Genomic DNA, 69,409 nt, shown 5'->3' on the forward strand with positions numbered 1-69,409 from the left:
CTTACCGGAGGGAGAAGGTTCTGAATCTGCGCTTTCTGCCAGCCTCTGAGGCATCTATGCTCTGATGTCTTCTCTTCCTTGTCACTCTTCAGTGCATGCAGTTACCCTGCCCTACCTCACTAGAGACTAGGGAGCCACTCCCCCTTCCTGTCAAGCTCGATGAATTCCTCCCCCTGCAGACATTTTACCAGCTGTGTTAAGAGGAAGGGATGTGAGATTTCCTGACCCCACACTGAGGAGCTCTCAGTCTCCCGAGCATCAGGTAATAATAACAGCACGGCTGTCTGTTGTTGAGGGCTGTGTGCCAGGGGTGGGTGTGAAGGACTCACTTTGATCGTTTCATTCACTCCTTGCAGCAACTCTCTCAAATGGGTACTATTATTATCACCTCCTTATGACAGATGAGGAAACTGAGGCTCAGAGAAGGGAAGCAAACTTGTCCCAAATGACAGAGCCAGGGAGGGGAGGAGTTGAACACAAATCCAGACAGTCCGGCTGCAGCGCCTTCTCTGAACTCTTCCACCAACCTCGGGTGCTCACATCGTCATCTGATTCTTTCCCTTTGTATCCTCTCCTTTTGGTCACTTTAGAGCCATCCAACTCGATTCAGTAACTTCTAAGAGGAAGGGTTGCACAAAAGCCCAAGCCAGCATTTGGGGAGAGGTATTTGGTAAAGATGTTCTGAAGACCAAGATGATGGTGGTGATCTGATCATGTTGTTGCCCTGGTACCCGATGCTCATTTGGGAAACCCCACAAAGCATGCAGCCTTGGCCTCTGAGAGCACATTCTTCAGTTTTCATATTGGTTGGTGGGGTTTCCAACCACTGGATCAGAAGGTCCTCTTGCCTGTTTATTCTGTTTCAGGACGCATCAAAGAGGAGGTGGATAGTGCTGGTCTGCAGTAAGGGCTTCCCTGGTGGCTCAGATGGTAAAGCATCTGCCTGCAATGCAAGAGACCTGGGTTTGATCCCTGGTTAGGGAAGATCCCCTGGAGAAGAAAATGGCAACCCACTCCAGTATTCTTGCCTGGAAAATTCTGTGGAAGGAGGAGCCTGGTGGGCTACAGTCCATGGGATTGCAAAGAGTTGGACATGACTGAGCAACTTCACTGGTTCACTGGATGGATAGAGAGTAGAGAACACTTCTTCTGCTCAAGCAACAGTCTTAACACTCTTTTCCCTTCCTCCTGAAACAACTACAATTAAAATCTCCATAATAAAAAAGGTGGAAACTCCTACATGCAAGATCATTTTAGGTGCTACTCAAGATGTATAATCATGATACATGGACATGACATTACATCACATTATATGACACAATTCCCTTTGAAAATTCTTCCTAGTCTATCATTAGAAAGGTGCTCAGCTTCTTCAGTCATCAGGGAACTCCAAAATAAAACCATAATCAGATACAATTATCAGAATGGATACATTGAGAAATGACGGAAAATGCCAAGTGTTGGTAAGGATGGGGAGAAAGTGGAACCCTCATAAAACTGATGGTAGGAGGTTAGAGTCATACATTTATTTGGCATGACTTTCTGGTTAGATCTCCTAGAGCTGAGCATCGGTACACTTCATGATCCAGAAATTCCACATCCAGGTAGGGAGGCCACAGAAATGTGTGCCTAGCAGGAGAAGGGACGAACAGCTACATGCAAGATTATGGACAAATCTCATGAGTGTAGGGCTGAGCAGGGGAAGTGAGAGACAAAAAGGTTACACGTTGTATGTTTTCATTTATATGAAATGTAAAAATGGGCAAAACTCACCCATGCTAGCAGAGGTCGGGATGATGGTTCCCCTTGGTGGGGCCGTAGCCACTAGAAGGCCAGAGGCAGGGGTCTTCTGTCGATGCTCGTCATCTGGTATATGGGATTCCTCAAACATTCCTCAAGTTTATGATACGTGTACTGTTTTGCATGTATGTTACGTTTCAATAAAATGTTTTTAAAAATATTCCTGTCCTTCCGATGACTTAATGGAGAAAAATTTCAGCTTGGGTCAGGCTTGCCTTTACTACTGCTCTTTAGATTCGGCTCATCTTTCGTTAACCAGAGGAGTATGCCAGCCTCAGAGGCTGCAGTAAGCAAGAGGTATGCAACTTGAACTGAGTAACATTGTTTTGTTGTCATTGTGTTTATTTTTATGGTTGCTATCTATATATGGCCATCCATCAATACTGCTTTTCCATTTATGGTAGTGATATAAAGTTGCATTAAAAAAAGCTTTAAGTAAAAAAGGAAAAAAAAAAGGGGGGATTGACTTTCATTAAGAAAATATTATGTAAATAATAGTACAGGTGGTACTTAGTTACGGTAAACCTTGTGAGGGTGGGGTTTGTGAAGCACTTTTCAAATGGAAAAAAGGCAGGGATTAGGGGGAGGGGAGTAAACCAGTTGCAGCCTGTCTCCATCTCTTAGGGAGTCCTTACTGCCTCATCCTTAGCAGAGACAGGCTCTCAGGACAGGCCTAAGGACATCACAGAGGAACTCATGAGAAATGAAAAGGTAGATATGCTCTAGGGGGCTAGGAGCTGAGTACCCGGGTTCACTCAGGATTTATCCACTCTGTGTGTACCAGGCGCCGTTCTAGGCCCTGGGACTGCAGTGATGAACAAAACGGAGGAGTCCCAGGCCAGCTAGTAACCTGCGTGGGGTCTTGGTCAAGCCCTTGCTCCTCTTCTTGAGACTTCAGTCCACTGAGGATGTTCTGTGATTGAAGCCTCAGCAGAAGCTGGTCTTTCTGGAGTAGGACTGTGGACTTCAGGGTGGTTAGGAAAGGACTTCAAAAAGCTAGCGAGTGAATGTGCATACACAGGGAGGAGGATTACTCTTTTAATCATGGAACAAAGAGAACTGGTGGAGGATCTTCAGACTCATCAGAAAGAAAACTTTCATTGAGCACTTGGCATGTGTCAATTAGCCTTACTTTGCCTGCTCATCTCCATGGTTCTTGGCTAAGAGATCAAGAACTTTAAAGGAGATGGAAGAAGAATGTGTCTCAAAAGATAAGTGAGGAGCTGAACGAATGAATGAATGCCTCTCCTATCCTCTCAACAGTGTCATGATTGAGCCTTACCTTTCATCTCTAGCTACTGGTCACTGCAATGGCAACTGATTATCAGGGCCCTGAGAGGAGTATTTCCAGAGATCATACTTTTCATTCATTCAGTACATTTATTGAGTGCCTACAAAGTGCGAGGCACTATATTTTAGACCTGTTTCCTGTCCAATCTGGCAGCTACTTGCCACATATGGCTAGAAAGTATTGAATTTTGGCTAGTTCAAATTGAAATGTGCTATAAGCATAAAATTGGCACTTCCCAGGTGGCTTAGTGGTAACGAATCTGCCTGCAATGCAAGAGATGTGGATTCGATCCCTGACCGAGAAGATCTCCTGGGGAAGGGAATGGCAATCCACTCCAGTATTCTTGCCTAGGAAATCCCATGGACAGGGGAGTCTGGCAGGCTACAGTCCTTGTAGCTGTAGCCCAAGTCTACAGTCTTGGGTTGCCAAGAGTTGGACACAACTGAGCACACACAGACACATAAACATAAGATACACCTCAGAGTTTGAGGATTTAGTATGAAAAAAGGAGTGTTAAATCTCTAATAACTTATAATATAGACTACACCTTGAAATGATATTTTGAAGAAACTAAATAAAGTATATACTAAAATGGGTTTCATCTCTTTCTTTTTACTATATTTTAACATGACTACTGGAAAATTGAAAATTGCACATGTGGTTCACGTTTGTGGTTTGCAATAGATTTTTATTGGAGAGCTTCAAGCCAGAGTGTGTCTACTCTGAAGATGCTCAGACTCTAATGGATGAGACCAATAGCAACAAATGTTACAAGGTTGGCACAGGACCCTAAGGCACACCAAAGAGTGACCAGCAGCTTCCCATGCCTGTCTCTTCTTAGTTCCATCAGATCTGCACTAGATACAGCTCTGTGATTTCCAGAAGTCCAGCTCTGTCTATTACTCCTCTGCCCAAACACGGATAGATGCTGCACCTCCCTGCCCATTATTTGAAGCCAAACCTCCACCCAAGTCAACTGGATTTCCTGCCAGTCCTCCCCCTGCCTCCAAGCCTTCCTTTCTTCATCCTTGATTTCCTATTTTCAGGTCCTTGCTTTAGCTGGTCCCTCTGCTCAGGATGCCCTTGCTATGCCTGTATGTCCCCTGGTAGAATTCCAAGCTTCAATTTAAATTCTGATCCACCCCTGCAATCCCCATCACCTTGCCATTTAAATATTTCTCCTCCTCAAAGCCTCTGACAACCAGTTATTTGTTCATCTCACCAAACTCACCCCCATAACATTGTTGGTTCCTTAAGATCAGGCACTTGCCTTCCTGGGGCATGGAGCTAACTTTCAAGGCCAGGTGGCCACGTGGAAGGGTGGCATGGAGGTATTGAGAAATTAGACCCAGGCTGGAGGCAGTTCAGTGGTCCTAATCCCTACCAAGAGAATCTGACAAGAATCTTTGTTAGGGTTACAAGAGAGATATGTGATAATTAAAGTGGGGTCCAGTCTGGAATTTCTAAGTTGGGGACAGCTTGGATGGATGAATCAGTAAATCAAGCTGAACGATGAAGGGAGGTCATTCTTGTCCACCTGCATTTATTGGAGTGAGCTCTAAATGACCTTACTGCAGGGCATTCTCCCACACCTGGAAAACTGATCTGATCTAAGACCCCTGAAGCAGGGTGTTCTGTCCTGCAGCAAATGCCTTCAGATCTGGAGTGGGTGTGGTGGGGCAGGTCCCCAAGGGATTCTTTGTCGAGGGAGGGGGTGTGGAGCTGAGTAAGCCCGGAAGAGAGAAGATTTCTTAGTGTCCAGAAATTGCATTTCAGGTACTTACACGTTACCAGATGCCTGCAGGGTTGGGAAATTGCAATGGTCCCTAAGAGGGGCAGTTCGGGGGGTAGGCTGATCTACAGGACGCGAACAGCCTCCTGACTCCGAAGTCACTGTCCCAAGCAGCACGTCAGCAGGGAGGGAAACCCCGAGGATGGAGGGAACTGCTGGGAGTAGACCGAAATCTACTTGAAGGTCATGCCTGACGTCCTCTGCATTCCCTCCAGCAGTGAGCCCAGCGCCGGCCACATGGGAAGCGCACAAAGTCCTTCCGAATTGAACCGAAAACAGGAGACAAAAGCACCCACTCCTGCCCACTCCCGCGTCGATCTTAACCCAAACCCCCAAGTTATTCTCATTTTCCTGGCGTCAGGGAGCCCGGGGTGGCAGTGGGTGAAGGGACGGAGGCCAGAGGGTGTAGGGGACCCACGTTACATGCGAGGAGGTGGGGATGGGCGAGTGGGCGTGCGCGCACTCAGAGGCCCGCGCGCGGGAGTGTCGGGGGGAAGGGGGTGGTCTCCAAAAGGGGGAGGGGAGAAGGCAAGGGGGCGGGGAGAAGCAGGGCCCTTTAGGACCCGGCTGCGGCGGCGGGGGTGGAGAAAGAAGCGGAGGAGGCGGCTCCCGCGCTCGCAGGGCCGTGCCACCTGCCCGCTCGCTCGCCGCCGTCGCGCTCACCGCCGCTAACATGCAGCCGAGACTGGGCGGCCCCGCGCTGCTGCTGCTGCCGCCGCTGCTGCTGCTGCTGCTGCTGGGCGCGGGCGGCGGTGACTGCGGGGCGCGCGCCGAGGTGCTGTTCCGCTGCCCGCCCTGCACGCCCGAGAGCCTGGCCGCTTGCAAGCCCCCGCCCGGCGCCGCGTCCGGGCCGGCCGGCGACGCCCGCGTGCCCTGCGAGCTGGTCCGCGAGCCGGGCTGCGGCTGCTGCTCCGTGTGTGCCCGGCTGGAGGGAGAGCGGTGCGGCGTGTACACCCCGCGCTGCGGCCAGGGGCTGCGCTGCTATCCCAACCCGGGCTCCGAGCTGCCCCTGAGGGCGCTGGTCCACGGCGAGGGCACTTGTGAGAAGCACGGCGATGCTGAGTACAGCGCCAGCCCCGAGCAGGTTGCAGGTAACGCGGGGCTGGGACAACTAGTTGGGAGAAACTTAGTGGGCGGGGGGGAGGGGGGGAGCCCGGCTAGCGGCCCTTCTGGAGGGAAGGAGTGTGCGGCGGGACCTCAGAGACCGTTTTAACGGAGGAAGAGCAGGGTCCTGGGCCGGCTCTGGGTTGGGGTGGAGGGGGTGGTTGTTGGGAGGGGGGAAAACCCGAAAGTCAGGTCCCGGGAGAGGAACTGGAGTTGGAGAGGGCGGAAGATCCCCGGCTACTAATTTGCTGGGGAATAATACGGAAAGAGAAGGCATCCCTGTTACCGTAGGCTTCCCTGGTGGAAGGTACCCGACTTCTGTTTTGGAGGGGGGATTTGCTGGGGAGGAGGGTGCTGGTCAGATCGGTGGTAGTAGGAGCTTGAGGCTTATCTGGGGCACCACTTGAGCTGGTGGTCGCCGGCCGAAGGTTCCCGGAGAGGTCCTGGTGAAGGACGCTGTCCGGGGTGGGGGTGGGGGGTGCGGGGCGGAGGCTGGCGGGTACCGGTGACACCAGGGACCACTGGTGAGAAGGGGGCGCTAGGAGAAGGCAGCGGCGCATTGAGGTCCCTTCCTTCTGGGATTGTGAGGTGAGAAGAAAAGACTTGTGCATACTTTTTGTAGGGTGGGCTGCCTAGGAGTTAAAAAAAAGGAACGCTGCTATTTTACAGAGAGGACGAAGAAGGCGCTCGCTTTTGTGTTGGGTGGAATGATGAAAGAGGAGCATTTGGGAGGCGAGGAGACCCCAACCGTTGAGTCACTGTAACTCAAGCCAGGTCGCCGGTTGCATGCAGTCTGCGGCGCGGGCAGCCTTGCCGCTCATTTTAGCATCTGGGCGTCCGGGCGGGAGGATGCCCCAGCCCGGACGCAACTACCCTTACCGGAGCGAGGTGTCGCCCCCCGCCGTCCCATCCTAATTGACGGAGCTCTTCCTGTCCCATAGAATGGGGGCTCCGAAATTCTTTGTAAGGAGCTCTAAGCCCCTCCCCCCAAAAAGTTTTTTTTTATTTTTTGGACACAACCAGACTATAAATATCTCACGTGTTTTGTTGTTGTTGTTGTTGCGTGTTTTTTTTTTTTTTTTTTTAAATTACAAAAGCCTCCTGCTTCAGTGGTCTGGAGGAAGCTGTAATTATTTTCTTTCCTCTTGGAGACAGCGGTGAAATGTGTACACTGCCTGCTGCCGTTGTTTAAAAAGCAAGCGAGTCTGACCAAGTTTCTCAAACTTAAGAGACATTTACAAAAAGAAGGAAGGAAGAAAAGAAAAGTGAAAAATTCTTGCTCCCTTAGCTTCTGTGGTCTTCACCCCCTCCCCCCTGCGCACCTCCCACCCCCGTTCCTTCAGCCTGCTATTGTTTTTTGCCTGTTCTCCTTGAGAAGACAAGTAGGGGTCAGAGTTGAAATCTGTTTTCGGTCGCATTTTGACCTTGAGTGCACAGCAAGTTAGGGCTTCCTCCAGCGGAACCCCTCAGTGCCTTTCTTTTGGCTGGGGCTTGCCTCCCTCCCCAGCCTAACTGGAGATTAACCCTTCCCGCCAGCTTCTCTTAGAAAGCGCTGATGCCAGGGAAAAGACTCTGCAAAGTCCTTTCACCGCGGGCGCCCATCCCCCCAGCCTTGCGTCCGCGGCCCTCCTCCATCGCCCGCTAGCACCCCGTGGTCCACCGGGAGGTACTGTGGTTTTCTGAACTGAACTCTGACAAACTAAACATCTCCCCCAGCGGGGTGAACTTTTGTTCAAAAGGCCTCCAAGTTCATAGAATCCTTTGGATTTTGACTGTTGTAACCAAGTGCGGTAGTACACGTCCTTCCTAAACGTTTTAGTATTTTTTTTTTTCGTTCTTCGTTCTTCTTACTTTCTGTCTGAAAAACCAACTCTCCTGCCTCCCAACCCCCGAGGCAGGTTAGGGTTCTAAGGAAGGGACCAGATGCGGGGAATTCTCCCATGCACTCCTCCCTGCAGTCGTCAGGGGAACTCGGGGACAATGGAGTGAGTTCACGGGAAGAATGTCACAGGATTTTCTGCCTGGTTATGGGACTCCTTTCCGCCAGCTAGCCCCAGCTGCCTCCTCTGCCTGCTCCCAATGGCCAGACAGCCGCCTTCCGCATTTTTCTCTTGTGCTGCACGTTGGGAAGAGGGGACACCAGGGTTGGGGGGCGGGGAATGTGGGGTGGAAGCTGAGTGGGTGCCCTGGAAAGAAGTGCCAAGAGCAGGGTGTCTGCAGTGTGAGGAGGGCTGGGGGGAAGGGGACACTGCTGGGCGAAGCCTGGGCTTGCAAGGGTGGGGGTGGGGGCTGGGGAGCCGGGGGTGCAGGGAAGAGAGAAGGGCGAGTTTGGAGGCTCCTGTGCAGGAGAGGGTTCTGGGCTGGAGCAGGGATTGGGATGCTGAGTGAAGAATGCGGAGGTCCGAGTTGGGTGGGGTGGCCCAGATAAGACCTTAGCACTGAACGCCACTGCCTCCACTCCATCACCGGTCTCTTCTCCCCCACTCTGAAGAATAACGCCCCCCTCCCCATCCCAGCCTGCCTTCCTCTGTGAGCAGGTTGCTTTTTGAGAATTTTAAACACACCCTTCTTATTTCGAGGCAGCAAACCCCAGCAGTTCCGGCTTTGCTGTTAGCTCTTTTGTCTTTGTTCCCAGGACTCAGGGGCTGTGCTGCTGGCTTCCTGGGGATGGCTGGGATGCTGGGGGTGGGGCTGGGCACATCAGCGGATGCTGAGCTTGCATCCCATGGGCTGGGACCAATTGGTTTCAAAGAAACCCAGAAGTCACACGGAGGCGAGGCTGGGGGCTGGCGGAGGGGTGGGGGTTGGAGTAGATGGGCCTGGAAGAAAAATAGCAGGGGGACCCTGAGACCTGCCTGAAGTCTGGACCTGAGAAATGTGTGGGTGTGTTCGGTAGCGGAGTGTGCGGAAGTGCCTAGAAATGTTAGGGAAAGAAAAGGAAGCAGGCCTGGGCCGGTCCGGGCCCTTTCAGAATTCAGGGCCTCGGCCGGGCCGGACTGGCTCCCTCCAGCATCTCCCCAGCCTCCTTCCCCGCCGCGTACAATGCCGGGGATTATGCGGAGGGGCGGAGCCGCCCAAGTGGCCGTCTGGCCCGCTGCACTTATAAAGGTGCTATAGAAATGTGCAGTCATTCAAAGTCCCAGGGCAGGCGGGCAGGCGGGCAGGCGGGCCGGCGGGCCGGCGGGCCGGCGGGCCGGCGGGCGGGCGGGCGGGCCAGGGGAGGCTTTGCATCTGCAGTTGCTGGGGCAGCATAAAGGGGGGCAGAGGCGAGGGCTGATTTACAGTGGTTCAGTGCAGCTTCAAAGAAGGGGGAGAAAAGCAACGGGACTTCTGGCTCAGAGCACTGCTTTGCATCTTGTCTTGCATAAATTTGCATACTGAGTTCAAACTTGTAAAATAGTCTCGAATGAGTGGGACCCACTGTCACGGATTGCTAGCATCACTACCTTCCGGCCCCCCACCTCCACCCCCTTCTGGACAGAACACCCAGAACTAGCTCTGCTAAGCCGCTCTGCCTGAGTATGTTGGAAGGGGAGATGGGGGACTAGAGGGCTGCTGCTCCTGGGTTCTTCTGGAGAGACCGGAGACTTATAGTTCCTGGACTACAGGATCAAGCTGGGTGTGGCTCCGGGCGCTATGGCCTTGGAGGCAGGGCTCCTCCGGAGGGTGTGACTCCCCAGGTTCTGAACCAGCCTGGCAGAGGCAGGCCGTGTTGGAATCTTTGCCTGCAGGCTCCCTGCTCACCTTCCACTCCTGCCTAGAGTTCACTGAGCTTCTTCCCTTTGTGTAGAAATAATGACCCATGGTTGGATGGCATCATTGACTCAGTGGACGTGAGTTTGAGCAAATTCTGGGATATGGCGAAGGACAGGGAAGCCTGGCGTGCTGTGGTCCATGGGGTTGCAAAGAGTTGGGTATGACTGAGTGACTAAACAACAGTGACCCCATCTATTCCTTTGATGAGGTATTCGAGTGAGCTTTGAGGGAAAAAAAAGTCCTATATAACAGTGTCAAAGAACTTAGAGAAACAAAACCAGAGGTAAGGAGCCTCTGAATTAGGATAGGTGGTGAAGTCCAAGGGGAAAGAAGAACTTGTCTGTTGCGGACATGAGTGTCTTTCTATGCAGTGATTCTTGACCTAATTGGATCATTGAGTTTCCTGGCAGGCAGAGGGAAAAGGGAGGCTTAGATTTTCTCACTGTTTGCTTACCTTAGCACTCAGCTTTAAAATAAGTTTTCATGCACATAGTTTCTTTGGGGGAAATTATTCCTATAGAAATGCATGCAGGGTAGCTGTTACTCAGCTAGAATCATCAGCTGTCAGACACTGAGGGTGACTGAGAGCGTCTCTGTTCTCTAGCCCATTGATCAGGTTAGCTTCTAGTTTCTCAGATTAGCTATTCACTGCCATAGAAAATGGGACACAATTGCTAGTTTTGATATGAGCAAGTTCCAAAAATTCTTGGTTTAATGAAATGCAGGATTGCGGGGTGGGGGTTGGGCAGGAGGGGAGGACAGGGCAGGAAGTGCTAAAGGGAATGAGGGAGAAGCAGAAAATGAACAGGCTTGGGCCCACGTTTGGTTTTGTCGTTGGTCCTCCTCACATACTACAAAACTACCAGGAAAAAAAAAAAGTTTGGTTATCACTATTATTGTTTTTAAGGAGACTGCATATCCAGGCACCGCATTTAGTTTTAGTCTTTCTCTGCTTTCTCCAGCCTGTGAACTGGTCTCTTCTCCCGTGCTTCTCCTCCTGTGGCTCTAGAACACCTTGCTGGATGCTAAGCAGAACATAGCTTGAAAAAAAATGACGTGGGAAATAGATTGGCTCAGCCATCCTCAGAGATCCAGAAGTAGATGGAGACCACATAGATAATTGGGGATTGGCATGTTTGAACCAAACCTGATTCTTAAATGAGAAGGGTGGTTAGCTGGCCGTGCAGGAACTGGGCTTGGTGGGGGGTAGAGGGGGGAAGCCTTATCCTCCCAGGGGGTTCCTGCTCAGGCTTCTTCTGCCACAGCCAAGACACAGATCAGTGAGGTTATACTTCTAATGCCCCAGGACGCTGGTGGTCTGGTTGGCAGGTGTTCAGAGCCCCTCTGCTTCTCCTTGCAACCTCTGGCTAGCTCGCTGACATGGCAGGCAGCCTCCCATCTGCCCCGGTCCTGGTCGCAACCAACTTCTTTGCCTGCTTCATCTCCTGTCTTAACAGCAACTCGGTGAGAGAGGCCTTTTACCTCCATGTCACAGGTGTGGACTCTGGGGCTCAGTGGACGGGCCACCTTAGCAGGTAAGTAGTGAGGTGAGAAGCTAACCTGAGTCCCTTTCTTCTGAACCCCTCTGCCTCCATGGCCAAGCAGGGGAGTGGGGGCCTCTGGCAGCAAAAGCCTGTGACCCCATCAGAAGGTTTGTTCCTGGACACCTGCCACATGCAGGCGATGCTTGGGCCACTGTGAGAGGCGCAACTCCTGGAGCTTGGGGATTTCAGAAGTGGAAGTGGCCAGCATGCAGCAGCCAGGAGGCACAGAAGGGCCCCCACACAGGCCTCTGGAGAGGAGCTGGTGGGCAGGGAATGATGGTGGAAGCAGCCTGGCCTTGGCTGGCAGATTGACCTGCGTTCCGATGCAAGCCTGTCTCTGAGAACCTGAGTGATGTGAGTCTTGTCCTTTGATGAAATGAGGATGATTGTTTTTCTCAAATGGGGTGTGTGTGAGGTCAGCTATGATAATACAGAATGCCCGGCACATAGTAGGTTCTTTTAGTTGCCTTCATCTTGGCAAGCAACGTCTCGTCTCTGATGCTTAGTCAGCCAGCCTTTAAAACAAAGGCCAAACTGGCTCTGTCAGGCAGGCCACTTGTCTCTGCAGGTTGTACCCGGTGTTGTGGGGCCTATCCTGGCATGAAATGGCTTTGGTTCAAACCCCAGTTTTCTACCACATACTTGCCACCCAAGGCAAGAGATATATTTTCTCTGAGCCTCCGTTTCCTTATCTGTAAAGGAAGAATTGATAGCATCAACTGCATAAGGTCATGTCTGCACGTGTGTATGTGAGTGTGTAAAGATAAATAATACATATAAAGCCTAAGCACTTGGGTGTAGTTTCTTTTTGGGATGATTCACTTGATTTCCATCTCTCTGTCTATACATTGGAAGCATCTGCATCGGATCCACTTTTGCAGACTGTAGTGGGGCTGTTTGGAGAAAAGGTAATGAAACTGTGCTTTCGATGTGGCATGAACCCAGTTGACAGTAAACAGATGACTGAGGTCCAAGACTTACATGTTTCATGGATGAGTTAATGAAAATCGCTCAGTCGTCTCCAACTGTTTCCAGCCCCATGAACTATACAGTCCATGGAATTCTCCAGGCCAGAATACTGGAGTGGGTAGCCTTTCCCTTCTCCAGGGGATCTTCCCAAGCCAGGGATTGAACCCAGGTCTCCTGCATTGCAGGTGGATTCTTTACCAACTGAGCTATCAGGGAAGCCCATGGATGAGTTAGGCGTGCTCGTTAGGGCTTGTGCACTACGGTCTGGGATTGACCCTTCTTCCTCTGGCAGCTTCACTCTTGTGGTTGTTTAGTCGCTCAATTGTGTCCGACTTTCTGAGACTCCATGGACTACAGCACGCCAGGCTTCCCTGTCCTTCACCATCTCCCTGATTTTGCTCAAACTCATGTCTCTTGAGTGGGTGATGCCATCCAACCATCTCATTCTCCGTTGTTCCCTTCTCCTCCTGCCTTTATTCTTGTCCAGCATCAGGGTCTTTTCTAATGAGACTGTAGTGCTCAGAATGTGGGTGGAGGGGCTGTGGAGGCAGAGGGGGCCCCAGAGTTTGACCCTGGACACTTGGTGCTGCTCAGAAATGGGATGGGTACAGTTGGACATTATTAGGAACTTAGCCCAGTTCCCAGAAGCAGAGTCCTGCCTTCATCTGCCAGCCAAACTCTAGGACCCAGCCCTCCAGTTGCTGGCGTTCAGAGGACTGGGGAGTCCTTGAGGCTATGTTTCGGGGCTGGGCAGCACTGTCCTCCACGGACAGCTGGCCTCCACAGGACACCTGCCAGGACTTAGCTTCAGCAGACGAGGATCAGAACGGTGTGTGCTAACATGCTGGGTACATAGGGTGTGTGCAGGATGAGCCGTTGTGTTGTCCATGCAGCCAGTGAAGACCCCATGACGCCATTTCCCCGCTCCAGGAACGTGGGTTTTCAGGTCCATCCTGTCTGAGCCTCGGGTGCCAGAACGTTGAACATGATCCTGGCAAAGAAACTGGACTTTCTGTCCAAAAAAGTGATGTTTCCTTACTCCACTGTCTCCAGCATTGACCTCATTCCTGAGTGGAGTGGGGACTGAAGGGTTCTTAATAGATGTGGGGGCATGTTTTCTGGGCGCTGGGGTTCTTCCTAATGTCCGATTCCACCCGAGGCTCCGGAAAACCCTCTGAATGGCCTGAGTGGCTAGTGACATGACACAGTGACTCAGTGTCAAGCCTCTGATGGAGCTTAGACCCCAGGAAGCAGAGAAGGCTTCCTGGGGAATCTGGGGTGGAGGCTCTTCTTAGACACCTTGGTGTTGGTGGTGGGGGAGGGGAGGAGAGGATAAGCTCTCCTTACAGATGGGGTGGTAGGTCTAGGGAAGTGAAATGTGTTGGCTTTTAGATTCCAGAGTAACTGCCCCCTCTGTCACCCTCACCCCCACTGTGAATAGAGTGGATGGGCCATAGGAAATTCTTTTTTTCCCCCTATTGGAAAATGGACCATCTCTGTCTGCCCTTCCCCACACTTGGCTCCTGAGCCTGACCCTCCCCTCCCCCTCCTGGGCCACTCCTGTTCCTTAACAAAGCCAGGGAAGATCTGGGCTGGCTCAGCTCCTGGGTGTCAGTCAGGACGCAGAAGGAGATCTTGCTCAGAAAGCCGGCTCCCCCGGAAAGAAATACAGAGTCGACTGTAGTCAAGAATTGTTTCCTTCCCCCCACCCCCCACCCCCCCCCTTTTTTTTTTGCAGGGTGGAGGGGGGCATTTGGCAGCCCTTGGGGCCCCTTCTGGCTGCCAGCCCCATGTCTCTTCCTGGCTGTTGGGAGGCAGGGCAGGAGTGAAGGTTGGGGAGAAAGGGGGGCAGGGGCTGGCAGGCCTCCAGCTGCCAGGCTGGGGAATTGGCCCACAGGCTCTGCTTAAGTTGGCCCCGAGCAGAGCCTGGGGAGGCTTCTAATTAGTGAATGGGGTATAGGTGTGTCAGCCTGCGTTCATTCAAGGAACTGAGCTCTAGGAGTGAGGAAGCCCTTCGAGGAGGGGCACTGTGCCCAGGAAGGCCTTCGTAAGTTGGGGAGAGAGGGGGGCGGGGAGTGGGGGAAGGCTCAGGGGTTCCCTCCTGATAGGGGTTGGGGAGATCGGTGCTTTCTAGCGGGAGTAATCCAAGTTGTAGGACTGCAGGGAACGAAGGGTCTACCTCACAGGGTAAATGGCAAAATAATCATAATTAAATTGCTTTTTTCCCCCAGACTTTGTTCACTGCCACTAAATGCCAGTAGGGTTCCCACCCGCACCCTCCAGCCCCCGCAACTATTTTAGCCTCAGGATTCTCCCCACTTGATGGGTGAAGAAATCAAGGCTGCATTCAGGTTCCAAAGCCAAGACAAGTACAGACCAGGATGGAGTCTGGGGCTCCAGCTTCTCATTCCAGAGCTCCATCCCATCAGACTCACACATGCAAAGGAGCAGTGAATTATATACTGCTGCTAGGAAAAGCTCCTTTTCTCTGGGAGGTAGTAATTAAGGCATAACTTCTCAAAAATGTTCTTTATGCAACTCCCCAGGGAGTTTCTTTTAGGTCTATTGTCTTGGCTTCTGGATAGAGGTGCCAAGATGCCTGTAGATGGAGAACTTACTTTCTAAAGTGCCTGAGGCCATGATAAACCGAAAATGGCAATTCCCCTGAGGCCATGATAAACCGAAAATGGGAATTCCCCTGGGCCCTGCCCTTGCATTTGCCTGATAACACTGGGTGGTTTCTGTGGGAACAATGGCAAGAGGTGTGTCAGGCAAGATAAAGGAAGGTGGGAAGGGATATGTGTATGTTTGTTAGTTGGTTGCCATTCCCTTCTCCAGGGGATCTTCTCGATCAAACCTGGCTCTCCTGCATTGCAGGCAGATTTGTTACCATCTGAGCCAAGTGTTCTTTAGGAGGAATTGGCTTACTGGATCCTAAATGCTTTTGAGGTCGGGTAGGGGGCCACTTGGAGAAGGCAATGGCACCCCAATCCAGTACTCTTGCCTGGAAAATCCCATGGATGGAGGAGCCTGGTGGGCTGCAGTCCATGGGGTCGCTAAGAGTCGGACACAACTGAGCGACTTCACTTTCACTTTTCACTTTCATGCATTGGAGAAGGAAATGGCAACCCACTCCAGTGTTTTTGCCTGGAGAATCCCAGGGACAGGGGAGCCTGGTGGGCTGCCGTCTACGGGGTCGCAGAGTCATACACGACTGAAGTGACTTAACAGCAGCAGCAGCAGGGGGCCACTTATGACTGATGGCTTCTTTCTCTGGGAAGACAAGAGAGGGTCTTGTGGAGGTGGGAAGGGACAAAGTGATGGGGAACAGAAGAAAGGAAGCCCTGAGGTTACACAGTCTCTGTCAAGAGTCTTCCAAGATGCCAATAAGCAAGTGCCATTCTGGTTGGTTAAGTGCTGTGGAGGTAAACCACCTGGGCTTTGGTTTTGGCTCTGCTGTTGCTATGTGACTTTGTGCCATTGGCCCCACATCCTGTGGCTTCTTAGTCAAGTGTGAGAGGAGACAAATTATCAATCTCATGTGATTGCTTGATGATAAAGTTCTGTACACAAACCACTTAGCATAGGATTGGAAACTCAGAAGCACTTTAGAATCTCAGGGAAGTGTTTCTGCTCCTGAAAGGAGGGAAGGGCACAAACTTTAAAAGAATGACATAACCCGAGGACATGACGTAAACTGACTATAATCAAATAAGGCCAAGATGGTGGATGAGTTGGCTTCTATTAGCCCTTGAGCCTCAGCATATCTTAATACATCAGCATGCTAAATGACACACCCAGCAGTGCCATGGTAGTTCCGAGGCCAGTCATCAAAGGCCAGAAAGTGGGCAGTGGCCCAATTCCTGGAAAATCCCCATCCCTTCCCCAAAATAGTTGGAATAATCTCCCACTCATTGAAAGAAAGTGAAAGTTGCTCCGTCTGACTTTTTGTGACCCCACGGACTGTAGCTCCTCTGTCCATGGAATTCTCCAGGCAAGAATGCTGAAGTAGCCATTCCCTTCTCCAGGGGATCTTCCTGAGCCAGGGATCGAACCCAGGTCTCCCCCATTGAAGGGGCATTCTTTACCATCTGAGCCACCAGGGAAGCCCAGCCCCTGAAATTACCAGGCCATGAAAACTAAGCATGCCATATTTCAAGGCCACTCTTGCCTTCTGAGATGGACCACACTCTGTGGAGTGTGTTTCTCTCTAAATAAATCTGCTTCTTACCTATCACTTTGTCTCTCACTGAATTCTTTCTGTGATGAGCCATCAAGAACCTGAGCTTCATTAAGTCCTGAGACCAGGTGTGTGATGTCAAGTTAAAAGACCGTGGGTTCAAGTCCTGGCCTGTGGGTTCAGGTCTCAGTCTGAGTTGCACAGTTAACTTCCACAGGGTGTGGCTTACCTGGACCGCAGCCCTTTGCTTTGGAAAGTCCAGAATGGAGTCAGTCGTGGACGATGTTCCAGAGGGCAGTCGTAGCCTTTGATGCCATTGTTACGCCTTGTGTTTCTACCAGGGCACCTTCATTCCCCAGAAGGGAGGGTTCTTACCTGAGGCCCTGCTACTTATCTCTGGTTCCTTTGTTGCATCTAAACCAAGAGAGCGTAACCAAGGAAGACAACTGATGTGCTGCAGGATTATATCAGACAAAATTAGTGAACTTTTAGTTGAAGGAAGAGAAAGCATGGTGACCTATTTAAAGACACTTATTTATATTCAAGACGCTTCTTGTGCTGGTTTGAGAGTGTGGCCGGCAATCCTGGACATCTCTGCAGGTTTTTAGTTTCTTTCTGCATCCTGTGGGTTCAATTTGTCAGGCCTGGGGTATCTGGGAGTGGCCCGGGGATGGAGAAGAGGTGGCAGAAGGGGAGGGTGGGAGGAGAGAAGTGGGTGGAAGCCAGTGTTTATGGCTCTCTGGGAGGGGGTCTGTGTGGTGGCATCAGAGCTGAGTGTAGGGACAGCTGTTTGAATGTGGGTCCCAGTTGAGGGAAGTGGCTTCTCTCTCCAGCTCATGCTTCACTTTGCTCACTGCCTTTCTCTTCTCGCTGCTCTGGGGCTTAGATGGTGAGGGAGAGACCAGAAAGATGAGAAGAAGAGCAATATAACAGGATGCTCTAGGCCAGAGTGGTGGGATGTTTTTCAGTCTGTTTTCCTAATGTTTAAACACTGATTAAACACGTGTACAAGCTATGAGACTGACTCTGCAGATACAGTCACATCACCTATGTAGCGCATGCTTTCTGAAATGTTTTACTTTATGTTGGAGTACAGCTGATTAACAATATCGTGTTAGTTTCAGGTGGACCGCAAAATGCTTCAGTTTATACATATGTGCGTGGGCGCTCAGTCGCTTCAGTCATGTTTGACTCTTTGCTACCCTATGGACTGGATCCCACCAGGCTCCTCCAGGCAAGATTACTGGAGTGGGCTGCCATTCCCTCCAGGGGATCTTCCCAACCCAGAGACTGAACCCATGTCTCCTTTGTCTCCTGCATTGCAGGCAGATTCTTTACTGCTGAACCACCAGGGAAGCCCCGCTTATACATATATATGTATCTGTTGTTTTTCAAGTTCTTTTCCCATTTAGGTTACTATAGAGTATTGTGGGCTACAGTCCATGGGGTCGCAAGAGTCGGACACGACTTAGTGACTAAAACCACCACCACCACCAGAGTATTGAGAAGAGTTCCCTGTGCTATACGGTAGGTGCTTGTTGACTATCTATTTTTAAATACAGCAGTGTGTACATGTCAGTCCCAAACTCCCAATCTATCCCTCCCCAACAACACATGCTTTTTGATCCTAAAGGGGAGCAAGACAGGCATTTGAAAAAGTTGATTATTGTCCAAGAAGAAATCAAGTCAGTAGAGATGTATTTAAATCTCATGCAAGTGGCTCTTTTAGCCTTTTGATCAAGGCTCTTGGGAAGATCTTTTGTGAAATAATGGGGCTCTTTTCTGGTGGATGAAGTCTCAGAAGGAAGGGTATCTCCAGTCTTACGAAAGAAAGGACAACCTTTTTCTTCCAAAAAATTGAGCACACAATATGTCTTCCTTCCTGCCCTCTTTTCGTGATAAGTACTTTTTTTAAAAAAACAAAAAAAAAGCTCTATGGAAGCTAGGTCCAAGTTTTTGTCTTCAAGAAGCTCCCTCCTTTGGGGGAGGAAGGAAAAGCATGGACCCATGGCTTTGTGCCAGTACGCTCAGGCTCCAGGGCTGTGCAGGAAGCTGAGTCCAATTACAAGGGTGCTTGGCTCAGGAATGCGCATCCTCCATTCAGTCAAGTTTCTGCTGGACACTTGGAGGGCATTGTCCTTCCTCCTGAATGATGATGTGTAACTTCATTACAGAAGATGTGTAATTTTTTTCCGCCTGCAGTTTGTCACTCGTTTTCGTTCTTCCTGTGAAACTCTTGGGTGGCTTCTAAGCTGGATCTCTCCCGTTTCAGGTTAAGGCTGCTACCTCTCTGCTTCTTAAGAAGCCAGAACAGTCATCTCCCTTCACTGGGTGTGAGTGGCCCTTGAATGGCGATACCTGCATCTTCCCCTCCTTGACCCTGTGGCCCTCTTCTGCTCTCTTCAAGCCTTTCCCGATTCATTTCCCAGTTCTTCATGCTGCAGAGACCTCGCCAGGAGCCCGTGGTGCCCTGCTGGCACCAGGTAGCTCTGGTGACATTGCCCTCTGAGAGTGTAGGTGAAGTTGGCCACGTCACTGGTGCCGTCCTCTTTCAGCCATTGGGGTTCACGGAGCACCTTGTAATTACTGATGCCTCTGCTTGACAAGGAGGGTGAGGAGTGGCTGGAGTGAGTTTCTTTTAAAAGAAAACTTTAAAAATGCAGAGAGGTACTAAGAATGACATAATAATGCCAGTCTACCACCCATAGCTGGGAATGGTTGATATTTGTTATCACATTTACTCCAAGTCTTTTTTTTTTTTAAAGCGTCCCCTCTCCACCAGCCACCCCCGTCCCCTGTCCCTGCTCACTAGACAACCACTTAGCGTTATTCACTGCTTCTCTTCCTTAACTAAACAGATTTGCTAATTGGATGACCAACATTTCAGAGGTGTTCTCTGAGAATAAATGGGAAAATGTACATAAAAGGTTTCTTTCGGCAACTTTTCCCCCCATCCACTTCAGATTTTTGAGATCTACCCATGTTGATAGACACTGGTCAGAGCTATTCTTTTTAACTGCTCTAATTATTTCATTGTATTACTTTATTGATTTATCTATCCATTCATCTGTTGAAAGGCTTTTGGATCCAGTTGCTAAATAGTTTTCACAAGTGCTGTAATGAAAGTTTTTGTGCACAAGTCAGAGAGAAGCAGAGTTACTGGGTCAGGCACATTCTTCTCTTTCCTATTAGCCTCTGGTCCAGGTTTCCACCAAAGCACATTCTCTGCTTACTTGGGCTTTCAGCAGGTAGATCCCCTGGCCAGGTTCTCAGATGATTTGCATTGAACCAGATGAGAAATGCTTGGGACCCCCGGCAAAGAGGGAAAGCTGGTAGGGCTGTTGACAATCTTGATATCAATTTATCTGGCTCTTCAAGGACAGCCTGGCTTGCAGAGCCCCAGAGGACTGTGTTGAATTTCAGCATGTTTTTGTTTTCTCAAACTGTCTGCCTCCACCCTGACCCTCCCCAGGCCTTGGCGATTCCAGGAATGACCCTGGTGTTTATGAAGCAGCCCTTTGGAGATCACAGAGGCAGAGAGGCCCTGTGCTGTGTTTCTGCTCACTCAGGTTGGCGGGGAGGGGGTGAGATGAGAGCTGCTCTAGAAACCTCCAAGGTGCCTGGCCAAGGACGGCCCCTCTGTGTGCATCCAAGCATAGGCACGTGTCTGTTTACGAACCCGCTTGTCAGCAGGTGCAAAGAGCTTATGAATCTTTGTCTTGGCAAGGTGTACACGTGAAGCCGTATCTCTTGAGCAGAAGCCTTTTCTCCCACCACCAAGAAATTCTTTGGGAAACCGAGGCAGGAATGGGGCCCTGAACTAGAAGGGGGTTGTTAAAAGTATAGTCTCTGACGCCCACCCAGGTCTTGCTGTCTCCAAAGCTTTGGGACTGGAGTGGTGTTGTTTGGTCGCCATGTCTGACTCGTTTGTGACTCCATGGGCTGTAGCCCACCAAGCTCCTCTGTCCATGGGATTTTCCAGACAATAATACTGGAGTGGGCTGCCATTTCTTTCCCTAGGGAATCTTCCTGACCCAGGGATTGGACCTGTGTCTCCTGTATTGGCAGGCAGGTTCTTTACCACTGAGCCACCAGGGGAGCCCTAGGGCTGGAGTGTAGGACTCTGTTTTTCCACAAGCTCTTCAGATGCTATCTGATGAACAGCTATGATTAGGAAACATTTGCCGGGTCTCACTCCCTGAATTTACAGCTGAGCACACGGGGGCCTGCATATCTGAGACACCCAGCTGGCATCACCCAGAACCCCAGGCCTGGAAGTAATCTCAAGATCAGAACCTGGGGACTTTAACTTCCCAGCCAGCACTGCCCTTCCCACCATACTGGAACTGGTTGGCCAAGGCTTTGAGCCCAAGAGCCCTTGTTCCAAAGGAAATCCTACAAGGGCTCAGAATGGCTTGGCAGGTGGCTGTCCTCTGCCCTCCTGTTATCCACTGTCGCTGTCTCCAGTAGTGGTTCCTTCCCAGCATGAGGATGGGACTGGGTGCCCACTGGCCATCCCCCTCCACAGACTTCACCCAGCTCTATAGCCCTTAGCTGGGTGGCGGGCCCTGGTAGCTGTGGGGGTTGCAGGGCCACGGTCCTCAGGTGAAAAAGGTCAGTACCTGCACCTGTATGATGTGACCACCTGGGTCGAATTCAGCACGGTTCTCTGGGGCTCTGCGAGCCAAGCTGTCCCTGAAGAGCCAGAGAAATTGATATCAAGATGGTCAGCAGCCCTACTAGCTTTCCCTCCTTTCTGTGAATCTAGAACATCAGAAGAGGCTGCTTACTTGCAGCCATTTCCTTACGTAGAGGGTGGTCAGAAACCTCTTTTGTTTGAAACTTGCTTTGCTTGCAAACCATGCAGAGGAGCTGCTGGTCTAGTGGCAGCTGAGAGAGGTCAGATTGCTTAGCGGTCGCCCTCGCAGGGAGCAGGGGCTCAGGGTGGGGGAAAGAACGGGAAGGGAGTTTGCAATGAATGTGGGTATGAGCAGGGGGTAGATGGCCTGATCAGGAGAGTCATTAACTGAGCTGGAATGTCGCCACTGCTGACATCCACGCATGCATGCACTACTCAGGATTCCCATGTGAGAGGTCACAGTTGCCAGCCGCCCGTGACCATCTAAAAAAAAGTAGAGGATGACATGTGATGTCTCTCACCCAGAGAGACTAGGGACCTCAGGTTTAACTTCAGCTGAAGAATAACAAATAGGCCCCCTTTGTACCCTGTGTATATGTCTTAGTTGCTCAGTCGTGTCTGACTCTTTTGTGACCCCGTGAACTGTATGTAGCCCGCCAGGCTCCTCTGTCCATGGGATTCTCCAGGCAAGAATACTAGAGTGGGTTGCCATGCCCTTCTCCAGGGGATCTTCCCCACTCAGGGATTGAACCCAGGTCTTCTGCATTGGCGATAGATTCTTTATCCTCTGAGCCACCAGGGAAGCCCCTTTCTACCCCACCCATTTCTAACTTCTGCCCCTGCCTTCCCTACCTCCCAGCATGGCCTGAATTACCCACCCCAGCCTCTGGATGGCTTGTGTTACTGAACACAGTGGCTACAGGCTAGGCGCGTCTGGTGAGCACAGTCAGCCATACAAAGGGAGGGACTGGCTTCAGATTCTCTCCAACAAAAGTGGAAAGCTTGTTGGCGAGTTTACCTGGGAGCCCTGCCTCATCTGTGCGTGCACGGTGGGCATGAGACTCTTGTTTTTCCTCCCTCCCTTTCTGCCTTCTTTCTTTCCCTTAACCTCCCATCCTTCCTTCCCTTAGTTTCTGTAAGCAGAGTTAAAGTAATTTCGGCAAATCCACCCTTGCCCAAGGACTTCATCAGATGGCAGAGAGCTTCGATGTTTGCAACATAATATATATATAATCAACAGAATCATTTCAGAAGAAATATCTGAATAGATGGTTTTGCACAACGCTCTTTTCACTAGTCCCCACCCCACCCCAGCCCCACCCCCACCCCCACCCCCAACTCCATGCATTTGGCCATTCTGCAGATCAGATATCACTCACCATCCCCCTCTGCCTGACAAATGCACCTTTCATTTTACTCATTCCAGAACTAGATGATCCACATATTTCTTCTAAGGCCTGGTTGCCCACATTGGGAGTCTACAAATGCTGTAGACTATTTAAGTAGCAGCCTTCACTTTTGTTGTTGTTAAGTTGCTAAATTATAATCTGACTCTGTGACCCCATGGATTGCAGCACACCAGGCCCCTCTGTGCTCCACCACCTCCCAGAGTCTGCTCAAATTCACATCCATTGAGCTGGTGATGCCGTCTAACCATCTCATACTCTGCCACCCTGTTCTTTTGCCTTCAGTCTTTCCCAGCATCAGAGACTTTTCCAGTGAGTCGACTCTTCACATCAAGTGGCCAAAGTATTGGAGCTTCAGCTTCAGCCTTCACTTAAGTACAATGGTTCTTCTTCTTTTTTTTTTTTTTCAGCTTTGAGAAATTAGAACTCAGAAAGGTTAAAGGGTTTGGCCCAAATCACAGGTGACCTGTCAGTGGCAAAGCCAGGATTGGAATTCAGGGCTCTTGACTCCTGACCATTCGAGTTTGTGAATGAATTGTCCACAGCTGTGGATATTAATGGAGAAGTTATCTGAGAGGGAGGAGAAAGATGGTAGTTAGTATTTATGTTTTTGCCCAACATATATGTCAAGGTTAGGTGCATTTTGGGGGAAATCAACAAAGAGCCATGTGACTTCTGTATGTAGCTGGGATGGAACCAAGGAAGGAGCCAACATTCCCCTGGCCTGTTACTTGCAGTGTATTCTCGAAGGGCCTGGGGATGCTAGTACCTGTTGAAGGAAGTGAGTTCACTGAGAGAGTGACTGATGGATTTAGGGTTGGGTTAGATCATCTGTATGGTGTCCTTAGCCCTTAGATTTCTGAATAATTATGAGACAGAAGGTTGGAAAATGGCTAGGATTTCTTTAGAATAAAAAAGGAGATGTATTAACCTATGATGATGAAGATGTGTGATGGTTTTTGGAAACGATCTTCTTTTCTCATCAGCCCTGCATAAGCAGGAAGGGGTAGGGGGTTGCCGTTAGAGTCCTAAGGCTTGTTTTCCTCAGAGTGTGCTAAGGTTTCTTCTAAATCAGAAATTGTTGTTGTTCAGTCTCGAAGTCATGTCCGACTCTTTGTGATCTCATGGACTGCAGCATGCTGGGCTTGCCTGTCCTCCACTGTTTACTGCAGTTTGCTCAAACTCGTGTCCATTGAGTTGATGATGACATCCAACCGTCTTGTCCTCTATTGCCCCCTTCCTCTCCTGCTCTCAATCTTCCCGGCATCAAGGTCTTTTCCAATGAGTTGGTTCTTCACATCAGGTGGCCAAAGTATTGGAGCTTTAGCTTCAACATCAGTCCTTCCAATGAATATTCAGGGTTGATTTCCTTTAAGATTGATTGATTTAATCTCCTTGCTGTCCAAGGGACTCTCAGGAGTCTTCTCCAACGCCACAGTTCAAAAGCATCAATTCTTCAGCATCCAGCTGCCTTTTTGGTCCGACTCTCACATCTATTCATGACTACTGGGAAAACCATAGCTTTGACTATACAGACATAGCGTCTCTGCTTTTTAATACGCTGTCTAGGTTTGTCATCCTTTTCTTCCAAGAAGCAAGTTTCTTTTAATTTCATGGCTGCAGTCACTGTCCACAGTGATTTTGGAGCCCAAGAAAATCAAACCTGCCAGCTGTCAAATGGAGCAGAGGTCAGAGCATCGCAGTACGAGAAAGTAACATTTCATGAGAGGAAGGGTCTGTTGGACACAAAGGTCTTCGTTAAATAAGGTTGTCCGTGCTACAATCAAACAAGAAGACAGTGAGGAGGAAAGGGCTGTGCCCAAAATTAAGTTTTAGTATTTATGCATAGAAGTAGGCAGCTGGAATGTCACCCTCCTTGGGTAGGTTAGGAAGGCTGGGTCACAGAGCAGTGTGGAGACCCCAGGCCAATTATGGAACACTTGTGACAAGAGCAGAGAGGTTGTGTGTGCTCCTGGAGACCCAGGTACTGGTCCTTTTGGGCCTCTAGTTTGCTGTCTGTAAAATGGGACACCTCATCCATTTCCTCTCTTCCTTCTGCCTTTCTCACTCAGCTTTCCTCCAGGTGTGTAAGGGGTGAAGTTGGGACAGTGTCCCTACTGTGTGACCAGCCTTCTCCCTGCCCTACAAGTCTCCCACAGGTGCGCTCTACTCTCCTATCATCATCCCCACTTCCCCACTTGGAAAAGCTTGACCTTCTATGTATCATTAGGAAACTACCTGCTACAACAGAGGAGAATAGTTACTGCTTGCTAATCCTTAGGCAGTATCTCGTCAGGGGTCTTGGAGTTCCCTGTCAGTCATCCTGAAGCCTTCAGGCTTTTCTAGTTCAGTGATTCGGGTTGCTAAGAACCATTTCTTAGAGTGACCTTTGCACTGCAGCCCATGGAGCTGCATACATAAGTGGTTGCTTAATAAATATTATTCTGAACCAAACTCTCCTAGGCAGAAAGAAAAAAAAAAAAATTCCAACTTGGTATTTTTGTTCCTGAGGGCAAATTCCATCTCTAGCTGGAGTTCTTCTGTGGAATGTTTTCCTGCGGACTGCCCTGTCACCTATAAGAGAACAGATGGGCAGAGCTTGGTAACATGTGCTGATGTCCTTGTCCCGCAGAGGGAGCGGGTGCCGTGTGGGTTCGTCCCCAAGGGAGGGCCAGCCCTGTGTGCTCGGCACTGTGTATGCATGCAGCCCTTGGGATCCTGCCTGCCGCCCATGGGAGGTGGATCCTGTTTGTGCCCATTTTACAGATGAGCAGTGAAGGCACAGCGAGTTTAGGTAACTTGTCCAGGGCTGCACAGCTCGGTGGTGAAGCTGGGATTCAGCCAAGCGATTAGGCTTTGTAGGCTGAGTGCTTGAACCTCTTTGGCTGGTAATAGGAGCAGTCAAGGAATCAAGGCTCTTCTCAGCCTACCGGCCTTTCTCATCTCCATCCCGGAAACGATTGCATTTCCCTGGCTCTGGGCTTCCACTTCAAGGTGGTGGGGGCGTCAGCACCTGTGTCAGCGAACCAGGCCTGTGGATTTCCTCATCTTATTAGTGCTTTCATGGGCAATGATGAAATCAATAAAGGAGTGGGTTCCAGGAACATACCCTGGAGCCCAGGTGGCCTCCGTGAGGGTAGACAAACTGACCTTCAGCTCAGAGCGGTCAGGGACATCTCTGGACAGGAAACCGCCTCTGTCCTCCTGGGATAAGACTGCGCCCTGGAGCCCTGTCCTCTGGGACCCAGTGTAGGGCGATTTTATATGACTTGGGGGCCCTAGACATGTGTGCCTCCATGGGCCTCTTCCCCCACAAAAATGGCTTAAAATCCTATTTTTATAACTGCACACATATCAGTGTTATATGAGGATGTTTGCTGTGACCTAAAAGTTTATTATTTTTTCTTCTGATTTTAAAAAGAAATGAAAACATTTCCTGGGGCTCTGGGTACTGTGCCCACCGTGGTCCGTGATGAGCAGGCCAGCCCTGCCAGGAGCCGGAGGCCCTGAATAAGCATTCTTCTCTGTACCCTTTGCCTCTGCCCAGTGTTTCCAGAGCTTTCTGAGGGCCTGGTTCTAAGCGTCAACTGTGGGCTCAGCTCTAGGCACAGTGGTACGAGTGCCCAGGAGAGTTGAGAAAGAGGGGTCAGCAGGCTGCCAGTTCTCTGAGGTCCCCACCACCATCGCCAAGAAGGTGGGCTCGGAGACCAGAGGCATGCCTGGGGATGGAGCGGTGGTGGAGGGGGGTCTTAGTTGAGGCAGGGAGGAGGGTACAGTGTAGCTCAGATCTGCTTTGTGAGGGGCTGGGGGTCTTGAGCACTGAGCCATGGAGAGCATCAGGCCTCTGGATAAAGCCTAACTCCTGAACAGTGGTTTTCACCTGGGGGCATTTTTGCCTCCCAGGGGCCATTGGGTAATGTTCAAAGGCATTTTTGATTATTACAACTTGGGGCGGGTGCTGCTGGCATTTGGTGAGTGGAAGTCCGGGATGATGCTGGGCGCCTCACACAGGACAGCTCCCAAAAATGCATCTTCTGGTGCCAAGGCTAGTAGTGCTGAGGTCGGGAGACCCCAACCTCAAGAATGTTCCAGACATTGGTTCCTGTGAGTAGGCCCTTTCCAAAAGCTCCTCGAGAGGACTAAACACGCAGATTGACCTGCCGTCTTCCAAACCAAGGTGGTGTGATTACAGCCACAGTGGAGACAGGCTGTATTCATCTAAGCCTTGGGTGGCTTCCCATGAAAAGAGAGGCGCCAAGTGAGCTTCTGTGCCACAGCTTCAGACGGCAGAACGGATGGGTCCAGAAATGGTGGGAGATTCCCAGAGCCCTTGTCTACTTCCCTGGTCAGCAGAATGCATGGTCTGGAGTGCTGGAAGTAGTGTTGAGGTCTCCAGAAATTCTGCCACGGTGGGGCAGGAAGCTGGCTGGGCAGGGCATGGTGAGGTCGGGGTCGTGCCCAGGGTGAATTGGGGCTAGGCGAGGGCAATCCGCAGGTTCCTGTATTGTCTTTCCCATGGGGTCCTGCCGGGTTCCTGCGTGGAAGCAGGGCTTTTGTAATCATCTTGCTCTTTTCCTCCTGTGTTCCCTGGGCCGTGCCAGCAGGGATGGGGGCAGAGAGCCTGAAATTGCCCCACCAGTCCAGGGCAAAGAAGCCTGTAGAAACGGAAATGGCAGAACTGGCGGTGAGGCTGGGGTTGAGTCCTCTTCTCCACTTGTGCCAACATCTGCCACATGCATCAAGGTTAATGTGAAGGAGATGGAGGGTTACCTGGATCAGATCATCCTGTTTATTTGCCGGGTTTATCTCAGACTCTCTCAAGCCTTCCCTGCAGCCTGCTGCCCTCCACCTCTGATATCTGAGGAGGGAGAGGGGGATCTTATCTTCTTTGGGCCTCTGGGTTTCTGCTGTTTGGGCCTGAAGGACAGAAAGCGGAGGTGGGCAGGGTAAGGAGCGTCTGGGGCAGGTTGATGTAGACCATGGTGGATCCCGATTCCCACCTGACTTGGTGTCAGATGCTTCAGACCCCCGTTCCCCTGCGGGTGGTGCTGGGGTTTCTGGAATAGGGAGTCACCTGCATTTGGCTATTTATGATAGAATCTGGGCTACTCAGAGCCTCTGGCAAATAGCCATTCTGGAGAAACATTTTCTGGGTTTCAGAAGGCTTACTCATTTAAAGACTTCAATTTTTATTTTCCTAAAGTTTAACAATTCTGGATAGAAATTTTTTTTTTTTAAATACTGAATATTTGACATGCTTACCCCTTCCCTTTTTGCATGCCCCGAGGGCATGGCAGCCTGCTCCAGTATTCTTGCCTGGAGAATTCCACGGACAGAGGAGTCTGGCAGGCTACAGTCCATGGGGTCACAGAGAGTCAGACTCGACTGAGCAACTAACATACACACAAGGTCATATTATCAACATGAGTCTTATTTCGGGCCACACAATGTGGAAGTTTTCAGGGGTCATCAATGGCTGTGGAGTTGTTTGTGGGGCACTGAACATCCCCAGAGTTCTTCTGTCTGTTTTTTTTAACTGTCTTCTATCCTCTCTGCCATTTGATACTTCTTGCGCTGACAACATGCCTGCCTTCTTATTCCTTTTGATTTTGTTGATTTTATCTGTGGTGGCCTTGGAAACCAGACATGCAGAAACCAGGCTTACTGGAGCAGTGCTCCTGTGAACCATCAGGGTTCTTCATGCATTGATTTTCCCTGTCTTGTTGGGAAAGCATCACAGCTTCACAATGCTCGGACGTGGTGACCGATGTTCTGAGGCTTGTGAAACTTATCTTCCTCTGCTTCCTGTCTCTGGGTCAAGTTCCACATGGCCAGCGTAGCGGATCACTGAGGCAGATGTCATCAGCATCCCATCATCACTATTACCATTTTCGTAATCACCACCAACAGGACGTAGTTTCTGCGCCTGCCCGTATCTCAACAGCTTTCCCTTTAACATACACTCAACTGTTCTGTGAAGTAGGAGCTATTATTATCCAACAATTTGCAGTTAAGGAAACAGAGGCACAGAGCGAGTATAGACGCAGGAGAAATACAGGCTGGTATAAAAAATGGTAGAGCTGGGATTTAGCCTGAGTCTGCCCTCCTAACCAGTGCTTGCCAGTCTGGAAATAATGTATCAGGTTCTAAAGGGATCCTCTCTGGCTAGTGAGATCTGACACACACACAGCAGGTCCGGTGTGAAGGGAAAGGATGGGAGCCAACCTTTGTTGAACTCCTCTGTTTGCGGCGACCCTGCTGGTGCCTGGTCCCCTGGAGTCTGCTGGAAGGAGATGCTCCGAGGATGTAGGTACTGGCTCCCCAAGGCACGGAGGAGGGTCCCACCCCTTAGCTGATGAGGGAGTGAACACCAAAGCTCACAACAACCCAGAGGGGTTATCACAGCCCTCCTTTTACAGGTAAGGGTCAGCTTCTTTCCTCCATACAGCATTATCTGGGACAGCGACCCTCAGCCCACCATGCTGTGCCTGAATTCTGAAGGGACTACTGAGTACTAAGCGCCTTGCTTGAAATTCTTGTGTGGAAGTATTTATCGTAAGACATTTGGGTTTGTTATCCAGACCGTAGGCTTTTGGAGGTGCGCTAAAGGGGAAGAGAAAATGTGCAAGGTTTGTTTGGAGAGAGCCCTGAGTGTTCCCTGGGGCTGCAGGCAGCTGCAGTGCTGTCTGAGGCCCTGAGGCCCCTGCTGTGTCTGTTGGGGGCTGTGTGCAACCTGGCCTGCCTAGAGCTCTCCGGACATGGTCTCCCTGGTCAGGACCCTTCCAGACCATTCACTGTTCCCTGGCTGCACACACCTAAGCCTACGTGAGACGGCGGGGGTGTGGGGCATGCCACATGAGTTGTGCACACAGTAGGAGCTGTTCCCTGTGGCTGACTGGCTGGGGGTCTAAGAAAGTTCAAAAACTTAATGGGTGGACCTCGGAGAGTCATCTGGTTATGAGGCTACACGCCCTGCAATAAGATAAAACTACAGCGTGGTCCTTGTTCCTGTTCTGGGAGCTCTCAATATCATGGGTTAAAGTGGTAGTTGCTCAGTTGTGTCCGACCCTTTGTGACCCCATGGACTATAGCCTGCCAAGCTCCTCTGTCCATGGGATTCTCCAGGCAAGAATACTGCCATTCCCTTCTCCAGGGGATCTTCCCCACCCAGGGATCAAATCCCGGGTCCCCTGCATTGCAGGCAGATTCTTTACCATCTGAGCCACCAGGGAAGCCCTGTTGTGGGGGGGGCGGGGCAGCATGCACAGACAGACCAGGAAACAAGTCAGGGACCCTGGGTCGCGCTGTAGGAGTGGAGTGTCCACGTGGGCAGCACAAGAGGGGGGCAGGCAGGCTGATGAAGAGTGATGGCAGAGGCGGTGTTGGACACTGAGTTCTGGTGGCGACCTGACTCTCCACCTCACTAACCACCAGACACCACACAGCCCAGTGCTCTCTGTGGCTTGAATTTAAAAAACTCATCCAATCTGTGCCTTTTCAGACCATACATGATGAAGACTTGAAACAGGGGAGGTTAGTGGTGGGTGAATCTGAGAGGTGTTTCTAGGGAAGAGTTTATGGCCTTAATTCCCGTTCCCTGGTGAGGGCCTTGCCCACTCGATCCCCCAACCCTGCCTGGCCTGCTGGGATATGGACAGAGCAGAGTAGGTGGCCCAGGCTCCTTTCTGGAGTCAGAGTTTGTGTTCGCATCCTGGATTGTGATCTTGGTCAAGAAGCTGACCTCCGTGAGCCTCAGCTTCTCCGTCTGTAGAAGCTGGGGGATGTTGGTACTCCTAGTGGCTGTGAAACTGAAATTGATTGTCCACGTATCTTGCTTAGTGCTGTTACTGAGACGTTGGTCATCCCCTTTCTTGTCATTGTCAGGGTCAGCCAGTCCCTGGAGGGCCCACATCTGGGGAAACTAGACCTGCAGCCCTCAGTCTCTTCCTGTCTCTGCAGACAATGGCGAGGAGCAGTCTGAGGGAGGCCTGGTCGAGAACCACGTGGACGGGAACGTGAACTTGATGGGAGGTGGAGGTGGTGCCGGTCGGAAGCCCCTCAAGTCCGGCATGAAGGAGCTGGCCGTGTTCCGGGAGAAGGTCACGGAGCAGCACCGGCAGATGGGCAAGGGTGGCAAACATCACCTCGGCCTGGAGGAGCCCAAGAAGCTGCGGCCGCCACCTGCCAGGGTCAGAGAGGGTCGGGTCTGGATGGAGGGGTGGGAGGACGGTCAAAGCGAGTGTCCCGGCAGGAGGGGTCCGGAGCACTGCCGTGAGATCCATGTCCTGTGTGCCTGCGGGCAGAGTTCTTTCTGATTCCGCTGCTAACATTCAGTGTTTTTTCAGGCACGTCAGTGTGTTTTTGAGGGCCTCAGCATCTTTGGCTGTGAGATGGGCTGGACGTATGGGTTCTTGAAGTCCCTCCCTTCTAAAGCCTCCACATTTCTGCTCGGCTTCATTGCTGTTGTTTAGTTGCTAAGATGTGTCTGACTCTTTTGTGACCCCGTGGACTGTAGCCCGTCACGCTGCTCTGTCCATGGGATTCTCCAGGCAAGAATACTGGAGTGGGTTTCCATTTCCTGCTCCAGGGGATCTTCCCTGATCAGGAAGTGACCTGCATCTCCTGCACTGGCAGGCAGATTCTTTACTGCTGAGCTACTGCTGAGCTACTTCGGAAGCACTGCTTGGCTTTGAGATATAGCACCCACCCCCGCAAAAAAAAAAAAGGCTACAGTCCATGGAATCGAACGAGTCAGACACAGCTTAGCAACTACGTCCCCACCACTACCACTTGAACTTGCCCGCTCTTGTTGCAATACACTACCCTCACTGAGCCACCCCTCTTCCTCTTTCCAGCTCAGTTCTGCTGTCTTGGCCCTTGGATGGGTTTATAGAAGGGAATGATGGTTGGGCCACTGGATGGGGTAGAGATACTTGAATTCAGTGTTTGCAAGTAGATCCCATTTTGACCCCTGAAAGGAGGGAGGAGAGGAGGGAAGACTCACCTGCAGGCTGACTTTCTCTTGGAGGGGGGCGGGGCCTGGTGGTAAGGCAGTGAGCTTGCTGGGCTGGGTGTCGGAAGTTCCTGGTTCCACCAGCTTGCTGTGTGGCCTTGGGAACGTGGCGTTCTGCACACGGGCTTCTTTCTGAAGCTGTGCCGGGGCTGGCGTTGCGTGAGCCCGTTCTCACTCTGAGTGTCCTCTCCGTGTGCCTGTGCCTGCAGACCCCCTGCCAGCAGGAATTGGACCAGGTCCTGGAGCGGATCTCCACCATGCGCCTTCCAGATGAGCGGGGTCCCCTGGAGCACCTCTACTCCCTACACATCCCCAACTGTGACAAGCATGGCCTGTACAACCTCAAACAGGTGAGTGAGGGTGTCCCTAGCCTGGGTGTGTCTTGTTCTTAACTCCCATGCAGCCAGTAAGCCCCTGAGGTCTCAGCGCTGAGCCCAAGACCAGTCTTCTGCGAGGAGGAGGGCAGGGATGCCAGCCGAGGAGGATGGGGATGCCAGCTGCCAGGCCAGGGAGGGCGGGGCGGGGCTTGTTGGCTTCAGTCCCTTCCGAGGCTGACTTCGATTCCCTGGCTACCTGCCAGCAGTGGTTAGCATGAGAGGGAGCCTCTTGGAGAAGAGATAGGGCCTCATAACAGTGCCTCTTGACTTTTACTGAGCATTAGAATCACCTGCCGGTGATTCTGGGGACCCGGCCGCAAGAGATTGCCATTCAGAAGGTTGAATGGGGTCCGAGAGTTTGCATGTCTAACCAGCTCTCAGGGATGCTGATGGTCCCTGGACCCCACTTCCAGAATCACTTGACTTAAACCGTTCAAAACCAGGTAGCCTCTCTGGTTTCCCAGTATCTCAAGGAATGGAGAAACACCACTTGAAATATTACTAAAATAGGTAATAGAAGAGGGCTTCCATTAGTGGCTCAGCAGTAAAGAACTCTGCCAGTGCAGGACACTCGGGTTTGATTCCTGGGTTGGGAAAATCCCCAGGGAAGGAAATGCAACCCACACTGGTATTCTTGCCTGGGAAATCCCATGGACAGAGGAGCCTGATGGTCTGGAGTCCTATGGGGTCAAAAGGGTCAGACATGACTTAGCAACTAAACAGTTAACAACAACATGAGTACATTAGAGAAAATTAAGAAAGTTTAAGTTTTTAAAAGAAAAGAACCCTTTTTCCTCCCCCTTCCACTCTGTTCATATGCCTTTTAATGATCTATGTGTATATCTGTATTTACCTAACCACATAGAGTTTATAGTGGTGATTGTTACCAGTTGTTTAATCTTGGTGGGTTGTCCTTTAACCTACCCCACTGCTCACTTCCTCAGGCTCATCCCTTGTGTAGGGAGAAAAGGTCCGTGCGCATTTCACGTAAGGCAGGATTGAGAGAGTGTGGGCTCCACCAGCCATTCTCTTTTCCAGTGGAGGATCTGAGCCCAGGTGCACAATGGACTTCTCTAGAGAGCTTTAAACAATACGAATGCCTGGGCCCCACCCCCAGACATCCATATTTTGTGAGTCTGGGGTGCTTTCTGGGCACTGGCTTTTCAAAGGCTCCCCTGGTGATCCTAGTGGGTATTGGAGCTGACTTAAAAGCTGGGTATGTGGGAACTTGCCTGGTGGTTCAGTGGCTAAGACTGCACTCCCAGTGCAGGGGGCCCAGGTTCAATCCCTGATGGGGGAACTAGATCCCACATGCTGCAAGTAAGACCTGGCACAACCAAATAAAAAAATTAAAAGGAAAGGTGGGTGTGTGGAGCCAGAAGATGGGGTATGGGGCTCTCCTGACACCCCAGGGGATCTCACTTCCCCATCTTCTTAGCCCAGGCATCTTTGTCCCTTGAAATATCAGTCTGCCATTAAAAGCACACCTACCCTCTTACACCAGCTACTTTGTTTGGAGCGCCAAAGAAGCAATAGCAATCTTTTCTTCCAAACCTTATGGATAAACGGGATTTTCGAGACGAACTGGCTCATGGGAAAGAGCAGGCACCCTGGGAGGGAGATGCCCAGGGTGGTGTACCATCTGTGGCTCTCAGTAGGGAAATGCCCGGGGTGGTGTACCATCTGTGGCTCTCCCTAGCTCTGTGACACAAGCCAAGTCTGTGCTTTCTTCTGACCATCTATAAAGTGGTAAAACATTGGTACTTAATTTGCAAGCTGATTGTGGAGGTAAATGAATGTATGTTAGATAGGAACTGTAAGCAAGCAGCATAGAGATTGCTTACACCACGCCCAGCACCTTTTACCATTATGTGCATTGCCGACCTCCCGTTACAAGTGTACATCCAACTATCCCCGTACACTGGGTCGGCAGCTGGATGGGACCTCCCCACGTGTGGGGGCCAAGCCTTTCTATTGAAGCCACCCCCAGCAGCCTTGCTAATAACCAGAGCGCAGTTCCTGGGCCAGCATCACGCGTCACACTGGAGCTTAAATGACCGTGTGGAATTGGCAGGCACACCCAGACCTCAGAACAGGAGTCTGCATTTCAGTGAGACCCCCTCATTTTTATCGGGGTGTCCTTTATGTCCTCTCTCCTCAGTGCAAGATGTCTCTGAACGGGCAGCGTGGGGAGTGCTGGTGTGTGAACCCCAACACCGGGAAGCTGATCCAGGGAGCCCCCACCATCCGGGGAGACCCCGAGTGTCATCTCTTCTACAACGAGCAGCAGGGGGCTCGAGGGGTGCACACCCAGCGGATGCAGTAAACCACAGCCAGCCGGTGCCTGGCACCCCCCACCTCCACCCCCTCTTCGGAGCGGGCAGAGCATGGAGAGCGCATGCGTGGTGGGTGGCGGGGCGGAGCTTCCAGGAGTTCTGACATGTGTATTTATATTTGGAAAGAGACCGGCACCGAGCTCGGCACACACCCCCCCCACCCCTCCCCACCTTCCCTCCCCAGCTGGAGATGCCTGCACCCTCCCTGCTCGAGGCCCTGCTGGGCAGGAAGGGGATGGTTGCAGTGGCGGAGCTGGGGTAAATGTTTGGGAGAGGGAAAAAAAGAAATTTTTATTTTTGAACCCCTGTGTCTCTTTTGCTTAAGATTAAAGGAAGGAAAAATAAAGCTTGTGTGTCTTTTGCCTGAGTCTTTGCTGCCCCACCCCCCACCCCCTCACCTCCCCAACCTCCCCCAACCCCCATGCCCAAAAGAGGTTCTGAGGCTTACCAGCCTCCTTCCTTCCAGCTTTGCCCCGACTGCGTGGGGAAGCCAGGCAGGCCAGCCTCGGGTTCATAACAGAAATGAGATGGATGAGAAGTCAGGAATCCAGGTGGAGCCCCCAAGCACAGCCCTAGGAGTCTGGCCAACCTCCCCTGCCCCTGGGTGGGCTCTGGGGGAGGAGGGGTGGACCCCAGTGTCTTTTCTTCCATCTCACATTGAGATGACATTGCAGAGGAAGAAGGGATCCTGGAAATTGGAATTGGGGTCCTCTGGCCCCCCCAATTAAGGAGAGCTCTCTTATCCCGCAGGAGACATGTAATCACCCCCAAGGGAAGTGGAGTCTCAGACCTGCTTGCTGAGGGGCCCAAGGAGTTGTCTGGCTCCAGAACAGCACCTCTTGGCTAAAGCCGAGGGACCAGGGAAAGGGCACAGATGCCCTATTTCTGAAGCAGAATTCTGTCCACTTGGTTCTGTTGGCATCTCCAGCCCCGGCCAATTCCAGGGGGCTCCTCACTTGGCCGGCTTCCCTAGTGGCTCAGTGGTAAAGACTCTGCCTGCCAATGCAGGCGATGCAGGTTTGATCCCTGGGTTGGGAAGATCCCCTGGAAAAGGAAATGGCAACCCACTCCAGTGCTCTTGCCTTGGAGAATCCCATGGACAGAGGAGCCTGGCAGGCTACAGTCCATGGGATCTTAAAGAGTTGAGCAAAACTTAGTGGCTAAACAACAACTCCACTTTGCAGGAGGCTGCGGGGAAGTGGTGCTCCTGCTTTCAGGCCCACTGTTCACACGGCCTTACTTTCCACAGCGCCCCTTCTGTGACATCGCACCCCTTCCCGTGTGGAGGAGGGGACCAGAGGCAGCCATGCCTGAGCCACCACCCTCCTGATCAGCCACCTGGCAACTCAGGAAGGAGGCAGAAGGACGCCTGGGGGTGAGATGAGCTTCACTTCGAGAAGAAAAAAAAGCACGCCCCCCAGAGCAGGCAGATCCCCAGCCGAGCCTCTGGGCTGTACCGGCGAGGGTCTGGCTGCCCCGGAAGTACATTAAAGCTCAGTTAGTCCTCAGGGATCCACAAATAAGGTGCTATTGTTAGCTTCACAGATAAGGAAAAAGGCCCTCAGAGATGCCTAACCTGCACTGCCTGGGACCGGGTCCCCTGACTCCTAGGTGGGTTTGCCGCTCAGCCCTGAGTTATACTGCCCTCTGTGGGCAGAAGCAAGGAGGTTCTCCTGGAGAGTCTAGCGGGCTTTGGGCACTGGTTGGATCTGTGCCCTGTGGGTCACCAGCCCCTTCACGAGGGGTGCTCCCCCATCCTTCTCCGATCACCTCAGCTGTCGTCGGCAGCCGGTGGCTGCTGCCCTGGGTGGGGCAGCAGTTTTCAACTTAACTAATTTGAATCGACTGGGGCACTAAAAAATTTCTCATCCTGGGGCTGTGCCCTGCCATCAAAAATTCTGATCTAAATGGTCTAGAGTGGACCACAGGCAAGGTGTTTTAATTAATGTAATTAAATTAAAGTTCTAGTGCTTTCTACCCGAAACTGAGAAACCTGGGTTTGAATTCTGTCCCACCACTTACTATTCGTTTGCCCAGAGCTACATTACTCACCTCTGAGCCTCAGTTTTCCTCACCTGTCTAATGGGGATGATTTCAGCCTCAACAGGGTTGATACCTAATGTCACCCAATTGATAACAGCGTGGTATCGATGTGAGACAACAGATGCGGTTGTGCTCCAGAAGCTATGAGTGTACCATATGACGGGTTAGGATGGGGCCATTGCTGGGGTCAGTGCTCACGCCAGCCCCCACCATAGCTCACGTGCCCAAGGGTTGCTAACTCGCGTGGATCCTTTCTGTAATGTTTTTTGCAGAGTTCTCCTGAGGATGCCACAGTTTCTTTGCCCATTTTCATGTCACTTGCCCACAGCCTCCTTGTACACCCTTCTGCTATGGCTCTTGCTACAGGAAACGCACTGACTGATGTATAGTGTGACCTAGAAACCTTTTCAGAGGCAAAGCTTAATTGCAACCACGTGGGAAGATGGTTGACCGGGCAGCGATCTCTGCTGATCAGAGATGTCAAGCTGATGGCTCACCTTCTGGGACTAACTGCCTCTTCCAATTTTAAAGACGGGAAGTTGATGAACACTGGGGCTATACTGCCACTGTGTGGCAATACAGGGAACTGCACCTGAGTTTACATGGTCTCCAAGAGTCATTTGCTTAAGGGTTGGTCCCAGGAGTCCAGGTTGAGTCAGCTAGGGGATGCTTGTTAAACTTGAGATCTATGGAATCTATCCTGGACTGCCTGCTCTCGTGCCCTCTGAATTTGGAGAATCACTGCTGTGGTGACTTCATCTGTCAGCTGTGTCTGGAATACTAGCTCCATTTGATGGGGTAGTTGAGAGCATGAGTTTAGAGATAAGGCAGTCTTGGAATTTGGGCTGTACCTACTTAAAGTGTATGTGAACTTTTTTTTTTTTTTTTTTTTTTGCTGTGCCATGTAACTTGTGGGATCTAGTTTCCTGAGCAGGGATTGAATGTAGGCCTTCGGCAGTAAAAGTGCAGTCCTGACCACTGGACTGCCAGGGAATTCCTTGACTTAGGTGACTTTGGACACATTTCTAACTTCTGAACCTCATTTGTTTCATCTTTAAATATTGAGATAATTTCTCTCAAAGAATTGCTTTGAGAATATAAAGTCATTTTTGTCATATAATAAATGCTGCCTACATGCAGTTGTAGGCTTCCCTGGTAGCTCAGATGGTAAAGAATCTGCCTGCAATGTAGGAGACGCAGGTTCAACCCCTGGATCAGGAAAACCCCCTAGAGGAGGGAGTGGTAACCCACTCCAGTATTCTTGCCTGGAGAATCCCATGGACAGACCATGGGGTTGCAAAGAGTTGGACACAACTGAGCAACTAACACACACACATGCAGTTGTACTGCATTCTGGTTCAGTGTTAGGGTTTTACAATATAAAGAAGGAAAAGATTATGGTCCCTGACCTGCAGGGGCTGACATTCTAGTGGAGGGAACCAGCCACCAACAGAAGAGTGCCCGGTGAAATTAAGAGGGACATCTGTGTCTTGGGAGATGCGAAAACAGAGGCGTAAGGAGGAAGTAGGCATTTGGAGAAAGGAGTGGTGTGTGTATGTGAGTGTGTGGATGTGTGTATGGCGGGGTTCACACAGAGGGACCAGCATGAGCTACACAGTGACCGTGGAGACCTGCCTGAGGCTGAAGCTGCCTGTGGAATGGGAGGTTTAAGGCGAGGAGGGCCCACCAGGAAGGACCTGGGTATCTTGCTAAAGGGTTTTGGACTGAAAGCGCTCAAGAGTCAAGGAATTTAGGCAGAGGATAATGTAACTGGTTGTTGTTCAGTTGGTAAATCGTGTCGGACTCTGTGACCCCATGGACTGCAGCACACCAGGCTTCCCTGTCCTTCACTATCTCCCAGAATTTGCTCAAACTCATGTCCATTGAGTCGATGATGCCATCCAGCCATCTCATCCTCTGTCATCCCCTTCTCCTCCTGCCCTCAATCTTTCCCAGCATCAGGGTCTTTTCTGGTGAGTACTCTCTGCATCAGGTGGCCAAAGTATTGGAGCTTCAGCATCAGTCTTTTTAGTGAATACTCAAGGTTGATTTCCATTAGGATTGACTGATTTGATCTTGCAGTCAAAGGGACTCTTGAGAGTCTTCTCCAACACCACAGTTCAAAAGCATCAATTCTTTGGTGCTCAGCTTTCGTTATGGTCCAACTTTCACAACCATGCATGACTGCTGGAATAACCATAGCTTTGACTAGACAGATCTTGGTCAGCAAAGTGTTGTCTCTCCTTTTTAATATCCCGTGTAGGTTTGGTCGGCAAAGTGATGCCTCTCGTTTTTAGTATCATGTGTAGGTTTGTCATGATCTGTGCATTAGAAAGTGAGCTCTGACCGCAATGTCCAGCATGGAGGACACGAGTGGGGTTGGGAGGTCCCAGCAGGAAGGAACTGCAATGACCCAGGTGAGAAGAGAGCATGGTCTGAAGCGGGCAGGGGAGGTGATGAGAACAGTCAGACTGGAGAGCTGTCAAGGAGGTGGCTTATTCCTGGGATTTGGGAACTTATCAGGTGTCGGAGGTTAAGGAGAATCAGGCCAAGGCAGCTGGGTGGATGGTGATTCCATTCTCTGAGAGCAAAGAGAGACGGAAGGAGGAGAAGAAAGGAGATGAAGAGCGAACAGTTCAAGAGGGGGGATGACGAGTCCAAATTGTGTTTGTGGTTTTGAACTTTGTGCTTCTAAGGTATAAAATTAGACGGGCAAAGTATATGAGCTTATGGTACGAGTTCAGTTTGGGACACTTTGAACTTGAGTTGTCTGGGGGACTTTGGGTGGAGGAAATATCCTTGACCCTCCCGTCATTCTCATCCTATTATCTGGTTCATGAGCAAGTCCCATTGGCCTGTCCGTCCCCTTCTCTGCCTCGTCTCTGTCGCCAGTACGGCAGGAGAGGGGATGGCTGATGGAGGGGATGGGTAGGGAGAGAAAAGGAAGGGGACCGTCCCTTGGAAACAGAGGCAGAGTGATGTCAAGGGTGGAACGTGACGATGGTTTAGTGGCTAACTCCATTTGGGTTGGGAAGGGGAGGTAGGATGTACTCAAAGGTGGGTCTTGGTTCTCTCTGGTAGCCAGATGACAATGTGAGGCAGAGCCTGAAGGTGTGTAGTAGATGGGAGGGGGAGGTGGGGGACTCCCCAGGCAGGCTTTGGAGCTTGGTGACCTCTTGGTGGTGTCAGCCCCCATGACGCTGGGGCTTTCTCCAGCAGGGCTCAGTGGGGCTGTGCAGGAGTGACAAGGGGAGGTTTCCCGGGGCCAAGGGGCTGCAGGGCAGGCGACACCAGACAAGTAGATGCTAACAGTGGAGCCCCGTGGGCTCCATGCTCCTGGGGGAAGGAAGCCGAGCCAGGGAAGTGTTGATGAATCGAGAAACAGAATGCGGGAGGCCAAAGGCTCTCGTTCTCCACTGAGTAAAACGTTGACACTGCAGCCCTCTCACCGCATTTCTCTCACTGCAAGAGCTAGCTGGGCTTGGAATGGGAAAGTAGCATCTTCAGATTTTCCGTGTGGAACCCCTGAGAGAACCCAGGCTCAGAGAGTGGCTGCAGTGGATGGAGGACCTTGGAGTTGAGAACATTTCTAATAGAGTGTGGACTAGAGTGTGGCTTCTCTGATGGCTCAGACGGTAAAGAAACCGCCTGCAATGCAAGAGACCCAGGTTTGATCCTTGGGTCGGGAAGATCCCCTGAAGAAGGGAATGGAAACCCACTCCAGTAGCTTCTTTCATGGACAAAGGAGCCTGGCAGGCGACAGTCCTGGGTCTCAAAGAGTTGGACACGATGGAAGGCTACCACTTTCACTTTCGCTAACAGAGTGTGGTCTCCGATCAGTCCCCACACCTAAGGGTGAATGTGGGATAGGGCAGACCCCAGGCCCCTGCTGGGTCTGGATCACATGGCCCCCAGATGAATGAATGGTCAGCAAGGCGCTGTGGGTCTCAGTGATGAACTGTGCAAGGAGGAGCAGGCTGAAGGGCAGAACAGCCTGGAGCCAGATCTAATGACGTGGGGAGGTGAACAGGGTGTTGGTTGGTGAGGGTTGTAGAGGTAGGGGGCATGGAGGAGTGGGTCCGGGGATGGGACAAGCCTTGAAGGGGGAACAAAGGGGCCAAAAATCCTAGCTCACTGCCCTCCACCCAGAGGCAGTATGTGGGTGAGCAGCTGCCAATGGAGGGGCCAGGAGACAGTCCCAGGGCTGGTGGTGCCCTGTGGCTGGACTTGGGCCAGCATGGCCTTCCTGCACGCTGCTCTTTCTGCACCCCCCCCCATCAGCACCCCTGCAGAGGAGTGGGACTTCCCAGCACCGCTGTCCCACCCGCCAACTCTCCCATCACTGCTGGGTGCTGGCTGAACAGCTGTATGCCTGCAAGGTTGTGCACAGGCTTGAGCCGTCTCAGGGGAGAAAGCTTCAGCTATGCTTCAGGAGCCCATGTGCCCAGCGACAGGCCAGCCCCTCACTAGGCAGGGACACTACCAGTGACTTTGCTTGGCACGTGACTCGGACAGGGCAGGGTACCAGGTCTGGGCTGGGCTGAGTGGAGATGCCCCCAGCTTCATTCCCCCGCTGTGCCCACAGACAGAGACCCTTGTTGGGGGCAGTCAGGGGAGTACAGAAAGGGCGGTGCCTACTGTGGACTCACAGATGAAGAAGGGACATGCAGATGGGGAGAAGAGTCTGAGAGGAGAAGGGGCCAGAGGAAGGAAGGGTGGACGGTAGAAAGTGTGCACTTTATGTCGATGGAGGGTTAGCCATTTCATAACATTCCTCTTCACTGGGTGGAAATGGCGGCCGGGAGCTGGGCAGAAGCAGGAGGTAGGATTCACCTCGACCAGAGGTTCCCAGGTGTTAATATCTTGCGAGGACCATTCTAGCAATGCTTTCCTTAAAGTCCTACCTGAGGAGAAGAGACCCATCCCTTGCTTAAGAGTCAATTAAGATCACTTTTCTTTAGGGACTTCCCTGGCGGTCCAGTGGTTAAAAATCTATCTTTCAATGCAGGGGTCTGGGGTTTGATCCCTGGTCCGGAAACTAAGATCCCATATGCCAGAGGCAACTAAACCCATGTGCCGCCACTAAAGAAACCTTGAGAAAGCCTTTGCGATGTAGCAAACACCCAGCGAAGCCAATAAATAAATAATAAGATGACTTTCTTTAGCAGCAGGAGCTAAGCTTAAGGGGTAATAATGGTAATAGCCTTAGTGGTACCAGCAGCTGACCCCGCAGGACCACTGGCCCTCTTAAGTGCTGTGTGTACTCACCGCAAAGGTTTTAAAGAGCTAGAGAAGGGGGCACCAGAGTGCCAGGTGGGAGGGAGGGCCAGGGGCGCCTCTGGAGGGTGCAGGCCCGCATCCTGCCTCCACTGGTCCTTTCTTTTTCTCCTTGTCCTCTCTCCCTTCGCCTACCTTCCCTGGGCCCGAGGAGGAAGCTGAGGCAGGCTAACTGAATGCATAACTTTATTAAATAAATGCTTTGTCATGATAAAAGACAAAGATCGAGGAGTAACATAAATTATAAGTTGAATAAATAGTATACAGCAATCTTCACTTCTTTTAATAAAACGTGAGATCCTCAGGGGTTTTTCGTTTTGTTTTATTTCCTTAGGTACAAAACACTAAACAGGAGGTGAGCTTGTCCACATTCAGCAATTGTTTTCCCCCCGCTTTTTCGTTTTTTTTTTTTTTTTTTCTTTCCACAAACAAGTTTTGTTTGCTGGTTAATTTTTTTTCATCCTTTTCACCAGTAAAGATTATGAGCATTTATTTAAAAACAGGAAAGTCAAAAACAAAAAAAGAGGAGAGAATAGCACTATGGTATGTATGTATGTCAAACTATAAAGAACTACAGTAATATGTGCTGTGATTATTGCTGTCTAAAAACAAACAAACAAACCGGTAGGCAACTCGGAATCTGAAGGAATCTTGTCTGACAACTGTCTATCCGTGTGGGCTACTGTGTGATTGGTGGTGGTGGTGGACGGTCCGGGACTCGGGCTGGTGGCCGGGGACCAGAGAGGTGGGGTGAATGGGTGCAGAGTGGCTGCCCCCCACCTCCTCTTTCCTCCATCCAAAAAAAGTTAAAGAGAGGAGGCCAGAGTCTGTGAAAATGGCTAAACTATATACTCCATTAGGGAACCAAGAAAGGATGCTTAAAAAAAGACACCAAGAACCTACGAGAAAAAAAAAAGTAGAGAAAAGTGCAAAATAAGTCTTGCACTTTAGTGGTTTTAAAAACAAAGACAGTACAACACCCATACAACCACCTCTCAAAATACAGCCTCCTCAATCTAGAAAGCCAACTGTGTCTTCTCCAATACCAGGGCGTTGCTTTTCCTTGGCCCACTCCTCTCTGCAATTCCCATCTGAGCTGGAGCCCTTGTAGGGGCTGAGCAGATGGAGGTGGGGCACTGCCCCACATGGAGGGGGGGCTTGGTGGCCACATGGTAGCCCTGCAGCTGCTGACGAACTGGGCAGTGGGAGAGTGGTGGTCCAGGCCCACTTCCCCAGGGGAGGTTGGCCCCACTGGGTTACCATGGAGACCACAGAGGTGGTGATGGGAAAATGGTGAGGAGACAGGAGTTGGGACCACGCAGGGCCTCCCGTCATTCTCCGAGTTGGGGCTGAATGTCTCCAGGCCTGTCTCTCCAGGCCTGGCTGTCTGAGAAACTTCCAAGTCTCTTATGTCCCAGACCGCCTGCTTTCCCCGGGTTGAGGCGGGGCGGGGGTTCAGTCCTGGCTGGGACCCCCTCATTCACCTGGCTGCAGTGGTGGAGACGGTCTCCTCTGCTAGAGTGAGGCCTGAGTCAAAGGGAGATGGGAAGAGACCTCCTGTTGGCGCTGTGGGCCAATGTTTAGATTTGAGGCCACAGAAAACCTGGAGCCTGAGGCCTCTGGGTGAGCAGACAGTGGCCAACAGGCAGCCTGGGGTCAAGAAGGTCCCTGCTTGGAACTTCACAGTGGGCAGCTTGCCACACCTGCCTGCTCACCATCCTGCCCAGAGAGGCCTCACTTTCCTCAATGATTCCCTCCCCCTGGACTCCCCCCCTGGGCTCTGCCTGAAGGTCCAGCATCCTCTAGGGAGTGGCCAGAGGACCAGAGTCTCCCCGCACCCTCTGCAAGCAGTAGAGAGAGACTCATAGATTTGGGGTTGTCAGCGTGAGCTCTGGAGATCTGAAGACAGGGGTTGCGTTAAAGCAGGCCCTAACCCCCAACCTTGTGGCTGACTGCAAAGAGCCCATGGAAGGAGCTGAGGCCCCTTCAAAGTCCAGTAAACAGCGGGAGGAAAAGACAGCCCCCTCTCAGGAACCAGGAACTGGGTCCAGGCCTTGGGGGGAGGTGGTGGGGTGGGGTCTGCAAATTCCTGGCTCAGTCTTTTCTTAGGGGGAATGGCACCCCAGTATCCACATGGCAATCCCAGTTTAGACGACTGCTGAAGATCCAGAGAAAGGATGGGCGGAGAGAAGAGTGAAGTGGGAAAGGCTGACGATACTGGCCTAAGACGTTGAAGTGTGGGTCGTGGGTTTGGGGACAGTGGTGCAGGGAGGGGCCACGTGGACAACAGCACGTCAAGGAAGTCCTCACTGCCATCCCCATCAGGCCCCTGTCCAGTGGAGATCGATGCCTCTCCCAGTCCAGCCGACCGTCCACTCCGGGGGAGCAGGGGACACTCCCCTACCGAATCCCAGGGCTGCAGGCTTGCCATCAGCTGAAGCGTTTCTGCTCCTTAGCTGCCCCTCTTCACTGTCCCCAAGTTCGATACTGGAGTAGTCTCCACGGTGTCATGTCGTTGGGGAAGAGTGGAGTGAGCTGCGTTCACAGCGAGAGAGGGTCTCCTTTGCTGTGTCCAAGCCCCGTCTCCTGGCCAGAGTTCTCCATCAGGGCTGCCCATTTACTGCAGGGGTGGGGGGAGTCAGTGGACGATGGGAGTTTTCTTGGTTCAGAATCTTGGCTGCCCCAAAGCATCCATTCACTGCTTGTCCTGCGCCTTTCTGCCATTTCCCACCCCAGGAAGGAAGCTGCAACAGGCCAGGGTAAGACCAAGAGCTTGAAAGCCTCTCCAGCCTCTGTCCCTTACTGCAGGGTGAAGGCGGGCAGGTGAGTTCATAGACTTGTCCCTTGCAAACCACGGCCTCTGCTTATCCTTGTTCCTGTCCTTCTCTGGAAAGTTCCTCACCTTTCTGGCTCACAGGGCTAGGTTAAACTCATTTCTTTCTTACAACCTGTTTCCTTTTCTTCTTCTTAAACCTCTCTCCTTCTTAAATCCCAGAGGGCTTATCAGGTGGGGACCCAGGGAAGTGTCTCTTGGCTTTGTCCCCTCTTCTTTTTGCTTTGCTCCAAAGCTAGGATGGGGCAGTCAGCCCTCTGTCTCTCCAGCTGTCTGCCCTTCTCTCCATCTACTCTGGCCTGAACAATCACTTTTATTGTTTCCCCGTATTTATACTTTTCACCTCCATCTCCCTCTTTGCCATCTCTCATTTCAGTCTTTCTCCTGCTCTGCCAGCATGAAGGCTGAGGGAGGCTTTCCAAATGCAGGGTCTGTCCAGATGAAATGAAAATGCTGGGCAGGACCAGGGGGTTGAGCTTGGACTGATTGGGTTCTCTGGGTGTAGGGTCCAGAGACAGTAACTTCCCAAGGGTCTAAAGGTGAATGTGACGTCCTGGGAGCTTGGTGGGTGCACTGTTGGGTGTGCTCACCAACCTGGCTTGGTGGTACATGAACACATGTGCACGTGGGAAATTATGAAAAAAAAAACAAAAAACAAAAAAAACCAACACAGTGTCCCACAGAGGGCTGAGTTTGCTGCTGCTCATGGGATGCAGGCAAAACTGGTTTTATGGGTTGTGTTAGAAGAACATGGGTTTTCTTGGTTTCCCCAGAATAAGGACGCTCTTCAATGCCCCCAGAGGAACTACTTGGAAAAGTTAATGCAAACCTTTGACAGAAAGGAAGGAAGAAAGGGGTAAAAAAAAAAAAAGAAAGAAAATAGACTTATATGCCTATATATGACTATATGGAGCCTTGTAGATAAATACAAGCCCACTTTTTTTTCAGCCTATCCTCCCCCACGAAGGCTGCACTAGCTGTGAATTGGATGCAATGAAGGGCTGAAACCACAGGCTTCATTCGGCGCTGAGTTTTAGCCACCCTGGAAGCACATGTCTTCCCACTATCGGAGTGTGGATTGATTTCTCAGAGTCTGCATGGGGAGTGAAATATACACACATACTTCATATTCATGGATCTGCTTTAGGAACACCTACCATCTAGTATCACTCAGTTATGAATCTGCCTTGTGTTGAGAAGGATGGAATGCATCTTTGTCTTTGTAAATTGGAGGGAGAGAGAACACAGCACCGAGGTGGGAAGAGAGCAAGGACAGGGTTTGAGCCGTGCGAGCTGCTGGCTGCAGGAGGAGATTGATCCAGGAGAGGCACTGACACCTGCTGTCTGTTTCTCTCTCCCCCTGTGACCCATCCGAGCTGGGCAAATTCCAAGTGTGGCATCAAAGGCCACACCTGCTCCTGCCCAGATGGCTTCCCCACTCGGGCCAGGGCTGGACGTAAAGATGGATGCTTCTGGCCCAAGCTCTGTTTCTCCTCCTCGTGACTACTCATCCTGCCCTCTCTTACACACGTCTGCTTTCCTCCCTTCTCTTTCTCTTGTTCTTCCTCTCTTGCTCTCCTTGTTCATTCAACTTGCCTCAAAAAGAAAACCTTTTTTTAAAAGGGGGGGGGGTCTCCTTAGCTTTTCACATCTCTGTTGTTGCCATTTTCAAACTTGCGACCTTGCCAGAGATTCCGAGGTCCTCAGTTTCCTCAAATAGATAGATATATGTATTTTTTTTTTCCCTTACATGAGATGAAATGAGTGGCGTCCTGGGGTGGAGGGAGGCGCTGGCTGGAGTCGGGGCTGGGGGTGGGATGGGGTGAGGGAAAGACGGGGAGGGGATGCGTCACTCAACATTGCTGCTGTCGAAGGTGTGGCACTGAAAGTCCCCGTCCACGTACTCCATGCCCGGCAGCTTCATCCCGTACTTGTCCACGCACCAGCAGATGCCACGCTTGCGGCCACGGGAAGGTTTGCACTGGGGTGGGGAGAGGGACAGGCCGTGAGCATGGCTGTACCCTGAGGCTCTGCTCCTCCCTGACCCTTTGCCTTCCCTGCCCCAAGACAGACTCTCATCCCCAAAGAGTTGAGGGCACTGTATCACTGACTCAATGGACATGAACTTGAGCAGACTCTGGGAGATGGTTAAGGACAGGGAGCCTAGCGTGCTGCAGTCCATGGTGTGATGACTTAGCGACTGAACAACATCAACACCCAACCCTTGGGGTTCTGGTGTCTGCATTGCATGGGACAACCCGGGGAAAGGTGCTCGTTTAGGCAGTCTGTCCTTGGCTAGCTCTTGCGACTTTGTCTTGTGTCACCCAAAACAAGTTGGTTTATTTCTCCAACTTGGTATTCTCCAGAGAGCGACATAACCTGATCATGATCATGATCATGATAGTGATAATAAATTAAATTCTTAAATAACGTGGTGGTGGTTGAGTCACTAAGTTGTGTCTGACTCTTGTTCCTCTGTCCATGGAATTCTCCAGGCAAGAATATTAGAGTGGGTTGCCATTATCTTCTCCAGGGGACCTTCCTGACCTAGAAATCAAACCCAGGTCTCCTGCAATGCAGGCAGATTCTTTACCGACATATCTGGTTACCCTTGGAGCTCAGCTGGTAAAGAATCCACCTGCAATGTGGGAGACCTGGGTTTAATCCCTGGGTTAGGAAGATCCCCTGGAGAAGGAAAAGGCTACCCACTCCAGTATTCTGGCCTGGAGAATTCCATAGACTTATAGTTCCTGGGGTTGCAAAGAGTCAGACATGACTGAGTGATTTTCACTTTCACTTTCTTTACTGAGTTATGAGGGAAGCCCATTAAATAATAGTAATAATAATAAAAGGCATCACTTCTATAGCTGTACCATATACAAGACACCACTTAACACTTAACTATACTGTAGATACTGTTCTAAGTGCTTTACAAAGATGAGTTCATTATTCCTCATAATCATGTGAGAACAATAGATACAATTATTCTCCATTTTACACGAGGAACTAGAGCCAGAGACATTAACTGACTGGGGTAAGAGGACACAGCTAGTAAGCAGGACACCCAAGGATCCACCCAAAGTTGCCTGGCTCTTGATTCCTAACTTAGATGTTGTTGTTGTTTAGTCACTAAGTCGTGTCTGACTCTTTGTGACCCCATGGACTATAGCCCATAAAGCTGCACTGTCCATGGGATTTCCCAGGCAAGAATACTGGAGTGGGATGCCATTTCTTTCTTTAGGGGATCTTTCTGACCCAGGGATTGAACTTATGTCTCCTTCAGTGGCAGGTGGATTCCTTACCCCTTACACCACCATCTAAGGGAACTTAGATGCAGGGTGACTTTATGGAGCATCTGAGTCACCCAGGGGGGAACTTATTGAAAACCCAAGTTCTCAGAGTCCATCCCAGACCTACTGATCAGAAACTCTGGGGTGGGACCCAGCAATCCGTGTGCTGCTGATGCCCTAATGTGTACTCCTTAACAAGCTTAGATGACTGGTTAACAAAGGGTAGCCTGGCTGTGAATGGGTCACGAAATTATTTCACGAGGTACATGGTAAAAACATATTTTAGTCATGCGTGTGTCCATGCTAGGTCGCTTCAGTCATATCTGACTCTTTGTGACCCCATGGACTGTAGCCCGTCAGGCTTCTCTGTCCATGGGATTCTCCAGGCAAGAATACTGTAGTGGGTTGCCATACTCTCCTCCAGGGGATCTTCCTGACCTGGGGATCCAACCCATGTCTCTTGCGTCTCCTGTATTGGCAGGTGGGTTCTTTGCCACTAGCACCACCTGGGAAGCCCCATATATTTGTGGAAGTGTATCAGAAAATAACACAGACAACATGGGCTGTGACACAGTGATAGAAAGTTTCCTTTTAGATGAACTCATGTACCTATGGTGAATCATTAAAACATGAGTAGATTACAGTGTAGGCGGGAATGGGGTCAGTCATGATTGTGGGAAGAAAGGGTACTGGTGTTTTGGGACAGTACAGAAATCCAGGCATTTAGAGGTGGAGATTTGGTGGCGTCAGTGGTAAAGAACACACCTGCAATGCAGGAAACATAAGAGACTCAGGTTCCATCATGGAGGAGGGTGTGGCAACCCACTCCAGTATTCTTGCCTGGAGAATCCCATGGTCTGAGGGCCCTGGCAGGCATGGGGTCCACAGGGTTGCACAGAGTGGGACACGACCAAAGTGATTTAGCGTGCATGCCCTGAACATGGGATATGGGATGGGGCATGCGGCTTTCTTTCTTTTTTTTTTTCCCCAAGTTTTACTGGAGTCAAGTTGATCTACAGTGCTGTACAGGTGTACAGTCTCTTCAGTAAGTGGAGCTGGGGGCACTGGATGGACCTGCTTTCTCTTGTAGAGAAGGAGCTTCACGTACCTGCTTTCTCTTGTAGAACCCTTTGCGGTCACAGTTGGGCAGGTACACGGCGCGGGGCACCATGCGCGGGCTGGCTTTGAGCTCCTGCAGGGACGCCTCCATGTGCCTGCGGCAGGGCCCCTGTGTGCGGATCGTAGGCGTGAGAGGCGTGGCCAGACCCCAGGGAGTCACCTAGACGTGCAGAATGCAGTGGCCGAGGTGTGTGGGTCAAGGGTCTGCACGGAAAGTCACCACCTTTTGTCGAGATTAGGTGCTACCCAAGGTCTTCCTCTGCCTCCCCTGCCATGACCCCTGGGTGTATAAAGTGCTACTACACATGCTCATTTAGATAGCTGGGGGCCAGGTTAAAAGCTGCAGGTGGCAGAGACTGAGGGTGCGGATATAGAGGAAGATGGAGGGAGGGTCCTTGAGCCTCACCTGCTCAGATTCCTGTCTCATCTCGGGCGCCGAGATGACCCGGGGATGGGCGGTGTTCTCAGCTCCTCCCACGAACTTGGACTGGGTCAGCTTCTTTCTGCGGTCCTTCTTCACAGCCTCGGCCTTCAGCTCGGAGATGCGGGTGTGCTTGGGCCGGAAAATCTTGGGCGAGTAGGTCTCCTCTGCCATCTCGGAGGTGGTGGGCTCCTCGTGCTCACGGGAGTCTCTCTCTGTGGGGAGAAGCGGGTGGAGGATTAGCGTCTGCCAGCTGAGAGCCAACCGTGTGGATCCCAGAGCTCCAAACTTTGGAGCGAGGAGACAGGCTCTCTGCACCCCCACGGGGCTGCCCAAACTATGGAAAGAGGAATGAGAATCAGGATACGAGCCAACACGCCTGTGAGTGGTGGGAAGTCCAGTACAGCAAGGTAAGGGTGACTTCCTGGAGTAGGAGAATGCTGGGAAAGTCAAGCTGATACAAGGAGGGAAGTGACACAGGAGGAAGAGGGAAGTCTGGGGGCAGGGAAGAGACTTGTTTGCTGGGAAGTAGAAATGGAGGTTAGTCGCTCAGTCCTTTCGACTCTTTGTGACCCCAGGGATTGTAACCTGCCAGGTTTTTCTGTTCGTGGAATTCTCCAGACAAGAATACTGGAGTGTGTTAGCCATTCCTTTCTCCAGGGGATCTTTCCAACCTAGGGATTGAACCCAAGTGTCTTGCATTGTGGGCAGGTTGTTTACCACCTGAGCCACCAGGGAAGGCCCTGTCTGGTGGTGGTGGTGGGGGGTGGGGAGCTGGCTAAATAGATGGGGAAGTGGCTGGAGGTGGGGCTGAGGTGTAAGAACACCATCTGGAGGTCGAGGCTGTCAGAGGAAAAGGGGTTGCCAGGGCATGGACAAGAGGCCAAGTCCATCCTCTAGTGAGATCTGCCTGCTTTTGGAACAGCTGGAGTGGAGATACATCTGCATTTGGGGAACCAAGGGCGGGAGGGCCCTGGGGTGTCTGGACTTGCAGGGTGCGGGGAGGAAATCATAGGAGGAACAGGAGGAAGGGACCCCGGAGAGCCAGAAATGTGGGATCCGGCGGGGATCAGTGCAGACGGGTGGGGGTAGGGGCATGGAAGCCTGAGGCCTTGCTCCCTGCTCAGAGCTGGCCCTGCGCTCTGTGACCTGGGACATAACAGCTCCCAGCCAAGAGCGGCAGACAGCTGGCTGGGGCTGGAGTGGTTATATATAGCAGTGACTTGGTGACAGTCTATACTTAGCTGACTTATGACCTTTAAAGAACTAGGACTTTGTTCATTTATTTGTTGATCTTTTAATTCCACCCCTCACCCCCCCAGCCTTTGGCTTTTTCTTGGTCCACAGATTTCCATGAAATTCTCCTCTCACAGGCACCCTCCCCTGGGTCCCTCCTCTCAGCTCCCTGACCCCAACCAGACCTGGATTGCTCTTCCTAGGTGGGCAGGGCATGGCCAGGATGCCCAGGGCCAGAGCAGGTGCAGGGCAGGATGGGCGGGGGCAGGGAGCCCTGTCTTCCCTGCTTTCTTTTCTTTCTCAATTCTGGAAAAAGAAAATTGGGCTTTGGGGTGGCCCTGGAAAGTGAAAGTGTTAGTTACTCTTTGTGACCCCATGGACTGTAGCCCACCAGGCGCCTCTGTCCATGGGATTCTCCAGGCAAGGATACTGGAGTGGGCAGCCATTCCTTTCTCCAGGGGATCTTCCTGACCCAGGGATGGAACCCCAGTCTCCTGCATTGTAGGCACGTTCTTTACCATTTGAGCCACCAGGGATGAAGGGAAATCCTCCTCTCACTGGGCTCCCCAGGAGGCGAGAAGAGGTGTGGAGAGAGAGCAGTTTGGTGAGAAGACAGTTGCTATCCCCAGGGCAGGAGTTCTCAGCCCAGGGAAAGTTCCAGGTGTGTTTTGAGGGAGGCATTTGGAGACCCGGCCTCACCTGGTCAGGATGGCAGGTGGCAGAAAGCACCCGAGCACCCGTTTGTCTCTAGGCTCAGGGTTTGTCAGATTTAATCAAATGGATGTCCAGCATTTATGCCCCTTTAGGGAAGCTCCCCGCCCTAAAGAAGCCTCTAGAGGTGTGCAGTGTTCTGGGTGGTTGGCTGATCTGGGTATTTATCCACAGGAGAAGCAGAGAAGTAGTTTCTGGAGAAGAAGGTGGGAGGAGACACACGGCAAAAGAGTGGGCAGGCTCTCCCCGAAGAGAGCCCAGCACCAGGATCTCTGTCCCCTTCTGGCCTTTCACTCCCTCCTCCCACCATGTCCTGCCCTGGGCTCTGCCTCTACTTTATCAAAACCCACTGGGATGATGAACTAACATGGTGATGCACTGGGTCCGTAGAATGTAGCCCTCTGGGGATTAGCTGACAGAGTGAGGTTGTGGCATAAACCAGCTTTTCTTGGTAGTGGGATGAGCTGCGATGGGGGTAGGAGGCAGGGTGCAACAAGCTGATTTGGGGGACTCCGTACAAAGTGAAAGATTAGGGCTTTGTTATCTAGTAACTCAGGCCCAAACCTGAGGCTCCGATCTGGAAGAAGTAGGTGAGGAGAGGAAAAGCTGACCATGGCCTGGCCCCATCTTGCTGAGTGACCTGACACATCATTCAGTCTCCCTGGACATCACCAAGCATCCTGACTGTCACCTGAGTGGTGCGGTAGGGGAGACGGCAAGAGGTGGTTGCCAATGAAAGGTTGGGAGCATTGCTGGGGTGCATGGCCACCTCTTCCCAGTCAAGATTGTAACCAGATGAAGGGAGGGGAAGTAGGGCCAACAAGCCGGGTGCTGACCAGTGCGTGGAAGAAGGGTGAGCTTTCCCCTGGGGCCACAAGTACATGCTTCCATCCCAGTGGCGCTCTTTCTAGTTCTTAAAGACATCTGGGGGCAGGGTGCCACTCATTGTCCTCTGGCCACCTGTTGTCTCCCTTTGGTCAGAGGGTGTCATCCTCCAGATGCCGTTGCACCTTCCCTTATGGAGTTTCTGGCTCTGGCTTTGGTGGTCGTGCAAGTACATTGGCTAATGCCCCCCACCCCCCACCCCACCATCAGCAGCTCTTCTCAAGACTCTTCATATTTTAGGATCTTCAAGAAGTGCTGTGGGCTGCCCTGAACCTGGAGTCACCTTTCCTGGGAGGAGGATGGGCTGTTCACAGTGGTTCAAGAAACTTTAGGGCAGTTTACTGAGACCTCTCTCAGTCTTTCCTGTGAAGGTGTTAGCCTTGAGACTAAGCAAGGACAATACCGGGGAACAAAATGTAGATTCTTGTACCTTCTCTGTGTTAGTCGCTCAGTCATGTCTGACTCTTTTTGATCCCATGGACTGTGGCTCACCAGGCTCTTCTGTCCATGGGGCTTCTCCAGGCAAGAATACTGGAGCGGGTTGTTGCCATTCTCCAAGGAACTCCAGATACGTTTGCAAACCCTCTGTCCTTTCCCTGGCTTCACCAAGGCAGGGTTCCCTCCCCAGTTTGCAGTCTCTTTGGCTGCTTCTGAAGGGCAGGCTTAAAGTTTTGATGTGCCTCCCAGGTTTTGGTGCCACTTAACCCCATGGGACCTATTACTTAGGCAGCGGGAGAGTCAAGTATCAGATACTAATCAGGGTCTTGTGGTCACCTGTAGGTTCCAGAAAGACAGCGGAAAGTTGGATCGGAGCCAGGGCAGGAGCCTGGAATATTAAAGGGCTGGAAAGTAAGACTGGAGCTGGGATGCCAGAGCCAGCTAGTCCTACTCAGCTGCTTTGTGGCCGAGTCATAAATAGGCTTGCAATTTTGGAAAGGTTTAAATTTTAGATAACTCAAGAAGGCACAAGTAGACTGGCAGCTCCTGAGCTGCTTCATTAAAAGAAAATGGGTCAGGGTTGCAAAAAGGATTTAGGACTTCCTGGTGAAGTTGTGCTGCACCTGAACAGCAGTCTCTCAGGTACTTAACAATGCCGTAGGTTCTGGAACTCAGTCGACTGGCAGGTCAGTACCTGCATATGGCCAGTAGGTGGCGGAGGAGACTGATGGCTGCAGAACAGGCTTCCTTGTAGGAACCCTAAGCAGTTTTAAAATCTGGAACTTCTTGTGGTCTCCTTCTCTTACTTCTCTGACCACCACCTCAGCCTTCCCCTCTCAGCATGCATTTAGAGTCAGGAAGATGGACGTGCATAGACTGGGAAGGACCTACGGGAGGCCAGGGATGGTGGGGAGGGGACAAGGCCATCAGTGTGTAAACCCCGGCTGTTTCCTTAGTCAACAGCGCAAGCATAATGATGAGGTAAAGAAGGGAAGCAGATCTAGGACCTCCTTTCCTATCTCTAGCTGTCCTTTTGAAAGGATTCTGCAGCGAGCGTTCACTGTTGTCCCCTTCTCTGGGAAGCTGTGGAGGCAGGACCCTTTAATTCAGTGTCTTAAGAAAGCAAGGGCTCTCACAGCGTCCTGATAGTTATCTTTAGGCTGAGTTCCGATTCTCTGCTCTGTTCTGCCCCTAGTCTTGCCAGCTGGCTTTCTGATGGTCCCAGCCCTGCTGTGTTAGGGCAGCCAACTCAGTTTCTGCTTCATTCCTAAGATGCTGCCCATTCATACTGATACAACAACATCCACTGAGGCACCACCCTTGGCAACATGAAAAGCTGCTTGAGGACTGTGTCATCCTCGTGTCCCAGTGAACTTTATTTTTTTTTTTTAGCTGTGCAACTTGTGGAATCTTGGTTCCCCGATCAGGGATTGAACCCAGGCCCTGGCAGTAAAAATGCTGAATCCTAACCACTGGACCACCAGAGAATTTCCCCAGTGAATGTTGAGGGTGTCTGGGTGCAGGCCCAGCTGCTGCAGACTCAGACGCATCCCCATTTAGGGGGGCACTACTCCTCACAGCACAAGTGCCAATGCATCTTCCCTCCCCAAGCCCACCATGGAGACTCGCTGCTATGATTGAAACTACAATCGAACTTTCTACCCTGGGGCTCTTAGTCCTACCCTGGCACCATTAACAGCCTGGGCCCAGCCTGGTGGTTGTTTCCCACGCTATCTTGACTTAATAGTCAAAACTAGAGAAAAACGGATGGGTCAGATATTGCGACTTTGCTTACAGAAATTGAAGAAGCTGCGGCGTACATGGAACTCGCAGTGCAGGAAGGATGTAGGGCTTTGCCAGGCCACCTGGACCTGGGAGAGGAAGAGTCTCTTTTTCTTGCCAGAAGGCAAGAGGGATTCGCCCAGAATTTCTCTGCCAGGAATGAAAAGGGGAGCTGGGTTTCTACCGGCTCTCATTCTAGCTCCCTCTGTGGAATTCAGACAGTCAATGTCTTAAGGGCAGAACTTTGTCATTTATCTTAACCTCTCCAGCACATAGTTTTCAGTAAAGAATCTTGAAATGGAGAGATGCGTGAATAGGCTCATGGGACAAAGTGCAGGTCTAGCGGCAGTTCTGCAAGGCTAGCTGCGGCATGTTGCAGCTAAGTGGATGCCCTGGGGGGTCATGTCACCCACAGACCTGCCTTTAAACACAGGAATTTACTACAGAGGGAACAAGGGCAGAGAGGTGGGCCTCAGGAGTGGGAAGAAGTAGGGTCCCCTACATTTACTGGGCTTCTTTGGTTTAAGACTGTGCTGTTGAATATGATAACCAGCAGCCACATGTGTCTATTGAAAAGAATAAATATTAAATCAGATTACAAATTCAGCTTCTCAGTTGCTTGAGGCACATTTCAAGTGCTCGATAGCCACATGTGGCTGGTGGCTTCCGTGTTGGACAGCGATGATTGAGAACACTTCCTTCACTGTAGAAAATTCCACTGGACAGCTCGTTGGAGGGCCCTGATCCGAGCCTGGGAATGGCTGGATGCTCTGTGCTTCCTCCCCACTTTGCCCTGTTTCCTAGCCAACCTGCAGCCTTCTGCTCTTTGCTACAACATGAGGCTTCTGGGAAAATGATGGATCAACTGCTCACTGTTGAAAAAAATGTGAGACATGTCTCAGCCTCCTGAAGTCTGACCATTTCCCAGCTGCAGATGCCAAGAGACTGAATTACATTGTGTGTCTCTGCATAAAAAAAAGGGACAGGGACCGTAGCGAGGGCTGTGAAGCCTTCTAGGGGAGCTGCACCATGCCCAGCCTTGCCCATGACATCCCTGACCAGTGCCTACCTTGCCCCAGTCTTCCCTGGAAAATTGTTTTCCTTTGTGGTCAGTAACAGACATGCATATTCTGGGCTCTTTCTTCACCTGAATTATGGGCTAAAAAGGGAAGGAGCATGGACTTTGCAAGAGGAAAAGAAATCCATACAACTGTCATCCAAAGGAACCAGTTGCAGGTAGGGAGGAGCTGCAAATAGACATGCGGAGGGAGTCTTGCTGACTTGGGGTACATGGCAAAGGTGGGGAGCAGATTCAGAGAATCAGTGACTGGACCTTGAGAGCAATAGGCTTATCCCTCTTAGCTCCTTTACAGCCCCCTCTCCATTTCAGGTCAGGAAAACCAACATCTCTATCCTGAGCAGAGAAATAAAGACACCTACAGCAAAGCAGATAAACAGAATCAGGAGTTGGACTACCAGCCCTTGACTGTCAGTCTCCCTTCTTGAGTGGAAGATGGGGCTGCTAACAGTGCTTCACTAAATTCTGGTGCAGGTGTATTTTGCCCTCTCTTAGTTGCTTCCTCCCCTCTCCTTGCCTTAGTCTTCTCATCTGACTTACGGGGAGGATGACAACAGCCCCCTCTTCATAGGGTAATGAGGATTCCATGAGTTGTTACATGCTAGTGAGCTCTCAGTACAGGTCTCTGCCGTTGTAAGGACTCGGTTGCCTCCCACCTCCCCTGTTTCCATCATCAACTAAAAATCTGGTTGCTGTGATACTGGCTGACAGGTGTCTGCTTGTAGATCACAAGGTCTCAGGCGCCTTGGACTGCAGAAAGGTCTGCTGGGAAGCAATGGCTCTACCCTTGTCCCCGGGGAGGCTAGGTTGCCAGCCCCAGGTGAGAGGAACTTTACCCAAGTGCTTCTGAGAAGCAGTTTCCACTTAGAGAACACTGCCTGGAAGTTCGTCCCTTGTGTAACCTCATTCCTTCATGCTGCATTAAGGCACCAGGTCTCCTTCCCTAGAGATGGAGAGAGAAAAGCTGACCTACCGCCTTTCACAGTGCAGATGTGGCAAGTGTCAGGTTGGTGACCCTTCCCTAGAATGAGAGAATGGGGTCCCACTCACACATCCTCTAGGTAAAAGAAAGGATCCTCCTCACTTTTTCTCCCTGAGGACGAACTAGGATGCAGGGCCGTGACTCTGGTATACCTTTCTTGATCCCTGGGCAGCAGCTGGTGATAAATTTACACATGAGAAATACATACTTATGCACAACACCCAGCATGAGTATCTCTCACCAGGTCTCTAGACTTGGGGAAGGTGGAGCATGCTCAGTAAAAATGCTTGTATCTGTTCCCTATACACACCCTCTGGGAAGCCTGGCATGCTGTAGTCCCTGGGGTCACAAAGAGTCAGAGACGACTTAGCGACTGAACAACAACAATGCACACCCCAAACCAGAAGTAATGGAGGAGTGAGGTGGGGAGCAGCCTTTCAATGGGTAAGGGGAGATAATGAGAGGGAGGAAGTGAGGGGCCATTTCTCCGACCTGGCCACACTCCCACTGGTGACTCATCACGGCCCATTCAGAACAGCACAACTTAGCCAAATTCCCGGGAAAGCCCTGCATGACCAGAAGGGGGTGGCAGGGAGCAGATTGTTTGGACTCTCGTCGACGATCGCACCGCCCTGCCCCGACCCCAGGCCAGGTCCTCCTAAGAGAGACTTGCTAGGAGTCAAACAATGTCCTTTTTGGCAATTGAAGCTCAGACTCTTTTCCTTTTTGACTCTTTGGAGTAGGAGCAGAGAGTGGAGACAGGTTCCCTTCACAGCTGTGGGAGGGGCTTGCTGGTGGCCTTTGCCCTGTCTGGTTAGGTACCCACTAGCCAATGTGATTTTTGACACTAGGGCTTGCCTGGTAGCTCAGACAGTAAAGAATCTGCCTGCAATGTGGGAGACCCATGTTTGACCCTTGGGTGGGGGAGATCCCCTGGAGAAGGGAATGGCCACCCACTCCAGCATGCTTGCCTGGAGAATTCCATGGGTAGAGGAGCCTGGCAGGCTCCAGTCCATGGGCTCAAAAAGAGTGAGACACGACTGAATGACTAACACTTCACTTCACTTCACTTATGTGGCCAGTGGGACTGAATTTTAAGATTTATTTTATTTAAATTAATTTAAATTAGACAACCAATACCTTTGGTTATTGGAAAAGTTGTGAATATGTTTGGGACAACTCAGATATATGAATCTACTTTTTCAACTATAAATCTTATGAAACTTAAAAATACAGATCAACTCTTCCCAATGAAAATTCAGTGTTTGAACTGTGATGTGCTCTAAATGTAAAATACACCTCAGATTTCAAAGACAATATGAAAGACAGAATGTAAAATAGCTCATTCAGTTCGGTTCAGTTTAGTCACTCAGTTGTGTCTGACTCTTTGTGACCCCATGGACTGCAGCGTGCCAGGCCTCCCTGTCCATCACCAACTCCCAGAGTTTACTCAAACTCATGTCTGTTGAGTCCCAACCATCTCATCCTCTGTCGTCCCCTTCTCCTCCTGCCTTCAATCTTTCCCAGCATCAGGGTTTTTTCAAATGAATCAGTTCTTTGCGTCAGGTGGTTCATTAGAATGGCTTATTAAAATAGCTCATTAGAATGGCTTATTTTGAATCTATATGCATATTATTGTGGATATATTGAAAAGATATACAATTAAATTTCATCTATTTCTTTTTATCTGTTTTAAAAATGTGGCTGTTAGAAAGCTTGAAATGACATTTGTATGTGGCTTATATTGTACTTCAGTTGGACAGTGCTGCTCTGAAGGGTCTGGAATGAGAGGCATCTTCCCTGAGGGACAGGGAGACTGGGGAGCATGCTCAGTACAGCTTTACTGGTACAATCTACACAGTTCAGGATGACGAGGACCCACACAGAACATCACTGCAAGTCAGAATAGGTCACATGGGGCTGGATTCTGAGAGCAAATTCAATTTGGATCTTGCTTCAGGATTTGGCAAGAGAAGGGCTGGTCTCTGATGGTTTAGGATGGGGATCAAAAATGAGATAACCTGGGGCTTCCCTGGTGCCTCAGTGGTAAAGAGTCTGCCTGCCAATGCAGGAGACACAAGTTTGGTCCCTGGTCCTGGAAGATCCCACCAAGGAGGGAAAAAAAAAATGAGATTACCTATTTATTTTAAAGGGCTTCAGGTGGGTCAGTGGTAAAAACATCCGCCTGCTGATGCAGGAGATTCGGGTTCGATCTCTGGGTCGGGAAGATCCCCTGGAGAAGGAAATGCGAAACCACTCCAGTATTCTTGCCTGGGAAATCCCGTGGACTGTAGCCCGCCAGGCTACTCTGTCCATGGGGTCACAGAGTCCAACACGACTGAGCATGCACATTTATTTTAGAACCCCTTCCAGGACTTCCTTGGTGGTCTAACCCATTGGGAAGAGGGTTTTGTTTTATCTGTCTCCTTCTTGGGAATCCCCCAAGGGAGCAGCTGCCACAGCCTCCAAGGTGTGTGAGGATGGCGCTCAACAACTCCTCAGGTCAACTGGAGGCTTCCAGCTATAATCTGGACCTCTCCTCTCCTTCGAAAAGGGCTCTGACTGTGTTAAAAAACCTGGCAATCCTCTCTCTCTTTCTTATCAACTTTTGTGGCATGTGGTTTTCTCTCTTTGTTAACGATGTGAAAATCCCCCAATCACTCCCTCATCCCACCTCACCCCACCCCAGCTCGGATCTCAACACCCTGCTGCTCCACTCTGTGGAAGCTCATGCTGGAGGAGGCTGGTTACCATGGGAAGCCGGCCACTTCTATGCCGAGGGCTCCTTAGAGACTGTGGATTGCTGCTCAGCCAAGGGGCACTGAGGGCCTGCCTGCCTGCCCACATCAGGACAGCTTCCTGTCATTCAGAAAATGAGGTTTGGCACATGGGGCCTGAAGTCTGGGCTGAACAAACCCCTTTCCACCCTCCTTGCCCCGCCCCGCCCCCCCCACCCCCATCCCGCACCAAATCACTTGGCTAAGCCAGCCTTGCCTGTAAGACCATGCAGAAAAAGGGATGGAACAGAACAAGACTGAAAGTAAAGGGGTACTGCTTTCTCCACCTTGGGGCTACTTTGCTTCTCCTCAAACGGAGCACTTCCAGTTCTGAGCTCTTATTTCATCTTCATATCATGCCCCCTCTGCCCCTTCTGCTGAGATGACAGCATTGGGTAATATTTGCCAAAGGCCTCATTGCAGGTTAGACCAGGCCCAGGCCAGAGCCTCAGGGACTTAAGGCAGAAAGCCAGGGAGAGCAGAACTAGGACTAGGAGGACTAGGCTCAACAAGATTCTAAGACTGAATTCTAGCCCTGGCTCTGCCTCTAACCCTGTACCTAATTCTAGGCTCGTGACTTGTGCTTTGGGCTTCAGCGTCCTTATCTGTAAAATGAGGGCCTGACTGCCAAGATGCTGCGATCATGGCAGGTCCCTTCCAGCTGTAGCATTCTTTGGCCAATACCCAGACAATTCCTGGAGAGACACTCAAACCTAGCTAAGCTGAGTGGCCAGGCAGGAAGGGCTACTTCACCTCTGATAAAGATTCCCAGTCACTTCTTTGGATTTATATTGAAAAAGAAGAAAAAGACACCATAACAGAAACCATGGAAAGAATTGGAGGTGGAAACAAGAATGGGGAATTCTGTGGATAGAGGGAGAGGGGAGTGGAAGCTTAGAACTGTTTTTGTTTGTTTATTTGCTTATTTATTTTTGCAGATATGTAATAAATCTTACTGTTTTGGAAAACATGTTTCCAGGTTACAATTGAAGGATGGTCTCTGGGGATGGTAACTTCTGGACCTACCATAGTAAGACATGCAAACAAAACCCCATCAGATAGCATCCATGTCATGGCAGCCATTCTCTGCTTTTCACTTACGCTTCCGGTGGGACCTCATACCTGATCTGTTTACGATGTTCTTCCAGTTTCTGCAGGCAGTGGGCCTGGAGTGTGGTGGTCCCTTCTCCAAAACTTTGTTTTCCATACATTAAATAACCCAGAGTTTTAAATACATCGCTCAAGTACAAAGTAAAAGCTTTAGACAAAAATCACCTTCCTTTCCTGCTAGCTCCTCCCGCCTTCCCCGCCTTAAGGCGACCGAGGTTTTTGTGGGGATTCCTGCTCCCATGCTCTTTGTTGTAACCTTCTGGTGACCCCTGGCTCCTAGGTCAGCCCGGTCCTCCCTCTGCAGCTGCAAGCCCACCTGCCTGCTCAAATCCAACCCTGAGCCCCAGGACTAGCACAGCTGCTCTGATTGAAAAGCCAAGCCCCCTGGGGTTGTCTTGGAGTTGGGGGATGGAGAAGGGGGTGGGATAGAGAAGGGGGTGGGATGGAGAAGGGGGTGGGATGGGAGGGAGGGATAAGAAAGTAGGGGGGAGAAAAAGAGAAATGGAAAAAAAATGAACTCTCACTGTGGCCAACTGTGTTTGCTCTTCCAGTCTGAGCTGACACAGCAGAAAGAGGAGGAAGGGAGAGGAGGGGGGAGGCAAGAAAAGTCAAGTTAAAAGCACCCTCTTCTTGTCTTCCCAGTTCCCATTTTGGTTGGCTCAGGGCACAGCCAGCCTCTCAAAGACTTGTTTCAAAGGCAGGGGATATGGGTGGGAAAGGAATCTGGCTCCTTCAGTTTTCCATGATCTTGTTCAATCCAGACACAAATTTGGCCAATAAACCTAACCCTGGAACTTGATTTCAACAGGGCATTTGGACTAGGCTGGGAATGGAAGCCAGGGTGATGGAGGGCCAAACCCCTCAAAGAAGCAAAGGCTGAATGCAATTTTATTTAGGTAATTTTTCTTTCTTTCCGAGAAGCATATTTTCTGCTCTTCCCCTCTCTCTTATTTCTCAATGACAGAACTGAAACCCAGCACCCACTTCTCCCTGTATCCCAAACTTCATGTCTCACAAGCACAAGAGAGATCTTCCAGACCCGGGTAAAGTATGCGGGCCAGTAAAGCCACAAGGCTCCTTCTCCAAAGAATGCCAGAGCAACGCTCGGTCCTTCCCCGGACTCGACCCAGCTCACCCGTATTTATTGAGCTTGGTCCAATAAATAGCTCCAGCCCTCATACACACCGCCCTCTGTTTCTATATCTATCTCTGCCCCTGAACTGGCCAAAATAAAATGCAGGGCCCAGAGCGCTCCCAGGACCCGGCTTGCAGGCGGACTCCCTCTCCCGTTGCTCAGCAACGAGCCTAGCAAAACACCAGTCCCCGCCGGCCCTGCTCTCTTCCTCCCACAAGCTTTGGCGGCTAGCCATCTCTCTCTCCTTTGCTCCCCATTTATGATTCTAGAAATGCGCTTTGTTGTTATTGAAAAGCCCTACATCTATCTCTCTATACACATATTTTTGGTTATATGTGTATATATACATATATCATCTATGTCTATCTCTACATCTACATCGGAAGGGGCAAATTCCAGCTCACACTGCTCGATATTGGTAGAGAGGCGTGGCGGTGGGATGTCGCTGGAGGGGTGGGGGCAGCAATTTTGGCCAAAGGAGCCGACACTCTCCTCCCTCTTCTCTGTTCGTTTTCCTCTCTTTAAGTACTGTCGTTGCACCATCTCCAACTTTTGGGAGACCCACCCAAACTGAACGACTCCAGCCAGGAGGGCCCACTCCCATCTCATCTGTCCAGGGGGAAGGCATCAGTTCCAGCTACCGGTCAAGGGCAGCCATCCAGCAACCAGAGAGGATCAGGCACCTGCTTTAGGCGAGGTGGAGTCTTTCAGAGGGGTTGGGATGGGGTGGGGGGAGGAGGGAGGCCCCTCCGTGCTTCAAGGCACTTTGAAGGTGGGGGCTGAGGAAGGGGCTGCAGAGAAGTCTAAAGGGCATCTCATCTTGCTTGGGACAAAAGCCCTTGTGTGTGTGTTGGAGTGGGGGGAGGGGTTGGGATTGAACAGGAAAGTTGGATGCGCCAGTTTGCTCTCCCAGCAATTGCGCGCGCTCACCCTCCACACCAACCACATCACACCAACCACACGGCTGGGCAAATAAAAGTGGGGCCAGAATGCGGCCAAGCGATACCTTGCATACTTTCGCTGTGACCGGATTCTTACCCAGAGCTCTCTCTCCCAAGCCAGGAAATCGATTCATGCCTTTTCCCCCCTCGGTGCCCGTGCTAAGCTTTTCCACACCACATCTCACAAGATGAAGGTCGGGGGGGTGGGGGCGGGACCGCCTTTGAAAATTGGCTCTTAATAAAAATAACTTCACCAACCGTCCTCGGGGGCCTCCGGGGCCTGCACATTGCCCTCTCTCCCTTTTCTGCTGGCCGTAAACTGGAGAAACGCTACTTCTTGCAAAGCTGGACAGACAAAACCTGCAGGATTTGCGGGAATCCACGTCGAGCCCAGGAAAGCTCTCGTACCTCTCTTCTCAACCGCAGACGCACTCCTTTCCTACATGAGAGTGTCTGTAGTTTGCAGTTAAGACAACTCATGTTGGGGTGCTCGTAATGGATGGAGATAGGAGGGAAGGGCATTGTTCCAGTAAGAAAATACCGTGCAGAATAAACACGATTTAGCCAAGTCTTAACTCCTTTGGGGGAAGACCAATGCTCAGAACCCAGACTTTTGTTATAGTTCATTAAACTTAAAAAAAAAAAATTAAAATCAAGTAACTTTCCAAGAGGAAGCCGAACTGTTTCAATTGAACAAGCAGCTCTGTCAACCTTTTAAACCCCAGCACTGAGAATTTGGGGGCGGGGCAACCCGGGGGCGGGGCTACTTGGAGGTGGAGGGGAGGCGCCTGGTGCGTGGCTTTTCCGTCTCCGCCCCCTTGATTTTGCATTCTGCGTTTCCAGGGCCCCTCTTCCATTTACACCACACCCACTTGTGATCTTGTTTGAGAGCTCGAGGGGCGACGCGACAGGGTGGGGGATTAGCACTGGCGGGGAAGCTGCAGTGTCTGAATTTCTCATCTCTTCTTGTTTCCCAGCCCTTTATCTACCTTTCTTCCTAGGTAAAATCTGAATAGGAGCAGGGGAAAGGAGTTCGATTCAGGAACACCCAGCCCTGGAACATCAAGCCCACCTTTCCTATTCCTTTCCTTCACTCCCCCCACCGCCGACTTACTCCACCTCCCCGCCGCCTCTGAGCTTGCCCAAAGTCACCTTTCCTTTCCTGGGAGGTAAAAGAGATATTTTGCATTTCAGTATGTTTTACATACGACCAGTCAATCATATCAAGTCAAGAGCAATGAGTGTGCACGTGGGAGGGGCATCAAAGCCCCCGCCCCAAAGGCAAGAGCTACCAAGGGTGCGTGCGTGCGTGTGTTATGTGTGCACGTGAGTGTGCGTGTGCGCCCGTGTGTTGGGGGGGCGGGGTAGGAGAATAGAAACGTCAAGGAGGGACTGGTAGGGGGGTAGGGGGCTGGGAGGGACAAAGGTAGAATTAGCACCGAAAACCGGTAACGCCTCTCTCTCCAGGTCCTCAGTTGAAGCAATATTTTAACAAAAGGCATTTTTTTTCAAGTTCAGAAACAAACAAACAAAACCTACAACATATTGGGGGTGGTGGAGAGGGAACTGATCACGTAAGATGCACACTTTCGGACTGGAGATTGAGTACCTGAGGATTTGCATCTAGAGAAGAAATAGGAGCTCAGAGTCACCGTTTAGTCGAGGGGGGAGGGGTGGGGTGAAGAAGGTGGGGGTAGGGACGAGGAGAAGGAGCGAAAACCCGGAGAGGCTCGGCTAAGACCGACCCCTGGGGTAGCAGGATCGGCTGGGGCTACGATTCCGAAGTGCAGGGACCCTCCCCGCCCTCCTCCCGGCCAGCACCCCGGCTCTAAGCCACTTGCTGGGCAAAGCGCGCGGGGCCAGCCTGTCCCGTGCCCCCCCCCCCACCCCCCCGCCCGTGCGCCGTGTAGCTGCCTGGCACACGGAGCGCGCTCACCGATCTTGGCTTGCTCGCGGTAGCTCTTTTCGTTCAGGCAAACCCCGCGGCCGTGCAGCAGGGCGTGCAGCGGCTTCTCCTCGTCCTGCCGGGGGAGGCAACGCAGCCCCTGGGCGCAGCGCTCAGTGTAGACGCCGCACGACTGCCCCTCGGCCAGGGCGCAGGTCATGCAACAGCCGCAGCCCGGCTCCTTGACCAGCTCGCAGCCCAGGGGGCTGGGGGGGCACATGGAGAGGGCTTTCTCGTCGCAGGGCTCGCAGTGCACGAAGGAGCCCAGACCCTGGGCCGGTCCCGCACAGGCGGCCAGAAGCAGGAGGACCGCGGTGAGCACCATCTTCTCCGAGTCTCCCCCTTTACCTGGGGCGGGGCAGGAGCGCGAGAGTGCAGGGAGAAAGGGGCCAGGAGGGCGCGCGGAGCAATGTTGTTCTTTTTTGAAAAAAATTTCTGGCAGGTAGAGCAGGTGCCCTCCCCCGGACAATTGCAAAATGTAGGGAGCGATGGAGGGCTGGAGTGCCTGCAAGCAAGTCTGAATTGCAAAGATTACAGACTTGCAACAGGTAGGGGGAAAGGGAGCAGCGCCAGGTGCACGCAGAGGAATCGGAGGCTGGAGAAACAAATCCCCCTCCCTACGAGTCTGACCTGGTCAGAATTGCGGCGGGGGAGCCAAAAATGGTTCACCCCCAAACAACCACCGGAAAAAAGAGCTCGGAGGCTGTGGAGGAGAGGCAGTTGGTGGGAGGAGGGGGGGGGGCGGGTTGCGGGAGAAAAATAGATTTCTTCTTCAGAATTTTTGTTTAAGATCTCAAAGTACACCCTGCTCCTTTCTAACCCTCAGCTGCCAGCGGCGCGCGGCTGCTGCGGAACAGGTAAGAGGCGGCGGCTGCAGCCGCGAAGGCGGGGGAAAAATGTGGAAATCAAGAAATTAAAAAAAAAAAAAGAAAAAACACATCAAACCCCCTAACACCTCTTTTCTCCCACTCTGCTAGCACCTTTTCGAAATTCGCAGGTTCTGCGTGAAGCCCGAAGAAAGGTGCAAACGGAGGAGAGGGTAGTAAAGAGGAGGGGAAAAAAAAAAAAGGAAAAACCCACACCGCTTTGCAGCTCTTTCCTAGCTCTTTTTCCCTCGGCAGAAGTTTCCAAAGAGACTACGGGCTCCGGTTGAGCCGGCGCTTTTAAATAGACGGCCCCTGGCTGGCAGCCAGTTTGTAGCTGCAATTTGAGCTCCCCAACACCCAACCCAGGCAAGGATGCCAAGGAGTACAAGCTCACACGGGGTGGGGGTGGGGAGAGGCCTTCTAGACACACGGGGGCTCCCCTTCGCTGCCTGAACAGCTCCCTCCTCTCCCTAGAATGGAAGAAAGTGGTGAGGGGATGGGGGAGCGGGGGCGGGGAACAGGGCTGGAGCTGCCCAGAGAGGGAGAGGAGGTGGGGGTCGAGGGGGAGAAGAGTTCTTGCAGCACGGTGGATACAATAAGGAGCAACTCGTCTCCCGTCCCTCCCACCCCTTGGCTAGCCAAGGCTCAGGCTGGAGGGAGAATTTTCTTATTAGCAAACTGGATATATAGAGTGCCCAAGAAATGCTACCTTAGCTTTGGGAAATGGCTGTCTGCTGGTGTCTGAGTGACCAAGAAAGGGGGTGTGTGTGTGTGTGTGTGTGTTGGAATGGGTGTTAGTGTAAGATGGCCAGGGATGGGTGGTGAGGGGAAATAGAAAAGAAAAACTAAATTTCCTCCCTAAAAATCTGCGGAGGGGGATTTAATTTAGTGTTTCTGTTGCTGGTGAAGTGACTGTCTTTGGTCACAGGGGGAAGGGGCCATTTTTCTTTAGTTACACTGTTGGCCCAGGGAAGCTCTGTGTGTGTGTGTGTGTGTGTGTGTGTTGTGTGTGTGTACTGTGTGTACTTGTACCAAGGGACATGCATAGCAGCAGCATCATAGGCAGCACGGAGTTACAGAGACTGGCACTTGGGAGGAAATGCTGGTTCTGAAAATAGTGCCTGGAGGCCCCCTGTATCCTGCCCTGCTGTGGGGTTGTCAGAGGCAAGGAACGCAGAGTGGAGTGATTCTGCCCCTCCAGGTTCTTTGAAAGGAGTATTTCTATGGGGCCACAGCCCTGGAGGGCATAGGTAACAGACCAGAGGGACCCCAGATTATGAGGGACCCTCCTGGGAGCAGGCATAGCCCAGGAATTGGAGCTGCTGGCCCAGCTGATCCCGACCGGAAACACCCTGATCCCTTTTGAAACCTCAGAGGGTCTATGGGGGACCCTAGGGACCCTTCTTTCCTTAGTGAAAGGAAAGAAAGTGAATGCTTTCAAAGAAGGAAGGTGGGGGTTTTAGCTTTTTCCTGCACTTGGCATGGGGGATGTGGCCTTCAGAGCCCCATCTGAGAGAGCTAAGTAGCTGTGGCTGTCCTGTTTGGGGAACTTGGGTCAGCACTCTTACCCCTTTTACATCTCTCTTCGCCGCTCTGGAAGGGCTCTAACTTCCCTTTGGAGAAGTGGTTGCATTTCATGAAGTTTGCCACTAGACTGCACCCTCCTCTACGATAAGAATTCCTTCTGCTGGTAGAAAATATTTGTCTTCCCGGTTGGGTTCAGAAGCATTTCACTCTATGCTGTTAACACCCCCAGATCCTGATCTCTCTTCCCACTTACCTACTTGCTGAAAGGCACATTTTAAAATCAAGGCAAAAATTTTAAGTTTTCTTTTGTTTGTATTGCCAGAGGGGCTTTAAGTGTTGGCTGGGAGAGGGAGGAGGAGCTGTGTGTAATGATTAAAAAAAAAGGCAAGCAAGACTCCTTAGTATTGCTTCTCCTCTGTGTCTGGGGGCTCGGTAAGGTAGGAGGAAAATTAATATTCCCAACTCTGGTTGGAATATTTGAGGAGTGAGGGAGATCACGTATTATTTTCCCCTTTGTGTCAGGTTCGGACAGGGTGTTGTGTGTGTCCCGGCCCCTGCTCCTATTTCTGCACTGACTCCGCGGCAAAGCCGGCTCTGGGCACACTGGTAGCATTTCAGATGAATGGGGAGATTGTGGTGCTGCTTCCAGAGAAACATGAGTTGCCTAGTTCCAGCCACCCTCTATTCTGAGAGAGACGGCCTCAGTGACACGTCTTTTTGTCTAGCCGACTTCCAGTGGCTGGAAAATAAAATGTGTGAAGACAGGTAAAAGGGAGAGGGGATGATTCACAGAGAAGACGAAAAGGGTAGAGAGAAAGGAAGCCAGAGCTGGTCTGTGGGGTAGGGCGGCAGGGGGCCAGGGAGAGGGAGAGGGGTACTCTGCAGGTCTGTACACATTGTGACTGTCTGTCTCTCCATGGAGAAACAGGCTTATGTCATGAGAGGTTGACAATTGGCTGATGGGACAGAAGCTGCCATCCAAGGGACCCTCAGGTAGTCAGGCTCCCTGGGAGGGCTTAAGAGAGAACTTTCTCAGTAGCCTGGGCTAGTCTATGGCAATTTGGCTCAAAGATGGGCTCCTGGCTGGATGGCTTTGCCCCTAAGAGCTGGTAATTAACATCTGACAGTGGACTGGAGGGTCTGTTCCAGGATGTTGGATTATTGGAGATGCCTTGGAGCCTTTCTTGATTCCATTTTCCCCTCCCCTTAGCTCTGAAGCCTTAGATCTGTCACAAGCACCTTTAGAGGGTTGCTTTTGGGGAAAAAAAGTTTGCATCAATGAATTTAGTTTTGTGGCGGGGAGGGCGGTGGCACATTTATGCCTGCCAGATTCAAATATTAAAAAGCTGGGGTCCCTTTCCTCCATCTCTGTCAGGGGCTTCCTAGTACTGCTTTCCAAGCAGTATTGATGCCTTTCAACTACATCTTTCTTGGAAAAGTAAGAAGTTAAATATCATTCACTTGTGTCCAGTTCCCCAGAGATCACCCTTTCCCATTCCTTTAAACAATTAACCAAATATCTTAAGAAATGCAACCCAGTAAAAGATTTGTGCTTCTGTATGGACAACTTTTTCAAAGGTACATAGCATTTGTGTTTTATAAAGTTTGAGTCCTTTCCTGTGGTCATTTTTTATGAGTTTCTAGGTGATTTTTGAGTCCAGGGTGATGCCTGATGACTTGGGGAAGCAAAGCTTTTAATGGGACATTAAATATCATGGATTCCTCTGATTGGAGAAGAAAAATGTTAGCTAAGGATTTTGTCTTTATTCACTCCTAGTCATTGCTCTCCCCTCTGTCCTTGACAGATTTGCCTAAACTGTGAGTTATTATTCCTTTTTAAAGGTCCTATGGGATTGACTGGTCCCTTTCCCAAAGGAAAATGCCCTTTCACAGTGGGCGTTTCAATGCTACTGCTTCATCCTGGTCCAAATCTAAGGTACGGTGACCTTTAAGAAATAAAGTTTCCCTAGTCACCCAGGTCCTGTGCCTTCCTACTCCCCAAGATTAGGGAAATTCAGCAAGATTGAAATCTGTGCAGAAGAGCTAGTTAAGGCAGCTTTGTTGTAGTGATGGGGCTGAAGGCTAGGTGGCAGAATGGATACATCATTTAAAACACGCCTCCTTAGGAGAAGGAAAAGAAGCTGATGCTGGTGGAAGTCTGACAACAGGAATGGGGGGCAGGGGAAGCAACAGCACGGATGGACGCTCGTATCAACGCCCCTGGGGTGCACTGTCCACCACCCCAACCTTGGCACCACCCTTTGCTGTGATAGTACCAATCCACCTGGAGCGAGGAGATCTTCCAAGTCCCCCCAGCAGCTGTATTCACAATCACTTTCCCTCTGAGCCGAGGACGGGCCAGGTCAGAACTTGATTACTTGGGGTTCATCAAAGGATGCCCTAAAGCTTCTCTGGTGAATAATTAGAAAATAGTCTTCAGCCAAAGTGCAGAGAAATGTCCTTTTGTTTCACATTTTAAAATGCTAATTATGGTGTATTTCCAGGTTTCAAAAAGCAGGGGATAATACAGTAGAGTAGATATCCCCTAGATATACACATTTACCACCTTAAGATTTTGCCGCCATCTTGTTAGAGGTTATTTATGTATTGTTTAATTTTTAAAGAAATACAATGTTACAGAGAACAGCTCACCCCTGGCTGCAGCCCATGCCACTTTTCCCTCTGCAGAGATAGCCCTCCTCCTGAAATAGTTCTGTATCCTTTCTGCACAGTCTTTTTCTAGGTTTTATGAAGTTTCTTAGAACGATTTTGAAGGCGAACCCACGGACTTCTTTTGAGCTCATTT

General features: G+C 51.1%; 2 protein-coding genes across 4 annotated transcripts; one reads left to right on the top strand and one right to left on the bottom strand.

Moving 5' to 3' along the window:
• The first annotated feature begins 5,468 nt into the window (after nucleotides 1-5,468).
• IGFBP2 (insulin like growth factor binding protein 2) lies at nucleotides 5,469-34,553 on the top strand. 2 transcript variants are annotated; one of them, XM_055573420.1, is made up of 4 exons: nucleotides 5,469-5,974; nucleotides 30,441-30,670; nucleotides 31,704-31,844; nucleotides 34,033-34,553. In XM_055573420.1, exons 1-4 carry the CDS (start codon nucleotides 5,557-5,559, stop codon nucleotides 34,195-34,197), a joined length of 954 nt encoding a protein of 317 aa, XP_055429395.1. In that variant the 5' UTR covers nucleotides 5,469-5,556; the 3' UTR covers nucleotides 34,198-34,553. The 2 variants fall into 2 exon arrangements, with proteins under 2 accessions (XP_055429395.1, XP_055429396.1); XM_055573421.1 differs by lacking the exon at nucleotides 5,469-5,974 and adding an exon at nucleotides 16,663-17,036.
• Nucleotides 34,554-41,682: 7,129 nt separating this feature from the next.
• Nucleotides 41,683-65,332, bottom strand: IGFBP5 (insulin like growth factor binding protein 5). Of its 2 annotated transcripts, none has more exons than XM_055573423.1 (4): nucleotides 64,202-65,332; nucleotides 49,176-49,405; nucleotides 48,759-48,878; nucleotides 41,683-46,341 (listed from the first exon to the last, which is right to left on the bottom strand). In XM_055573423.1, exons 1-4 carry the CDS (start codon nucleotides 64,533-64,535, stop codon nucleotides 46,210-46,212), a joined length of 816 nt encoding a protein of 271 aa, XP_055429398.1. In that variant the 5' UTR covers nucleotides 64,536-65,332; the 3' UTR covers nucleotides 41,683-46,209. The 2 variants fall into 2 exon arrangements, with proteins under 2 accessions (XP_055429398.1, XP_055429397.1); XM_055573422.1 differs by having other exon boundaries at nucleotides 48,759-48,929.
• Between the last annotated feature and the right edge of the window lie 4,077 nt (nucleotides 65,333-69,409).

Source organism: Bubalus kerabau, chromosome 3, assembly GCF_029407905.1.
Source record: "Bubalus kerabau isolate K-KA32 ecotype Philippines breed swamp buffalo chromosome 3, PCC_UOA_SB_1v2, whole genome shotgun sequence".
Classification (NCBI taxonomy): Eukaryota; Metazoa; Chordata; class Mammalia; order Artiodactyla; family Bovidae; genus Bubalus; species Bubalus kerabau.

What these genes read in the sequence shown, in the direction of transcription:
- IGFBP2 (XM_055573420.1), top strand. Translation starts at nt 5,557, where the DNA reads ATGCAGCCGAGACTGGGCGGCCCCGCGCTGCTGCTGCTGCCGCCGCTG. An exon ending in TGCGGCCGCCACCTGCCAGG is followed by an intron (nt 30,671 to 31,703) that starts GTCAGAGAGGGT and finishes CTGTGCCTGCAG; the next exon opens with ACCCCCTGCCAGCAGGAATT. An exon ending in GCCTGTACAACCTCAAACAG is followed by an intron (nt 31,845 to 34,032) that starts GTGAGTGAGGGT and finishes CTCTCTCCTCAG; the next exon opens with TGCAAGATGTCTCTGAACGG.
- IGFBP5 (XM_055573422.1), bottom strand. Translation starts at nt 64,535, where the DNA reads ATGGTGCTCACCGCGGTCCTCCTGCTTCTGGCCGCCTGTGCGGGACCG. An exon ending in CCGCGAGCAAGCCAAGATCG is followed by an intron (nt 49,406 to 64,201) that starts GTGAGCGCGCTC and finishes TTCTCCCCACAG; the next exon opens with AGAGAGACTCCCGTGAGCAC. An exon ending in TGAGACAGGAATCTGAGCAG is followed by an intron (nt 48,930 to 49,175) that starts GTGAGGCTCAAG and finishes CTGCACGTCTAG; the next exon opens with GTGACTCCCTGGGGTCTGGC.